Genomic DNA, 70,503 nt, shown 5'->3' with positions numbered 1-70,503 from the left:
AGGAGGAGAAATCCACGTGTAAAGCTGGAGGCTGTTCAGGGGCATCATTTAATGAGAGTAAATGCTTCCATTGTAATCAAAAAGGCTAAAGGGCTGGGTTAAGAATCTCAATTACCCCAAGGGCCAGACTAAACTCCTGCCTTTGCGATTCTTAAATTGTCATAACAGTCTGAATTTATCAGATGCTTCAGAGTGTGTCCCAAATCGCAGGACAAACCGTAACCAAGAAAATGCAAGTGTCCTGTCAGTCCACACGACCACCCTGCTAGCAGCTGATGGCAGCTCCCAGGCATGAGTGGCTGCCTACGGGGCTAGTCTGAGGGAGGAGGCTTCAAAGGCCAAGGGGCATCAACCAGAAGGCAGGAGGTGGGACCCGATCTCAGCTGGCCAAGTCTGATTCCTCCAGGGACCCAAATGGGGACCCAGAAAAACCCCTGTTCACATCCCTAGGAGTGTAAGGAGGGTGGGAAGTTTCCTCAAATTGCAGAAACTCTGTCTTTCTCACTCACATGTGTATCTGTGCTACCTAGCCCAGCGTCTGGCATATAGTAGGTTAGTGGGTGCTCAGGGAGTGTTTATAGAATTAAACAGAATTTACTTGAAAAGAGAGAGAGAGAACTTCAATGGCGGGCCTGTTATGTTTCCCTTCTAGGCAGATTTTATTTTATTTTAAAGATTTTACTTATTTATTTGAGAGAGAGAGAGAGAACACGCATAAGAACAAGCAGTGGGAGTGGGAGAGGGAGAAGCAGGGAGCCCCACGTGGGGCTCGATCTCATGACCCTGGGATCCCGACCCGAGCCGAAGGCAGCAGCCCAACCGACTGAGCCACCCAGGTGCCCCCCCAAGCCAGATTTTAAATTTAAGATAGGAGAGGGAAGGAGATATTAATTAACTCTCCGATGGAGGACTTCCAGCTCTCAGTGGAAGGTTTTCTTGCTGGTGGAGAAAAGGTGGGAAGAGCATTCCCTTTGCTTCTCAGATTGTCCCCAGGGGCACTGCTGTTCCAGTTCAGGTAGTCAGGCTCGTGGTCACAGCTCTCCTCTGCAAGGAGTGAGTCCCGGGCATGCAGCTGAGCGCTTTCCAAGGAGCCGATCCCATGGAGGGGACCGCTGTTATGTCCGGCGTAGCAGTCAGGACCCTCGGGTTCAGCGAGGCCCCTGGCTGACTGGCCACGGGGTGGGTCTGGGCCAGGAACCTCCTTCCGCCCTCCCAGCCTGAGCCCACAGCCCAGAGTCCAGACCCTGGGACCGAAGTCAGAGCAAGTAGCCCTCTTCTCAGCAGCTCGGAGATCCCCTGGGACAGACACCTGCTCACTGTGGTCCCTAAGCCTGTCCGAATCATATTCTTGCTCTGTAGGTAGAAATCCAGACTCCACTTGGAAAGGAACTTCAATCTGGGGGCAAAGGAGAGGGGGAAGGAGAAGTATAGGAAATGATTCCGAAACAGCTGAACTTGGAAAAACGGCAGAAAGAGCTCTCAGGCGCTGCGAGGAGTGCATTTTTCAACGAAGCTGCGCCAAGAGACTGAGAAACTGCTTATGAGCGGAGGACGCGGGCCCCGGGAGCAGCTGCACTGACAGGGCGGACAGAACTGCTGCGAGGGCAGTTTGTTCGGAGGCAGCAAAGCGAACTCGGAGCACATGCTTAATCACGGAATTCCAGGAGGTCACCAAATTCTGCAGCCACTCAGTCATATGACCGCTAAATGGGAGAGACACCAAATACGAGGGCCACTGAGTACTGTGGCCACGAAATACTATAGTAACCAAAGCCTACACCTCACACGGAAGATTCTGGTATTATTACTCCAACAGACGAGGCCTAAAGAAAACCAATAATGTTTGTAAAAAGAACAGTAGTCCTGAGGCCGCTGAATCCACCTGATGGCCCATGGTCTGGGGAGGCACAGGAGAAGGACAGGAGACAGAGGGCAGGTTGGGGCGCAGGGAGGGGAACGGGCGAGAAGTATTATTGCACTTCCCTCTGAGGCCAGAAGCCTCTCTGTCCTTCTTGGGTCTAGGGCAGGGGCAGCAATGCTCTCTCCGCATGTGAGTCCTCCTTCCTGGCCTGGAAGCCAGCTCACTCTCACCAGCCTCAGGGCCGGAACTGGGCCAAGAGCAGACCTTGCCACAGCCCCCACCCCAGTCTAGCTTGGGAAATGTCTTTCCAATTTGCCTGGCGCTGTGGCATAGAAACCATCTCTACTCTTACTCACTGATATGAGCCCGGGGACCAGGTAACATTAAAACTGTCCATGCGTATTTTTGGTCAAGGCGGATGTTTGCAGCCGAGAGGTATCTGGTTTTGGTTTTTGTTTTTAACATTTTTTTATTTTTTATTTTTTAGTACTCTCTACACTCAACATGGGGCTCGAACCCACAACCCCGAGATCAAGGGGTCAACCCGAGATCAACCCCACATGCTCCACCGACTGAGCCAGCCAGGCGTTCCCAGGTATTTGGTTTTTAACTGTGTTTGGGGGTTTGGAAAGGAGTGTGGGGTTTTGTTTTATTTAGATTTTATCTGTTGGCTTTTTTCCTGGAGAGCCAGGGAGTCCTGTGGCCTGTGGTTTTTGCCTGGCAGCTCATCTTGGCCACCCAGAAAGACTCCAGGACGTAGAAGAAGCCTGGGCCTTGGTGTGGTGGCCATGGTCACAGGAACTCGCTACGGTCAAGGGCCTCTCGGGGAAACTGCCTGCAAGCAGAAGGGACCTTGGCAGGGCGTCCCCTGCTGCCTGGGGTTCTCCTGAAGAGTCGGCATGACCCCCGGCACCCCAATCTCCAGGCCTACCTCTGCCTCGGGCTGTGGGTGGAGAAGGGCAGACAAGAGGTGGCACAGAGGGACCCAAGGCCCGATGCTCCTGTGCCTGCCCTTTCCCCCACAGCCCTCCATCTAGTCTCCCCCAGTGCTCCTGGGATGGGTCACGGTCATGGGGGGATCCAGAGGACCCCCCAGCACCCTAGTCCCAGACAGACTTCCCGCCCTGCAGCAGCTTGGTTCTTCCCTTAGGGGGCTGCATGCCACGGGAGAAGGGGGATGCAGCCACTGGCCCAGCTGAGGGTCCACAGGAAGAGGCCAGCCACGTGGTCATGGCCACGAGGTGGAGTGGCTGCCCCCTCCCACCCTCAGGGTTTGCTTTCTTAAGTCTTCTCCTTATCACAACGATTCGTGTTCATTGTAGAAAGTATGAAGAGTGAAAAAAAAATAGAAAGAAATATAAAAACAATGACTTGTGGTCCATAACCCAGAAGCAAGCACTAGTAACACTTCGGCAGCCTGTCTTCCAGCCTGCTCTGCGCGCCTCCCTTCTGTAGCTTGTTTCCCTTAACAGCAGCAGATCAGCTGTTCCCGGTGGTATTAAACCCTCCGGGATGTTGTTATAAAGGCTGTATGGGATGGTTAACTTAATTTTATGTGTCAACTAGACTAGGCCATGGGTTGCCCAGATTAAATGTTATTCCTGGGTGTACCTGTGAGGGTGTTTCCAGATGAGATTGGCATTTGAATAAGTGGACTCTGTGAAGTCGACTGTCGCCCCGAATGTGCATGGGCCTCATCCGGTCCACTGAGGGCCCCTTCTTTCTCCCTCCCTGCAGAAGCTGGACACCTACCCCATCTTCTCCCACCCTCAGCTTACACAGTGGGCTCCACTGGGCCTCAGGCCTTTGGACTCACTGAATTACACCCCTGGCTTTTCTGGGTGTCCAGCATGCCCACGGCAGACTGTGGGATGTCTCAGCCTCGGTAATCGAATGAGCCAATTCTTTATAATAAGTGTCGGTAGCTAGAAGATAGATAGATAGATAGATAGATAGATAGATAGATAGATAGATGATAGAGAGATAGAGAGAAGATAGATGATAGAGGTAGAAAGAAAGAAAGAAAGAAAGAAAGAAAGAAAGAAAGAGTAGGTAGAGAGATCTCTTCTCTGGAGAACTCCAACTAAAGCAAAAGCTGTATCATACAGCTATCCACGTATTTATTCAAAATGAGGTATTGAAACAAAGGGGAAGAAAAGAAAGACAAATCAAAAAACAGACTGTTTACTACAGAGAACAAACAGTGGTTACCAGAAAGGAGGGGATGGGTGCACTAGGAGATGGGGATTAAGAGCACTGAGTGATCCATGGAATTGCTGAATCGCTATGCTGTACGCCCGAGACTAATACAACACTGTATGCTAAGTATGTTGGAATTAAAATTAAAAAACAAACAAGCAACAACAACAACAAAAATACAAAATGAAGCACTGAGTGCCCGTGTTGTATGGCTAGGTCCCCAGACTCTGCAGCAAACTCTGGGCCCAAATCTTGGCTCTGTTACTTATCAGTTGAGAAGTCTTAGGTAGGTGACTTCACTCTGTGCTTCCATGTCCTTGTCTGTAAACGCATCATGGGCGATAATGATATCATTTATCTCTTAGGGTGAGGATTCGACGAGTGAATGTGTGTAAAGGATTTACAGCAGAGTCTGGTTGGGGCACGTTGGGGGCTCAGTCGGTTAAGCATCCGATTCTCGGTTTGGGCTCTGGTCGTGATCTCAGGGTTGTGAGATCGAGCCCCAAGGAGCACACCATCCCTGCCCAGGTCGGGCTCCAGGCTCAGTGAGGAGTCTGCTTGAAGATTCTCTCCCTCTGCCCCTCCCCCCACTCTTTCTTGTGCTTTTTTTCTCTCTTTAAAATAAATCAAATAAATCTTTAAAAAAGAAAGAACAGGGTGCGCGGGTGACTCAGTCGGTTAAGTGACTGCCTTCACCTTGGGTCATGATCCCAGGGTCCTGGGATTGAGCCCTGCATCGGGCTCCTTGCTCAGGGGGAGCCTGCTTCTCCCTCTGCCTGCTGCTCTCCCTGCTTGTGCTCTCTCTCTCAAATAAAGGAATAAAAATCTTAAAAAAAAAAAAAAAAGAAAGGAAGAAGTGTCTGCCTCAGCACACAGAAAATGTTAGCTGCTATTATTATTATAAATTTTATTATCAGTATTATTTTTACTTGGTACCATGCTGAAAGCACAAAGAAGATTTAGATACTGCCTGCCTGCCAGGAGGTCACAGTCTACTCGAAGGAACAGACGGCACAGCCCACGTGACGATATGGGGTAAGCAGTGAATCCGCGGGGAGGGTGCCCAGTCCAGCATGTGTTGTGGATGCTAAGGGTGGAGAGGAGAAAGGCTTCCAGAGAGAAGGGATTCCTGAGCTGAGAATCGGCTGGAAGGAGGGAAAAGTGGGCATTCTGGAGGGAAGGCCAGGGAAGGAGAAACAGCCTGTGGGCGGCAAAGGCTGAAGATCTGAGGTTTGAGTTAGAAGAACAGGAAAATTTGATCAAGGGAACAGGGACCCGATTAGGAAGAGCTCTTAGTACTTGGGACAAAGTTGCCCCTTATCGCACAGCCGATGGGGAGCTGTCATGAGGACAGAAGCAAGGAAGAGGGTGGCAGGCATGCTGGGGAGATGATCCCAGCTCAGCATGGAGCTGGAGAAGACCCGTCTAGATGGCACCTGTCTGGGCTAAGGAGGGCCTGAGCCACTGCAGTGGTGGCGACAGGCAGATGGAGGAGAGGCAGCCTCAAGAAGGATGTAGGAGGTGGCACGGGCGGGCTCGGCAACACGGCCTCGAAGTGCAGGCGAGGGAGGCGTCTATAGCAACCTGGAGCGGCCTCGCTCGAATGATCTGGTGGCTCTTGGTGCCACAAACGGGGACAGAGGATGTAGGAAAAGGAGTGCGCTGGAAGGTATTTCAGTTATTTCTATTTCTGCATTTCAAACCTGCCTAAAATGTGGCCTTAAATAACAATTCACTATTTCTTATGATTCTGTGGGGTAAGAAATGGGCAGAGCTCAGCCGGGTAGTTCTGGTGCCCCAGCTCCCCCTGGGGTCCTTCACGTGGCTGCATTCAGCCTCCGATGGGGCTGAAAGGACCCCGCCGTGTGATGCACGTGCCCAGCCCCTTGGCCTCTCTCTCTTTCCCTGTGCCTGGCGTCGGCCTCCTCCTGCCTTCAGACTCAGGATAGGACCCAGCAGAGCCGCGGTGAAGTTCCAGCCCTATTCTGAGTCTGAAGGCAGGAGGAGACGGGTGCCCCAGCTCGAAGACAGGGAGGTAGAGAGAAAGAATTCCTTATTACTCAGCCTTCTTGCTATTCATGCTTTCGACAGATTGGACAGGCCCACTCACACCCAGGAGGGAAATCTGCTCTACTCAGTTTACTGCCTCAAATGTTAAACTCACCCAGAAAACACCCTCACAGACACTCCCAGAATAATATTTAACTCAACATCTGGGCACACGGTGGCTGAGTCAAGATGACACGTAAAGGGAAGCAGTACAGCCAACCAGCTCCCCTTCCAGAGGGAGGCATCTGTCTCCCTGCTGGGCGCGCTGGCTGCACACAGCTGGCTCTTTCTCCAGGAACTGTCCTCCCCCAAAGTTACACCCTCTCCACGGACAGCCGCCACCCAATGCCTGGAGGATGTGGGGGATACCACAGCCCAAGCCCCTCCCTCCTCTTTAGGACAGCTCTGAAGGGCCATCCCAGCTGTAGCTCTCTCCGTGGGATCAGCGGGTGACTGAGCTGTAACTACATCACGGGTCAGCTTCTCCTCCTGCCCAGTCCTCTTCCCTGGCTCCCGTACAGGTGCTGCTCCAAGTCCTCCCCAGCAACTAGACACAACCCTCAGCCTCAGAGTGTGTCCCCCCAGCCGACCTAGGCAGAGGAGGAAGAGGCTGAGCTCTGATGCGCACACAGACGTGTGGAGAGCCTCTGGGATGGAAGCAGAGCCTCCAACAGCCGCAGGATGTTTGAGGCTGCAGTGGGAGGGACAGGTCAAGGCCTCTATGGAGTGGGTAGGGCGTGAGGTGACTGCAAAGGTAACACTTGACCTAACCAGTTCACCAATGTAAATAACTTAGGTTGTCTCCCATTTTCATTGTGATAAATAAAAAACATCGCAATACACGTCTTGATACCTGAATTCTTTTGTCCACACTTCTGATCATTTTTTTTGTAGCCCAGATTTGAGCAAAGAAATCAGGAATTAAAGAATATAAGCTTTCTTGAGGCTACCAGAACTGTCCAAGGCCCCTATTCACATTGCGTTTACACAGCATTCATTCTCCTGCAGCCAAACTCCAAAATTTATAAGAGACCTGATTTAAGGAAGGTCATTGATTCAGCCAGAGAGTTAATTATTCATTTGAATTGGTTTGTGCAAAAGGCTCCAGAGAGCTACACGAATAAATTGAAACGCTATTAGAACTAACAGGCGAATTTAATAAAGTGGCTGCATGCAAAATTCAACAGCTTCCTCATCAACTGGCAACAACCAATTAGAAAATAAAATGTGGGGGCCACATGGGGGGCAGAGGGCATAATCACAACAGTAATAACAATAACAAAACGCCCGGGATTGACTTTAGCAACAAATGTGGGAATGGGAAAACTATATCTTAAAACTTGATGAACTTTCGGGACGCCTGGGTGGCTCAGTTGGTTAAGCGTCTGCCTTTGGCTCAGGTCCTAATCTCAGGGTCCTGGGATGGAGCCCCACATCCGGGCTCCCTGCTCAGTGGGGAGCCTGCTTCTCCCTCTCCCTGCCCTTGCGCTCTCGCTCACTCTCTCTCTTCCCCTCTCGAATAAATAAATAAAATCTTTTTAAAAAGGTTATGAAAAAAAAAAGAAAATATAGGTGAAAAATGTATATGCTTTCAAAAGCAGTAAGAACTTTATAAGCACAAAAGCAATGGAAAAAATCCAAAGGGAAAATCAATACTTTTTCTACATTAAAAAACTTAAACTTACATAAAAAAATAGGTTTACTAAAACTTAAAGGTGAACAGCAAATTGGGAGATACAATTGCTATGAAATGACAAGTGGCCGTTATTCTTAATCTATAAGGATCTAAAACCCCAATAGAAAATTGGGCAAAGGACACAAGCAGACAGTTCATAGAATGGCCATGACTCTAAACATAAAAAATGTTTAACCTCATTAGTAATCAAATCCATCTCAATTAAAAGATGATATTTTTTGCCTTGCAAATTAATATTTTATATGATAATACATTTAGTATCAATGAGTACAGTAAAAATTGCACCCCTCCCATAATACTGTCCAAAGTATACATTTCTAGTATTCAAAGTATAAAATTCTAAATTTTTTAGAAGGCAATCTGATGCTGGGCATAAGAGTTTTAAAAAGTCATACCCTTTCAGGGCGCCTGGGTGGCTTAGCTGTTAAGCATCTGCCTTCAGCTCAGGTCATGATCCCAGGGTCCTGGGATCGAGCCCCATATCGGGCTCACCGCTCAGCGGGAAGCCTGCTTCTCCCTCTCACACTCCCCTTGCTTGTGTTCCCTCTCTTGCTGTCTCTGTCAAATAAATAAATAAAATCTTTAAAAATAAAAATAAATAAAATAAATAAAAATAAATAAAAAGTTATACCCTTTGACCAAGTGATTCTCCTTCTAAAAATCTGTCAAGAAACAACTAAAATGTAGGCAAATAATTATCTACAAAGATGTTCATCACTGCATAATTTATAATAATGAGAAATTAGAAATAGCCTTAATATCCAACAGGAGCAGAATCATGGCACAGCCACGTATTGCTAAATTATATCATCATTAAAGGAGGTGATGTCAATGGAATTAATGACATGAATACATTCCCAATAAAAATATAAAACTAACCAGCTCACTATTATATGTATATTATAACCAAATTTTATAAACCATACATACGCAGGGGGAAAAAAGAAGTTAAAATAAGGCAGATTACCTTTTCTTCTGAACAGCAATGATTTATGGATGGTTTTAATTTTTTTCTTATTGGGGTGAAATATGTCATAAAATTGACCACTTTAACCGTTTCTAAGTACGTTATTCAGCGGCATTAAGTATATTCACAACGCCATGTAATCGTCACCTTCATCTATTTCGAGCTTTTTCTTCGTTCCATGCTGAAACTGTCTACCCGGGAAACAATAGTTCTCACTCCCCCTCCTCTCAGCCCCCCGCCATCCTACCTTCTGTCTCTAGGAGTTCGCCTATTCTAGGTACCTTATATAAGTGGAATTATACAATATGTTTCTTTTGTGGTTTATTTCACTTAGTGCAACAGACTGAATGCTTATCCCCCCCACCTATTCCTAGATTGAAATCCTAATCCCCAGGGTGATGGCATTTGAAGGTGGGACCTTTGGGCGGGAGTGGAGCCCTCACGCACACCTCACGCACAGGGTTAGTGCTTTATGAAAGAGATCCCAGGGAGCATCATCCCCCCTTCACCGCTTGTGCCATAGGAAGGTACAATGACACGATGACCATCAATGACGAAGCGGGCTCTCACCCGACACAGAACCTACAGATGCCATAGTCTTGGGCTTCTAGCCTCCAGAGCTGTGAGAAATAGACCTGCTGTTTACAAGCCACCCATTTGATGGTCTATCGTTATAGCAGCCTGAACAGACCAAGACGCTGGCATAATATTTTCAATATTCATCCATATTGTAGCGTGTGTCAGAACACCATTCCTTTTTATGGTGGATTAATATCCTATTATGCGCATACCGCTATTATCCATTCACTATTGATGGACATTTGGGTTGTTTTCCTTTTTAGGCTATTATGAGCAATGCTGCTGTTAACCGTCGTGTGCAAGTGTACGTTTGAGTTCCTGCTTTCAGTTATTTGGGGTATATCCCTAGGGAGTGAAATGCCTGGATCATATAGTCTGTGTTTAACTTTTTGAGGAATGGTTGGTTTGAATTTTTTAAAATTTTCTTCTGCATTTTTCAGACTTTCTCTACTAAACATGTATTATATTTTTATAATCAGGATAAAAAATGAACATATTTATTTTCAAACATCTATTGTTTCTCTTTCTTCTGTCTACACATTAAGCACTGCTCCCTTGGAGCCAAGCAAAAGATTGCTCAAATTTTCCCCTTAACTGAGAGCTGCACAAAATGACTATTTTAACATGCATCCGGGATTTGTTTTAATCTGGCATGGTAAGATGATAGACATGGAGACCACTGCCTGTATTTTTTTTCCTTTTCCTTTTTTTTTTTTTTTAAGATTTTACTTATTTATTTGACAGAGAGAGAGAGAGACAGCCAGCGAGAGAGGGAACACAGAAGGGGGAGTGGGGAAGGAAGAAGCAGGCTCCCAGCGGAGCAGGGAGCCCGATGCAGGGCTTGATCCCCAGGACCCTGGGATCACACCCTGAGCCGAAGGCAGCCGCTTAACCACTGAGCCACCCAGGCGCCCCTTTTTTCATTTTCTTGAGATCTAATCGCCATGTAACATACTGTAAGTTTAAGGTATACAACAGGATGATTTGATACACATATATATATTGCAAAATGATCACCACAATAAGGTTAGTTCACACACCTATCACCTCATAGGTTGCCATGACAACTGCCTTTAGAAGAATAGTTTATTGCTTACCATTCCCAAGAGGAGGGGGCCAGCCGCTCCGCAGGGGGAAGCACCAGGCCCTGAGGAAGGCTGTAGAAAGCTGAAGGAGCAAGGGGAAAGCGTGAGCGCAAACTTTCATTGTGATTTCCATGGGAAAGGCAAGGCAAACCAGGATGGACGATTTAGGATTGGCTGATTTGAATACAATTTCAGTGGGCTCTGAGCTAAACGGGTGGCCCCTAGTTGTTGGGTCCCTGGCCCTGGGGTGATTTAGGGGAATATTGATTTGGTGTGAGAGAGGAAAATAAGTGAGGTGGTTTGCATATGAAAAGAGCGCTCTCAGGCAAGGTGTTAACCCTCCCTCGGAATTAGCTAACCCTAGAGGACCATCAAAGCCCTAAGATGTCAAAGCATCATAAAATACAGAGAATAAAAAAAACATGATTAATACAGTGATGTATGTGCAAGGTTTCTCTTTATAGCAGTTTGTCATAGCAAAGATTGGAAGCCAATGAAAGTTCCATTAGAGAAGGAGCTAGTGAAGCGACGCACAGTAATAGAATCAAATGATATGAAGCCATGAAAAAGTATGGACGGGTCTCCAAGAGATGTCACAAAAAGGAAAAAAAAAAAACCCTGTTGCAAACATCAAGTGAATTATTCTCCATTATATGTGCCCAGATGCTTGTAAGGGCAGAGACTATCTCTGGAAGGGCACCCAACAAATTCTGACATTGGTGCCACCTGGCAAGAGAGCTCAGTGGCTCAGGACCAAGGGTAGGAGGGGTAGAGGTTCTGTACCCTTTAATTTCATGCCATGTGAATGTGTTGCCTATTTCAAAAGGAATTATATAAAGATTCTTTTTTTTAAGAAAAGGAGAGAAAGCTAAAGTCCAGAGGCCCTGTTGTGCCCATAATGGGTTGAATTGTGTCTCTCGGAAAAAATACACTGAAGTCCTCCTCCCCGGTACCTGTGAATGTGACTTTCTGTGGAAATGGGGTCTTTGCAGATGTAGTCAAGTTACAATGAGGTCATGAGGGTGGACCCTAATCCAATACGACTGGTGTTCTTCTAAGAAGAGAGAACACCCCCCCACACAGACACCCACACAAAGGAGAGCACAGACACGAGGAGAAGGCAGTCGAGTAATGCCGAGGCAGAGATCGGAGTGACGCGTCTTAGACCAAGGAACGTCAATACCAGGGATGACCAGCAAACGTCACAAGCTAACAGAGGCAAAGAACAGAATCTAACACCTTGCTAACACCTTGATTTTGGACTCCCAGCCTCCAGAACTTCGAGACAATACATTTCCATTAATTTTAAGCCACCCAGCTCGTGGTGCTTTGTCATGGTAACCCTAGGAAATTAATATCGGCCCTTTCTCAACTTCCCCTAGAAGCTCAAGTTTCCTGGCAGATGCTTCGAAAGAAGCTCGAGGTGGAGGCACAATCTCTGGACATGAGCCCTCAAGGACCATGCAAGCTCCTTTCAGCCAGAAGCTCTGGCCTCCGGGTCCTTCTCTGCCCCTCCTCCCAGGGCTCCGAGCAGAGCAGGGGAGCAGAGCCGGGTGAGAACCTTGGATCAGACATCCGGGGGCCGACTGGGGCTTGGTACCTAGAATGGGAGGCCCAAGCCGGCTGGAATTGAAATCTGTTCAGCGCCCTCCCTCCGCAGCTCCTGCAGGAGCTCCTGGCAGGAAGTCGGGACTCAGTTAACACTTGCTGAGCGAAGGCAGGCGCGGTCTGTCTTGGGTCTCATTCGATCATTAAATCAGCACACTCACAGCCTCCGCCTCCCGACCGCGTGAGGATTAAAGACGCTAATGCCCACAAAACCCTTAACAAGATACCTGGAATATAACGAGAGCACCATAAGACACAGTTATTAATACCGTGTTACATTTTGGCAAAGAAGCTGGTTCCCTTATAGCAAAATTGGCAAGAAGGTTTCACCTCGAATGCCAACTCCAGTTGTCTGCTGAGGTCGCCTAGACTGTTGTGTTGAAAAGATACCGAGGTCAAGTCTGGCCTGGGTCACAGTCAGCTAGCAAGGCCTACCGGGGGCGAACAGGCAGGGTGGTGGCCTGGGTGCCCCTGATCTGGGGTCTCCCCGCAGCACTCCATCTCTTCCGGTGGCAGAGCCAGCCCCTCATAGAGGTAAAACATGAACAGAAGACACTGTTCTCCCTGCGGTTTTGTAGGGAAGAAGCAAAGGCTGAGGAGGGCATGTTGCCCTGGGAGTAGAGCCTCACCCGCCGAGTCTGGGTCTCCCTGCAGAGGCCGAGGCGGGGCGGGTGCCATGTTCCTAGCCTTGAGGACAGGGTGGGCTCCCTCACCCCAGGCAAGAGGGAGGTGGAAGTCAGCCAGTCATCTGGTGGTGGGCAAATGCTTCTAGGACAATCAGCCTTTCTCCTCGTTCCTGTGAATTTACCCGGGACCCTGGGTGCAAAGGCATCACAGAGCCCCATCTTCCCACGCACCCCAGAGACCGCTGGCCCCGACCGAGGGCTTCTCCATTCCTTCACAAGGCTTTTCCATTCGGCGTGCACTAACGGTCCTGCAAAGCGGGCTTTGTTGCCTCTACAGATGAGCAAAGAGAAGACTGGAGGGTCTGAGTGATTTTTCCAAGGTCACCCTCTTGTCCCTCGGCCTTTGTCTTGTGTCACCGCAGCCTCCTGGGGAGATGGGCTGGGAACGGGGCAAAGGGCGGGCTTCACGTCGGGGAGGCGCACCCTATGCTGTCTCCTGCCCATCGGCACTGCTAGGGACATGCGTGGCCCCGCCTGGCTCCTGTGGTGCTTCTTACCCTCCAGAACTTTGTCCCTCACCTCACTGGTGCAGTTCAGATCCTTCACTGCCTCCGTGGGAAAGGACACGCGTCCCTTGCCAAAACCCTACATCGCCTACATCTCTCTGAGAGGCTCAAAACCCAGACGCCCTGTGGCAGGTTCCTGGGAGCCATGTGGGCCCTGCCCCTGAGAACATTGAGGCTTCCTGGAAAGTTCCGGCACCCTGGCTCACCACGGGGGTGCCTTTTCCTGGCAATGGCTCTTACTGCATTCGTTTAATCTGCCCTGGGAGCTGGGGAGACATAGGGAAAGACACCCCACCCCCACCCACCCTCCTGCAGCTGTACCCCAGCAGGGAGCACAGCCCCAGAAATAGACTTTCAGCGGTGCCACTGAGGGACCCATAGGCGCTCTGGGTGTGCAGAGGGGGTGACTCAGCTAATGAGCTTCAGTCCGTGATGTATATTCTGAGCTGTGTGGAAATGCATGGGGTGCTCGGTGCAAAGTTCTGCAAGCAGAGGGCAAAGGGACCTCCTGCCTACCTACACAGATTTCCCTTCTGTTACAGTCTTCATCCGGGCTCGGGGATAGGGATGGGATAAGCATTTGCTCAATGGGATAATTTAGTACGTGCCTAAGTGCTCAGGAACTGTTAGCTGCTATTATGAACTATTATATCTGAGTTTAGAGCCCCCATCCTCTTGCAGAGAGTAAGAGAACAGGAGGCAAAGGGTTCGTCCCCTGTGCCAGCCACATGCACACACAGCTGGCCACCGGGCAGGAGAGCCCCGCTGGCAGCTGTCCCCGCAGACCGGGAGCAAGGGTGTGTGATTTCCTGAGCAGCCACTTCAATCCTAATGTCCCTTTAATAGTCCTTGTCAAATTGCTATGGCTCCCCCAGAGACTTCCATGACTACGGAAAATAAATAGCCATTATCTGACCTCCAGGGGAACGAAGATGTCTGCAGGATTCCAGGAAAGGCCATCCTCCAACCAATAGAGCCAACTCACCCTTTCAGAAAGGCAAAGCTAAGGTAAGGAGGAAATCATAAAGTCGATGCATTCGCTGCTCAAATTCTTTTCACCTATTTTGATGTATATGAGTACATTTGGCTTCTGGTAGCACCAGAGGGGGAGAGGGAGGGAGCGGGAGGGAGAAGGAGAGCGACTACAAAAATCTGGGATGGCTCCGTTCTTTTGCCCTGGGGGAGGAAAGGAGGCGGTGAAGCAAAGGACTTAATTTTTCAGTTACTAATTTATCACCAAAACTTGGCATCATTTTTTTGGCATCATTGATTCCATGAACGAAGTTCTAAAAGGTCTTGCTGCCATCCAAAAAACGTGTGAGAATAAAGTGTCCTTCCTTTTCTTACCACATAATTTGAAAGAGAAACCATTTTTTATCCTAAAAACATTTGATGTTTTTAGGCAAAAAGTGTTTTGAAATACGAGACAGTTCCTTAAATAGGCCCCAGAGACAGCTCTGGGCCAGGTCAGAGCCCTGCTCTGGTCCTAGCTCGGGTGGCCAGGGGATCTTAGCACAGTCAGCCGATTCCGGACAGCTGTGAGGCGATGGCAATGATTGCCCCTCAACGACCTCACCAGAACAATCCAGAATGACTGCCCCTCGATGACCTCAGCCAGGACTGTTGTGAAGAGCACCTGATGTAAGGAGTAAGCAAACCTCTGAGAAAACAGGCCGCCTGGCAGAGCGGGCTCTCACGTGAGGCGCAGTGCTCACACCCAGCCCCCATCAGGGCCAGGGTTGGGGGGGGGGGCGGCCCTGATGCTACTCCCCACCTGTCACAGCCAGACTGCCCTTCCTCAGGCAAGCGTCCGCAGCTTCTCCCACAACCAGGCTGCCCCCAGCCCCAGCCACCTCCGGGAACAGTTAGGAGGAGAAATGGGAAAGAAGGAGAAGTTGCTCTTTGTGTTCTTTCTCCCATCAGGAGAAAGAAAAGCTGGAAGCCAGGAGAGGTTGGAGGACATCCCCACTCACCCCAAGTCTTGGCTGCCCTCTCCCACAGGTGAGGGAGGGTGGCTGAGGTTGACGGGCAGCCCCCAGCTTGGCCTTTGCTCACACTCCGTGACCGACACTATTAAAAAAACAAAATTGAGTAGATTTAAAGATCTAATTGACTTTATTAAGCAATTCATGAGTAGGGCAGCCTCCCATCTAGCTGAGGATGCTGAAGCAGAGGGGAACTGCGGTGAGGAGCTGTGCAAAACGGAAGGTTTTTCTAGAGGGAGGGTGGAGCAAGAAAGTTTATTAGCGAAAGAAAAGAAAGGAAAAGACAAGAAAGGCCAAGTCACCTTCCCTTAGGTAAAAAGGCAAGGGGTCTTATTAGGTGGATTACCTCATTTTCCTTTGGGGGACAGAGGGACCCCTTGTGACAGATGACCTCATTGGTGCTTATCAGAAAATTCCTGATTGACAGGCTAAGATTTACATTTCTGGGGGAGACTGAAACAGCAATTAAGTTAGGCATTGAGCCGGGTTTTGGTGGCTTGACCTAAGCAACATCATTTGGGGCCTGTGGTTTTCTTTTTAATGACCTAGAACCCATGGCTGTGGCCCTACCCCTCTTGACAGCCACAGACTTTTCTGGGCCACATCAGCAAGGATGTGGGAAGCCCATACTCCTTCAGGAAACTCTTCTGTGCCAATGGGAAAACAGGATCAGCTCAGGGCAGGCCACGTGGCCGTAGAGACAGATGAGGACAGAGCACTGGTCTGGGAGTCGGGAGATCTGGGTTTGTATCCCAGCCCCACCCAGCACCGCCTTCCCTGTTTGGGCTTCAATTTGCCCTGTCTCTGAAATGGGTATCGCAGCCTCCGATCCGCCTACCACACAAGGTGGGCCTGAGATCTGACGGATGAGGGAGGCTGCTTTTGGACTTCCAGAGGACACCGCTGGCCTGATGGGCGTCAAAGCACCCTGCCTCTTAGTTGTTCTTCATTTATGTGTGGCGTTAGCCAACTCTGAAGGAACACAGACCTGCTTTGCCCCCCAGAACCCTGCTGCAGAGCTGGTGGTGTTGTGAGGGCCGGCCAACCTCACACATTTGGCCACGGATGGCCACCGTGCTGCGGGGGCAGGGATGTTCGCTGGGGCGCTCTTACCAACTATTATCCGTAATCCTGACACCAACTACAGCTCTGCACCCAAGTCCAACGTGTGGGGTTTTCCCCAGACTAAGCGATTGGGGGTCCTGCAATTCAGTTCTGACATTATCTACCTGGAGAGAACAGTCCTACAAGACTGCCCCGTGCCCCCGACCCCTTTAGATGCCAGTCACAAATCCAGGCTGTCACCCATGCTGCTGGCCAACTGGCTATAAGGTCAGGGATTCCAACAACCCCCACCTTGAGTCTGATTAATTTGCTGGAGCAGCTCACAGAACTTACAGAAACTTCAGTCGCTACAGAAATTTCACTCACTAGATTACCAGTTTATTATAAAAGGATAGAACTTAGGAACAGCCAGCCAGGAGAAAAGCATAGGGCAAGGTCTGGGGGAAGAGGTGGAGCTTCCCCGCCCTCTCTGAGCGCTCTACTCTCCCCTAATCTCCTCGTGTTCGCCAACCTGGAAGCTCTCCAGAACCCACCCTTCTGGGGTTTTTATGGAGGCTTCATCACATAGGCCTGAGTGTGACTAAATCATTGGCCACTGGCGATTGACTTAATCTCCAGCCTCCAATTACATGGTTGGCTGTTCTGGCACCCAGCCCCCATCCGTATGTGCATCCAAACATCACCTCATTAACAAAAGACACCTTTATTGCTCTCTTCACAGGAAGTTCCAAGGGTTTTAGGAGCCTGTGCCAAGACAAGGAGATGAAGATCAAAAATATATTTATTATAAATTACAATACCACGTTATTTTATTAGAAGGGTGCACCAGAATTCCGTCCTCTCATTGCAAATAGGAAAAGAACAAAGTTCTGGACCTCTCCCTCCATCTAAGGTGCCAAGTGCCATGACAGGGTCTTCCCCAACGTGGGCTACACAAAGATGGAATCTTTCTGTAGTCTCCAAAGGGAAAATCTTATCAAAGCACAGCATCTGAGTATCTTTTGGTTGAAAAGCACTTGTAGACAATGGAGTGTCAACCCAGGAAAGAGGAAGAGGAGGGGAAAATGGGGAGAGGTTGAAGGCTAGGAGACACTTGAGACACCTGAGAATCCATGTCTTACAGCTAGGTTTTTGCACAAAGAGCCTTTAACCTCCTGCCCTATGCATGAGGGAGGCCCTCCGGCAGAGGGGACAGGAATGGGATGGGTTCTGGCCACAAGGCAGACCAAGCAGCATCTGAGGGGAGTTGCTGGTGGACTGAAGACCGGACAACAGTGCGGGGAAGAAAAGGAGGAGAAAAGGAGGGGAAGGAACTGACATTTATTGAGCGCCTACTGTAAGGAATGAGGCTGAGCAAAAAGGAAACAAAATGACAGGCTGAGGAGAGGTCACTGCAGCAGATGACCGTCTGGTGTATCCCTCATTTTCATCATCCTCCACAACCAATCTCTAAGCTCAGCCACGTCCCAACCCTGGCGCCGGGATCACAGGGAGCGAGTTCTTGCCATCCGCGGCTCACAGTCTCCTTGGGGAGGCAAGACCTAAGGAAGTGACAAGTCAGCCACAGTCGCGTATGCTGTCAGCGGCTGCCACCTAGTAAGTGTCAGAGACTGAGGGAGGGGTTGCAGTTCCCTGGTTTGGGTAGGGTCCCCAGGGAGAAATCTGGCCTGAACTGCAATGCCGGAGAGCACACCAGTGGAAAGGTGTTCACTTTGGACAAAGAACTAGCATGGAGGGACAAGGAACAGTAAAAGGGACACAGGTGGTGTGGTCAAGGGGCTGTGACTAGCTCTTTATTATTCTTTTTCTGTCACTTCTTATTTTGGGGCCCTTTCACATGCCTCACTCAGGAAATGACTCTGTTGTCCTTCATAAGCCCAGCTAAGCCCTGAAACCGATGGCCTTCAGGGAGTTCAACAGAATGAAATGAACTCCTACTATGTGTAAATCATTGTCAAGTCCTGCAGAGTACGTAGGAAAAGTGTGAAATATAGTCCCTGGCCTCAGGGCCAGGAAGGAATTTCCTTCTGTCAAATGGCCAGTGACAGAGATTTGGGATGACTCCGCAGCAGTGGAGTCCTACGTCTGATAAATGGCGGCGGGCTCTGGACAGCACGGACGTCTAAGGAAAACCGCATTAGCCATCTATCAAGATGCTCCACTTGTGGGTGGTCCAGTATTCTGGTGACTCCGCAGTTTCCTTCTCAGAATTAGCTACCAGGCTCAGTCTTGTGCCTCCCATAATCCTCCCAGTGTATTCCCTCTCAAGCACAGGAGCCTCTCTGCTGCCGAACGCCCGTTCAGAACCAGAAGCCAAAGTAATTGCAGATTAACTTATCCATGGCTGGGCCACTGAACAGCACCCCAATCAATGAGCAGCCTCAGACTCTGCAATCAATCCTGGTAAGGAAGAGGCATCAGAACAAGGATTAGAGAACCAACATAAGACAATGCCTGTGGGTAACTTCTAAATCGGTCAACCTTGGACAAAGGAAGTCTGAAAATCTCTACCTGGCCTGAGAGAAACAAAGCAAGCTCCTGCCGGCCCTGGAAGCACCAGTTAGGGCTGCGTGGGAGAAGGCATAGGTGAGCATCATCTGAAACAAACGGAGATACCAATTTATCTGATGGTATTCACAGTCTGATGATGTAGCTGTTGCCACGACGGAGCGGAGAAGTTTCAGGAACTTGCCAAGTTGCATGGGCAGAGCTGCTACTTCTATGACAAAATTGGCAGATGCCTGTCAATCACATCTCAAAAAGTGAGTCACGGGGATATAAAGCAGAGAACTAGCTCCTTGGGTCAATCAGAGGGCATAAGACTGAAGATTCTGGGTGGTCAGCACTCACTCTGGCAGATTTGACCTCCTGCTTCCTCAGATGGTTGAAGGCCAAATACATGGTGAGAAAGGGATCTCTGGTGCCCTGAGGCTCCAGGCTCTGAAATGCTTAGTTGGAAAAACTCTTTTCAAGGCAAAAACATACCACAAGATGTTTGGAAGTATTTTGAAAAATGAATTCACATTCAGCCATAAAAAAGAATGAAATTTTGCCATTTGCAACAACATGGATGGATCTAGAGGGTATAATGCTAAGTGAAATCAGTCAGAGAAAGACAAATACCTTATGATTTCACTCATATGTAAATTGAAGATATAGAACAAACGAGCAAAGGAAAAAAACGAGACAAACCAAGAAACAGACTCTTAACCATAGAGAACAATCTGATGGTTATCAGAGAGGAGTTGGGGGGGGGGAATGGGTGAAACAGGTGATGGGGATTAAGGAGGGCACAGGTCGTGATGAGCACCAGGTGATGTATGTAGTTGTTGAATCGCTATATTGTACACCTGAAACGAATATAACACTGCATGTTAGCTATATCGGAATTAAAACGAAAAACTTAAAAGAATGACTTCACATGTCCTAACTCTGTCACAGAAGCTTACAGAACTCACTTTAAGACAGTTGTAACATAATGCTTGCTGCAAGCTAACTCTTAAAGGAAGGTGGTGTACCTCCTGGATCAGAGCAGATTCCTCAAAACTACTGAGTAACCCCCCAAAAAGCAAAGAAATGGCACACAATCTTAAGACTCTTTATTTAAAAGAAAGATTTCTGAGCCAGGCTACTGTAACCAAGCAGGAAGATACTACTGAAACATAACAGTTCGACTGAAGGCATTCTGTCTTGGATGTTTAAATGTTTGTTGTTTTTTTAACTCAGCAGTCTGTACCCCTACCTTCCTCTTTAATTCAGAAAATTCCATTTCATGAAACTTTAGGCTCTGAAGTGAAGAAGTGAGCACAACTCTTATGCACTAATACTCCCAAAGCAAAGGTAAGTGGAGCTGCCCAGATAACCCACGGGAAGGTGTCCTGGAGGACAATACCATATAAGGAAGCTGGTTGTTGAGAAAGCGGATGACTAGTCCACACATCACTTTTTAAAAGAACTGAGCAATAATACCTTTCCAAGGTTGCTCAAGCTATCAGAAGAAGCATCGGGATCTAAGAGAATATGGCAAAGTTATCTGAATGAACACCAATTTTAATCTATTCTAAACGTTAAGATATATTTTTGAATGTTAATTTAGAGATATTGGTATTACCCCAGAAAAGTATCTGTTGAATAGAGCTGGCCAAGAGAAAACAGACTAGCTAACAGGCAGGTGGTAGAGAGTCAGTCTGTGTTTACCTTAATAAAGTATCTTGCTCCTGCCACAGTGTGCAGACCTTCCCAGGACAGATGTGTGGCCAAGCTATTGCAAGAACGCTCCAAACCCCAAGTCATAGTGTCTCGAGAGAACTCTGGAGATACAGCCCCTGTCCTTTGGTTCTCGCCCAAGGAAGATTTTTAAGTATTCTCAGGGTCTCTCCTTTATCCATTTTTAAACCAATTCAGGGCATTTTTGAGCATTCATTGGTTCCCCAAGATACTTGAACAGCCATATCCCTAGGGTTGCAATGGTTCTCAAGAAAGCATCATTCATTATAGCACCAGGCCGGACTAGACAGTCAAGAACATTGGGCTATTATTTCCAACTCTTTCTCTGACCCACTGAGTATTGTCTCTTCCCTCCTCTTTTCATTCAAAAAATACTTACTCCTTACCTACTATGTGCCAGGTTCAATTCTAGGTGCTGTGTCTCCAGGATCAATGAGAGATCAAGTTCCTCTCACAAAGCACACATTCGAACTAGGGGAACAAACAAATAATTTCGGATAGACTGAGCGCTAGGAGGAAGATAAGCAGAGTAACAGGATTCAGTGATGGGGCAGGATAGAGAGGAGGGGAAGAAGAGCCCTACTTGAGCCAGGGAAGAGCTCCAGGAGGGGTTACAGCTCAGTGGAGATCGGAGTGATAAGCAAAAGATCTGAGGGAAAACCTCTCCAGGTGAAGGGAACAAATACAAAGGCTCTGAGGTTCTTCCAAAATCCAGCAGAGTCAAAGGAACTGAAGAAAGGGCTGGGAAGCCAAAGATGAAAGAAAGGGAGAGATGGATAGAGACAAGCAGGAGAGGCGGCAGGGGCTGGAGAGCCGAGGGCACCGCCTCTTGCGGGAGCTACACCATCTCCAGCCTCGCACAGACTTCACGAGGACCAAGTATCTCCAGGACACTGCACAGAGAATGAGGACGTCTGCTTTAGAAAGGGGTCTCACGACTAGGGTGAAGACATAAAGCCCATCTTCAGGTCATTCTGAGGCCAAACGTTACTCAGCTGACCAATCCTTATGACCTCCTCTAGCCCAATCCCCAGGTACTGGAATCTCCTGGCAATATCCTGGACTTACTCTCCTTGGTCTGTTCCAGAGCTGGGACCCATGCCCCTCTGACAGCTACACTGAAGTTCTTCCAAAATCTGATTCCTCGTGACTTTTACTCATCTGCCTCCATATATCCTTCTGGGCTCTACCAACAGCTAATAACACTCCACGAATTCCCTTCTCAGGCAAGTCAGATCAGTTTCTTTCAGTTACTCATCTGACTTTCTTAACTTTTTATTATGGAAAATTTCAAATGTCCACAAAAGCAGAGAGAACAATATAATACATCTCCATTACCTACGACCAGCTTCAACAACAATCAACTCATGACCACTTGTGTTTCCATCTCTCTGATTTCCTTCACCAACTTGGTCATTACATTTGTCTCATAGGTGTGGTATGGCCAACCCAGAGTACTGGCAGCTGACTCACTGGAGACATCCCATCTCTACTACTACAGCTAATGGTCCTATTACATGTGTGTCAGCCATACTGTTGCTTCGTAATGTGAATTCAATCAGCTCAACTTCTCCAAGCAGAACTTGTGCAGTAGGGCTTTTGAACCCAAGTGAAGGAATTTATGTTTGCTCCTATGATTTTCATCTTTTCAGATTCAGCCCATTCCTTCCGGCTCTCACGATCTCTTTTGAATCTAGACTCTCTAATATTTATTCACCATCCCTCCCAGCTTTTGTGATACCTCTAAAATTTTGGGAAGTAATGAGTCATCTCTATCCTCTCTGAGTTTAAAAAAAAGAGTATGAATTTGAATGAATGAATTAGAAAAAGGGTAGAGCCAAAATGGATCAGAGGAAACCTTAGTTCAATTCCTTACTCTAAAGATGAGAAAACTGAGGCTCAGAGAGTCTGTCTGGGTCAAGGCCACCCATTAGGTAAGGCAGGACAAGCTAGAGCCTAGGCCTCATGCTCACTGCTCCCTCCACCAAACCCTACCTCTGTTAAGTCCTGAGGAGAGAAAATATGGGTCATCACCAGCCAGGCTAGTGACAGTGGGCCACTGCAAACTGATTTCTAGTCAACTGCCCATAAGAACCCACTCATCTGGCAAACAATTATCAGGTGTTGCTCTCTGCCAGGCCCCACTGCCCTCAATGACTTTCCCAGTTTCTCCCACTCTCAGAGATTAGGTTGGAAATCATTTTTCTCCGTTCTTACTTAATTCCTGCATTACGTAGAACTATGTAACCGAATTAGTTAGGAATGTCAAAAATGTTCATAAATAATAAAGGATTCACATCTATTAGAAATGAGAAATAGTTTGTTATTCAAAAAGCCAAAAAATAGCTCATTTAGAGGAGACACGTAAAATATACATCTTAAAAATTCAGCCTTCAAGAATCCTCTTTACAACTGCTTCCATTTGAGAAACAAAGGACTGAACGGGTAATAATTACAAACACAATTCACAGAGTAACTTGGATAATACACAAAAAGCATGGCGATGTTTTTCTGAGACTACTTTTTGTGGTTCACTAATCACGCACTGGGGAGGGCCCAAAGTGCAAATGTGCACAGCCCGGGGGGCCTCCCAACAAAGTGGCAGTGCACTGGGGAGGAAAGGGGGTGTCCTTCCCTCAGAGAATAACATTAGGGGGTAGAGGGAGACCTGGGAGTTTGACTGAGAATCCAGCTTCTTATCCAGTCCGCCGCCACCATCAACTGTCAAACCATTTGCTCCTCTTTGCAAGAGGCGCTCCTTTAGAAGGTCCCAGTAACTTCTGCTTATATTGTTCGACCAGCTGGTTGAAGCGGATTTCGGTCTTATTTCCCTTAGCCTTTTTTCTAGGGGCCTATAAATGAAAGGTAAGGAAAAACAAGATAATCAATTTCAAGCATTGAATGTCACCTTACCTTTATGCCACCCAAGAGAGAAAATAAGAAATCCTGTCAGCCACAAGAAGTGGACATTCAGAGAGTGATCCTTAAAAAAACCAAAATGAACCATCCATTGGCAAGAAACCAGACCAGGAATGCCTAAGAGAAGGGCCCCACTAAAATACCGTGCGAATGCTTCCGAGCTCTCCCTCTCAACGCTCTTGCGAGAATCTTCCCGCAGATGAGTCAGCCCAGAGTTTGCATCTTCTTGCTGGCCCTTTCCCTCGATGCTAATGGGATTTCAGAGGTAGAGCTCTATACGATAGTACGATATGGGTCATACTTCCCAGAGGCACAGATTCCTTGAATAGGAGAAGCTAATGCTTCTTTTACCCTTGAAACTTAAAATAAAGGGACTAGGGAAGGGGAAAAGAAATCTTGACCTCAAATGTTCAAGAATGTAGAACTACAATGTCTACTAAAAGGAACTAGGGCTGTTTGGAAAAATGGCTAATGCCAGGACCAGGGAAGAAACATGTAAGATGAGCTGGGACATCTGGTTGTACCAGAAAGCAAGGACACCACCAAAGACAGGGTCATATCGGAAGGACTCAGGAGCCAACCTGAAGTACCTTCTGCTAGCCTAAATGGGACAAAAATAATAACTGCATTTGATTATAACACATCAAGTATATAAAAACTCCAGAATCTATAATACTAAAAGATCTTACTGGTCACCATAGGAGGTTGGTAGGGCACCAACTCATTACTCTGAAAACTGATAAAGGGAAATGAAATCAAGCATTTATCCTGCCTTTCCTATACAAATGGTACTTCATGGTAACCATATAGTTGACAAGGGAAGATTTTTTTTCTCTAGAATTCTAGCAAAACAATGCAAAAGAACTGGGGGAAAAAAAAAAACCCTAGAAAATCACCGTTCTGCACCCCATATTGAAATCCTGGATCTAGACAGTAATCATCAATGGGGGCTAAAACCATTAGGTGAGAGACTGATGGGAACTCCACAAATGGCAGACAGACAGACAACCTCTAAGCCTACAGGTCTACCGATCAACCTGAGCATCACTAAAAATGGGGTAACCAGACCTTACCCGCCTTAGGTTGCTAATGCAACAGAAAGCACCCAGCACCACCCATGAAATACTCTTGCCAAGAAAACTGAACTTGAGGGGCGCCTGGCTGGCTCACTTGGTGGAGCACGTGACTCTTGATCTCGGGGTCATGAGTTCAAGCCCCACATCAGGTGTAGAGATGACTTAAAAATATATAAAATCTTGGGGCGCCTGGGTGGCACAGTGGTTAAACGTCTGCCTTCGGCTCAGGGCGTGATCCCGGCGTTCTGGGATCGAGCCCCACATCGGGCTCCTCCGCTGGGAGCCTGCTTCTTCCTCTCCCACTCCCCCTGCTTGAGTTCCCTCTCTCGCTGGCTGTCTCTCTCTCTGTCAAATAAATAAATAAAATCTTTGAAAAAAAATATATAAAATCTTTACAAAAAGAAAAAGAAAACTCAACTTGAATCGAATCAAGCCTATTCATCTAACTACCAGTTTACAGGCGATACGGGGTACCACAGGAACAGGTACAGGACACCAGGCAGCAAGCAGCTAAACTCACAATGTAATCCACTCTAAAGGGCAAATCACTCAGTTTCTCCAACAAATCATTAGCATGGAAAAAAGGGGGGTGACGAGGAAGATGGAGTATTACAGGAAAAAAAAGATTTAAGAGATATAAAAACCAAATGTAATGTGTGGACTCTGTCTGGATCTTAATTTGTACTAACCAACTAACTACAGAAGAATATTTTTGAGGTAACTGGAGACATTTTATTTTATTTATTTTTTTTTAAAGATTTTATTTATTTATTTGACAGAGATAGAGACAGCCAGCGAGAGAGGGAACACAAGCAGGGGGAGTGGGAGAGGAAGAAGCAGGCTCATAGCGGAGGAGCCTGATGTGGGGCTCGATCCCGTAACGCCGGGATCACGCCCTGAGCCAAAGGCAGACGCTTAACCGCTGTGCCACCCAGGCGCCCCAACTGGAGACATTTTAATACGGGCTGCGTATCAGATGATATTGGGGCTTAGTAATTTCATTAGATATGATAATGGCATAATATATGCATATTTTTAAGGCCCAGTCAGTTGGAGATGCATTCTGAGGTACTTTTCTAAGCAATAAATCTCATTTTCATATAAGGCATATTTACATGTGAAGCAGAGTTTGCCTTAATATACTCTGGGCAGGGGGCAATATGTATGAGGAACAGGTAAAACAAGAGAATTGTTAAAGTAGAGAAACTAATATGTGGGTTCTTTCTACTTTTATTTATCTATTTAATTACTTACTTAATAACTTATTTCTTATTTATTTTAATTAAGATTTTTTAAAGTAAGCTCCATGCCCAGTGTGGAGCCCAATGTGGGGCTTGAACTCACAACCCTGAGAGATCAAGACCTGAGCTGAAATCAAGAATCAGATGCTTAACTGACTGAGCCAGCCAGGTGCCCCCATTTCTTTTTAAGTTTATTTAATTATTTTTAAAAATAATTTCTACATCCAACATGGGTCTCGAAGTCATGATCCCAAGATCAAGAGTCACATGCTCTTCTGCCTGAGCCAGCCAGGCGCCCTAGGTTCTCTCCACGTTTAGAACTGCATACCTCAACAGCCTCTAAAAGAGGGTGCTGCCATCCAGAAGCCCTTTCTTTTTGCTTAACTAATCAGGGCACACAAGTGGCTACCAGCCGTGGCAGAGCCCTGCCATACCAAAGCCTCATGCCCCATAGAACTCACCTGCTTGGAAGGTACTGTCTGCTTCTCGGACTTCTGCTGGTTCATCTGGGGCTTTGGCTTTTTGGGAGGGAGAGACTTGACTTTGCCTTTGTCCCGCAGCCTGAAATAAGAGGTCAGGTAAGTGTCACTCCGAGTTCTCCCTCTAACTGGCACCTCCGAGGCTGTCTCAGCCACAGGATAAAATTCTTTTTCTTACACTGGCTCTTTCTAAGCTCAGGATAAGTCATTCTAAAAAGGGAAACTGTAACAGAATACCCTACGGCTCCACATTTGTATACTTTTTTATTTTGGCTTAAAACCCCAAGGGATTCTCAAAAACCGTCATTTATTTAACAAATATTTTGTAAAGACTGACTTTTGTTGATAGCACTCATCTGTTGCCTCAAACAGGATCTGCAAGATAAGCTCAAGTAGGTGGTCCTCAGCTGACAGAGACGGCCCTCCGGATGGGAGGAAGCTCCTCAGAAGAGGGAAAAAAGGGCACGAAAGCTGCCCTAGGAGTTCCTCCCAGGCCCCCTCTGCTAGTCCTATTCCGGCCTCCGATTGTTCCAAGAGCGACATCTCTGCTAGTGTAGACAGGCTTGCACATTAACCCTTTATAGGGGACTGACACAGTACTAAACGTACCTTGCATCCAAACAGAAGCCACAAAGAGGAAAAGGGCTAAGCAAAACCAAGCCCTCTTAGAAGCCACCAGCTGTGCTCTGCCATCATTCTGCATCTCACCTGATTTTGGGGCCTCGGTGGGAGGGGAGCACGAGGACCTTCCTTCTTTTCTTCCCATCAGGCAGCTCCACCTGCTCTACTTCAGCCTTGGTCTGGAAGCCTGTCCACGAGGTCGAGTGCACCTTCCCCTTCTGCTCCGGGGGGGCCTTGCTCTGTCCCTGTGTGTGGTTTTGAGCTGATTTCCGTTGCTGGACTTTTCCAAGTGCTGGTTGCTCCTGCTGGGGCTCACCAGTTGCAGGCTTGGATTTCACTTTTTGCTGCATAAAACAAGAGACTGCCATCTAGTTTCTGGATGAGGTTTATTTGCTGGAAACACTCAGCAGAAAAGGAGCTTTACGAGAACTTAGTGGAAGAAGGAGAATCCTTCTCCTGAATAGTCAGAAATTATAGGAAAGTGAATACAAGGTCACAGGCCCTGACACAGTAACAGATGGTTACCAGGTTGAGGGACACAAAACCACCACCTCCCTTTCCATATGCGGAAACAGGCGAAAGTACATGCACGCCAGAGACTCGAAAGCCAGTAGGAAGAAAGAAAAAAGAAAAACCAGTAGCATGGGGCAATTGTTTTTTTTTTTTTTTTTTTTAAGATTTTATTTATTCATTCGACAGAGATAGAGACAGCCAGAGAGAGAGGGAACACAAGCAGGGGGAGTGGGAGAGGAAGAAGCAGGCTCATAGCGGAGGAGCCTGATGTGGGGCTCGATCCCATAACGCCGGGATCATGCCCTGAGCCAAAGGCAGACGCTTAACCGCTGTGCCACCCAGGCGCCCCGCATGGGGCAATTGTTAAACAAATGTGTGATGGGAATCCCAGAGGGAGAAGAGAGAAAGGAACAGAAGAAATATTTGAAATAATAAGGGGTGAGAATTTGCCAAACTTAGTGACAGACGCTAAACCACAGATGCAGGAAGCTCAGCCAAACACCAAACAGCATATATATTGACAACTCTCTACCCAGGCATATCACACCAAACTGTACAAAATCTAAAGACAAAGTGAAGATCTGGAAGAAGGGGTGGGCGTAAGGTAAAGAATACCTTACCTACAGAGGAAAAAAGATAATATTACACTGAATTTCTCTTCAGAAGCCATGTAAGAAAGAAGAGAACAGAGAAATATTTAAAGTTTTGGGGACAAAAAGTCACCAACCTAGAATTCTGTACCCAGTGTATCCTTCAAAAGTGAAAGAGAAATAAAGACTTTCTCAGACAAACAAAATGAAAGGAATTTGTCACTAGGGGACCGGTCTTGCAAGAAAGGCTAAGTGAATTTCTTCAGAGAAGGAAGATGACTGAGGTCAGAAACTCGAATCTACATAAAGAAAGGAAGAATGCTAGAGAAGGAATAATTGAAATAAAGACCAGGAAAAGATGCTATGAGAAGGAAGGCATAAAGTATGTTACAGATTTATGGTGAACTGTACTAGAAGAAGAAAAAGAAGATCCACATTAGTGTAATAATTGATACAACAAAGATCGATTATATGCCTGTAACGCGCCAGTCTGTTTCTAAGGTAAGGGTACAGAGCGAAAGAATAGTGTCTACCTTTGAGGACTCACAGCCTAGTGGAGGATACGAGACACACAAACAAGGCAAAGTGAAAAACTAACGACCTTAAGGAAGTTCACGAAAGTACAAGTTATGAGGTCTTACCTCCTTTGAGAGAGGTGGGAAAATGCTACCTGAGGAAGCACACTTGATCTGAATGCGGAAACTGTGTAGAAGTCAGTCAGGGAAAGAGGCACTTTTACACAGAAAGAGCAGCTCATCTTACATGTTTCTTCTTTATTACATAAGTGTAAGCAACAAATAAAGCCACCTGAATCGTTTTTTAAGCCACTAGTTTCAGAATCACTCCCAAGCAATAGCTTAAGGCAGTAAGTCAGTTTATACCTAGGACCACAAGGCTGCCTCGAACAAGAACCAGGTCCCAGATTTTCCTACCCGGGACCGCCGTATGGACCGCTGAAACTGCTCTTCTATTAGCCAGGCCTGTGGTACACACCCCAAAGAGTACAGAGGTCTGGTATACAAGCAAATTCAGGCATGTTATTGACGAAAGCTGTAGCAGTTATGGTATCAAGAATACTCGGGCCTTCTACATCCTAGGGCAAGAGGGGTGAGAGAATGAGTACTGACTGTGTGCTGCCCACACACTGTTACCATCTAATCCTTATCAATCATGTGAGGCAGATACTGGTAATCCTATTTTACAAACTAAACTGAAGCTGAGAGAGGTACTAACTTGCTAAGGAACTCAGGGGTACAGCCCGAGTCTGAACATGACTATTCGTGTTCCCGTTCTTTCCTTTACACCACACTAGATCAAAAACATTACTAAAACTATCAGGCATCACGTTTCTGGAGCTATCTAAGAAGAAAGAAGAATTATGGAAGAGATAGCTGAAATCTACAGCAACGTAAAACTTTCATCTGGGCCATTACCTTTGACAGGTATGTGACCAAACATTGCACTGGTATCGCTCATTGCTAATAAAATCAGCCTGATTCTCCGCTCCCCTTTCTTTCCCCTCTGTGGAGCTCTCACAAGAAAGGCCAGCAGAGAGGATGGCCTGGAGAGTTCTAGGGAACTAACAGTAAAGTGTTAACACCTAATGAGGTAGAGCCCTACGTCAAGGGTGCAGAACCACAAACTGAACAAAATAGGAGTTTAAATATAGCCTGAAAAAAACTGTTATAACTGAACTCTACACTTAAAAATAGTAAATTTTATGTTATGTGTATTTGACCACAATTAAAAAAAAAAAAAAGAGGCAAAAACAGAAAAACATTTAGTTCTGTACCAGGCTGCGCTGAATCCTCAGTTCCTTTATTTTAAGTTTCCTTCGATCTTCCAAAGAGAACTCCACTATCGGTCTCTGTGTCAGAAGGAGAATGTCATTCATTAGATTTCTTAGTTTCTGAGTGCAGTGAGCTGAGCTGTCCCCCACCACTGCCCCCTCTCTCCTGCTCACTTACTCTACTTAAAGGTAAGGGGCCATTCTGTAAGCAGTCTATCCAATTTAGATTTCGGTTCCCTCTAATCATCTTATCAGCTGAATCACTGCTTACTCCCTCCATTGACTCTTCCCCACCACACACAAGTCAAGAGGACACAGGACACAAAGGAGAGAAATGGTTTTCTGCAAATGGCCCTCAAAGGAACAGGTCCACCCACAGGCTGAGGCTCACCTTCAGAGGCCCAAAGATCTCTGGATTGTTGTTGATGTGGCGTAGGGCTGTCAGGGCATGCTCGTGCTCCTGGAACTCTGCGAAGGCATAGCCCAGGGACTGACCCTTAACTTTGCCATGCGCTCCTCTGAGGTCTCGCATCACCCTACACTAAGAGTAGAAGAAGAGAAAGAACCCATGATTAAAGGATGAGAGCATGAACAGACTCACTGAGAAATCAGGTGATTGGGACAGAATCCTCATCCCTATCACTGCCGCAACAGTCATACTGGAGTAACACTTACCACTGTCTTATTAGAATACACCTACTGAAAGCACAAAACCAATTAAACAGATACTTGCTGGCTTCTAAGAGTTTACAGAGATCAACAAAAACCTATAAATATGCATGTAAATAAAATACACCCCCCCCCCCAATTACAACAGTCAACTGTGGACAATACATACAAATTGCGAGGTATGTGGTACTTTAAATGGTGTAAGTTATCACTGAGGATGAAGTGTTGTCCATAGATTTCATCATTGAAGAAGCAACTCAGAAAGGAAATTACTAAAGAAGGAAAAGAAGGCCTGATGGCTTTAGTTAAGAAAGACTGAGGGGCTCCAGGGTGGCTCAGTCGGTTTAGCATCCGACTCTTGATTTCAGCTCAGGTCATGATCTCAGAGTCGTGAGATCAATCCCCATGTCGGGCTCCTCACTCAGCAGGGAGTCTGCTTCTCCCCCTCTCCCTCTGCCCCTTCTCTTTCTCAAATAAATAAATCTTTGAAAGACATTCAGGCATGGAGAAGGGCCTGCCTAACATACAGCCTCAGGATTATAGGAAGAAGCTTCAGCTGGCTTTGCTCAGAGCTCAGATCTTCTCTGGCATGATTTTTCCTTAAATCCTTAAGCTGAATGTAATAGGTGTCCTGGGGCACTGAGGGTACCATAACATAGTAGCAATCTTGGAAAAACTGACTGTTTACATGCTATTTCTCCCAGAAGCTGCAGTTCTGATGTAATGGAGACATCAAGGTATTAGGACACGTGGATGCTGCATTTGGCATACTTCTGGTACCTACGCTGTCCCTACGACTGTGCCATGTACTGTAGGGAAGTTAAGAAAAGCTTAAAACCAGGTTCCTGTCCTCAAGAAGCTTATGATCTTGCTGAGATACCATACCTACACATATTAAAGAATTACAGAGACAATTCAAGGGGCACTGGGTGGTGTAGTCAGTTAAGCATTCGACTCTTGTTTCGGCTCAAGTCATGATCTCAGGGTAGTGAGACTGAGCCCTGCATGGGGCTCCATGCTCAGTGTGGAGTCTGCTTGAGATTCTCGCTCTCCCTTTCCCTCTGTTCCTCCTGCTCATGCTCTTTCTCTCTAACAAATAAATCTTAAAAAAAAAAAAAAAAGACAATCCCCTTAAAATGACAACAGTATGAGTTTCTTAAAAAATAAAGAGAAAATTCAATACAACACAAATATTGTAAAACACATAAATTTCCCTAACTGGGGGCACCTGGCTGGCTCAGCTGGTTAAGCATCTGCATTCGGCTCAGGTCATGATCCCGGGGTCCAGGGATCAAGCCCTAAGTAGGGTTCCCTGCTCAGTGGGGAGCCTGCTTCTCCCTCTCCGTCTCCCTCTGTGCTCTTTCCTTCTCTCTCTCTCAAATAAATAAATAAAATCTTAAAAAATAAAAATTCCCTGATGACAGGTTTTCAATGTACAGGCACTTACTAAGTATTGTGGATGCTGATAGGAGAAATTACACAACTGACCTCTACACCAGTAACACTTTGAACAGTTTTACTAAGAGTGGTGTCAGATATGTGCTGATACGTTCACATTCTCTCATGTAATTCCCCAAATACCAATGCCATACATTTTGAAGAGATCTTCCAGGATCAGGAAAACAGTTTACAGTCACAAATCAGAGCAAAGTAGATTTATAATATTGGCTGTGTTACTTACTCAATAAATACATAGTAAGATTACTCTGTTCCAGGTACTCTGCCAAGAACTGGGAGCAGTGACATACCTGCTCTCAAAGAGCTCAGTGTGGCCGGGAGAAATGACCAGCAGACGACGACAGGCCGGTGTGATAGTAAATGCCGTGACAAAGGTTTGCAGAGGGTGGGGCAGAGAAGTCTCTGTACTCACACAGCAGTCTAACCAAATCTTGGTGCGAATCCCGTGTTTGTCTAACGCAACTGTTGAAGGCCCGCATGGCTCTCTGTGCTTACCACACAGCACTGAGGACTCTTTCCATACAATAAGAGCCTAAATGGCAGTAAAATGTTCTTCTAAAGAGCAAACTACACAGATTATTTTCTCTGCGAGAAAATTAACATTACAGCACCTGCTATGCTGAGCACACAGCAAGCAATCAAATTAATCCATGAGGGCAGACGCTTCCTCATATTCTGCTGCAATTTGGACAATACGTGTGAAAGGCTGTTCTAAGAAGAGAAAACAAACAAACATGAAAACTGCCAAACTCAGCCTCATCTGTTGACAAAGCGCCCAAAAGAAACTGTCAATCTGCTAGCACCACCTCAGAAATAAATGCTCAGTCTGAGCCAGGAGGAGTACCAAACTCTGGAGTGGGCAGGGCCAACTCTCACCTCCTTGAGGCGCACCCCCTTCTCCCCTCTGGTGGCATTCAGCAGCAGCTTTCTGAGCTTTTTGTCGTCCACACCCTTTGGGAGGTTATGCAGGCAGAGCCTGGTCTGGGAGACAAAGATGTTCTGGTCCTTGAGTTTCTGATGCTTCAGCAGCTCAAACTGAAAGAACAACAATCGTTATTGTTAACAATATAATCCACCCATGGGGCGCCTGGGTGGCTCAGTCGTTAAGCGTCTGCCTTCGGCTCAGGGCGTGATCCCGGAGTTCTGGGATTGAGCCCCACCAGGCTCCTCCGCTGGGAGCCTGCTTCTTCCTCTCCCACTCCCCCTGCTTGTGTTCCCCCTCTTGCTGGCTGTCTCTCTCTGTCAAATAAATAAAATCTTTAAAAAAACAACAACAACAATATAATCTACCCTTTGAAAATGCAAGTTCATAATTCTCCAAAAGGAAAGAACTGTGAGCACCCCCCATCCAATCACCACACATATGGACAAAAGAAGGGAAATCACCTATGCCTAGCATAGGGAAAGAAAGGTTCAAAGAGGCAAGATTTGGTGGGTAGGTGATAAGATCATGGGCTCTCGATTCAGACTAAATTGGAAATCCATCCCTAACTGGAGAAGTTACATGAAATTTTTTAAGCCTCAGTTTTTCCCTCTACAAAGTGGAACTGCAGGTCAAAATACCAATCTCTCAGCACTGACGTGAGGCTGAAATGAGGTAATATACAAAAACATCCCAAATTCAAAACCCGGCCCAAAGCAATAATAAATAATATTGTGGTTACCCTCTACGCCCAGTCCTTATCTGCCCACCAACTCAAACTAATTATTTAGTCCTTCCAAAAGGAAATGGAATTTATTTAAAGAATACTTGATAGAATGTTGTTTCAACTCTGCCACCTTGAGGCAAAACACTGTCCCTGACCACAGAAATGAATTTTGCTTTACAGCACTGGCCTCAACCATGCCGCACAAAGCACCAGTCCCAGGGCAATGTTTGCTAAAGTGAGAAGATAACATTCTTCTCCTGGTGTGTTTTTGAAAATCGGATTAGTAGAAAAAAGTTTTAAAATAATTTTTTCTTTTACCTAGTCTTATTTCTGCTGTTCCTTATTTGGTAAAGGTACTAACAAATCACAAAATAAAAATACTCTGGAAATGAATATTAAAGGGCTACTTGAAGAGGCTCTCATGCCTGAGTTCAACAGCATGATTTTTCTCCCAGGAAAAGCTGTGCCTGCTATGAATTACAATGCATATAATCTACTGAGCTTTTTGCTAGAAAAATTTGTTCTAAGGGAAAAGTAAATGTGTCACTATCATATTGTGATCAGAAAGGGCATACAATGCCCCCACAAATACCATGATTTCCAGATGCTCACTACCAAAAAAAGTTGTGAACATGAGACTAGAAACTGTACACAGGAAAAACACACTGCCTCTTGGTGTCATCATATTCTCATCTCTGTTCCTCATCTTCTGTACCTCCAAGAACCAAAGCTCATTCTCTTAATGAACATGCCTCTTTATCATTCTAGGCTGGCTTAGCTTTTTGAAAGTAGGCTACTTGGGCAAGTTAAAATTACTGGGAATGAACACTACTAAGCACCAAAGAAACTCAATGATATCAGTTATCAGTGGAAACTCCCATGATACAGAATTTTTCTAAGATGATTTTATAATCTGGACATAACCCCCTACCAAAAAAGGACATCTTACCTCTTCCTTCTAAGACCCACATTTACCTCCTTCCCTACTAACTCCAGCCCATTCTGATCTTCCTTTCTTAGGTTATTCTGCCTTCACACTGACACCTAATTATATATAGCCTTAGCCTCTAAGTGTCTATTCCGTTTTGTAGAAGCATACTATTTGGCAAACATTTACTGCTGAGCATTGGGAAATTAAAGAATAAGACCCAGTCCTTATAATGGCATACAACGCTCACATAGGATGTACAATATTGGGTTATTTGCTGTTTCACCCGTGCCCTTCCCTCTAACAAGACTGTAAGCAAGCAGGGTGTGTGACTGATGCTTGGCTCTCTGCCAGGCACCTCCAGCATTCAATAGTTATTATTTATTGATTTATAAGAAGTCATGCAGAACCTGAAGGCTGGTGCCTAATCTACCCACCCGTTCTCTTTTGGCCATATCAGCAGCGCTCACACCCTCAGCAGCCTTAGTCCCAGCACGAATCACTGCAAAAAGAGGGAAAAAGGCCAAGACATCAGCAAGGGAATTTTCACTGAGCAACAAGAGGAATGTGATTTGAATGATGCAACCTCTTTGTACAGGGCCCAGAGGACTATGCTGGCCAGGACATGGTGGCATTTGGGTAGGTCCAGAAATAGGCTACAGGGCTAAGTTCTCAGCTCTGTGCTGCTCTCAAGGACTAAAACTGAACATTTAGTGAATTTGCTCCACTTCTCCTTCCCTCCCCTCAAAAAGCTTCATGTGTATGCCCAACATCAGATGGAAAGGCCTAGAGGAAGTTCTGAAAACAAGTACACTTTAGGTATTTGGGATACAAAATGCTCCACCTATAACCTGCCCTTGGAATTTTACTGTTCCTCGTGTACTTGGGGGTCAGTACTAAGCAGTGAGTTAAGCCAACCTGAAACCAGCCACCTGGCCATACAGAAGCCTAGAACCAAAGGCTAAGGGCCTTACATCACCAGTCCGGGCTGTGCAGCTGTGCAGCAGGTAGGCTGACAGTGTATAACCTAGAGGAAGGGATTCTTCTGGTTTGTTTTATTTTTAATTGAAGCTAATTTCCGATTATCTTTCTGACATTAAGGGAAAGGTACTGGGTGCACATTTTAAATCTATGAATAATTCAAAAGAGTAATTTTAGTCATAATTTTCAACTCCTTCAGAAAAACTATCAGAAATCATGACAAGAAGCAAAGGTAATTTGGGCTTTTCCTCCCTCTTTGCCCCGCGAATCCTCTGATCTAAAGGTCTCAGGCAAGCAGGCAGAAAGGAGAATGGGACTGGTTAATCCACAAACTGAGTGAAGGCCCTAACAGAAAGCCCCATCTGCTAAAGTGGAATAATAATGTAATGCTGTCGAAGAGGACATGTGGGTTTTGAATTTGAAACGTGCCCCCAGACATACTGTTGCTGGTCACTGTCATAGCATGGGGCCCGCTACTCAGAAGCCTGGTTCACGTCTCCCTTCCACTACTCACAGCCTTCTCGGGCCAGGTAGAGGTTCCGGGTTCCAGTTGGCTTCTTCACCTTCTTTGTCTGGAGCTTTGCGGCCTCATCACGGGTCACTGCCAAGTCGACCCTGAGCTGCCGGCCATCCAGTTTAAGCCCACCACCCTGTAACAAATTACAACCTTCTCTCTTAAAATTCATAATGAATAGAGACTAAGCACCCAACAAGGAATGCCAAGGAAAGGGAAAACTGCAAATCCCAATTATGCTACGGAACCCAACCCGCAGGATGTTTTAGCCCAGGTGGCTGCAAGTGGACCGCTGAGCCTAACATCTAGTACAGCTGTGCGAAAGGCCACGTGTATACTTAGGGCAGTCAGTAGTAACGTATTTTAAGGGAGCTGATTAGGCCCAAAGTAGGCCCAAATTGAGGAAAACTGACCTATATATAGCCAATTTTTTTAAATTCTAAAGAAAGCTAATGAAATGGTAGTATTAACTCAAGAGAATTTAAGAGATAATGGCAGGGGCGCCTGGGAGGCACAGCGGTTAAGCGTCTGCCTTCAGCTCAGGGCGTGATCCCAGCATTGTGGGATCGAGCCCCACATCAGGCTCCTCCGCTATGAGCCTGCTTCTTCCTCTCCCACTCCCCCTGCTTGTGTTCCCTCTCTCGCTGGCTGTCTCTATCTCTGCCAAATAAATAAATAAAATCTTAAAAAAAAAAAAAAAGAGATAATGGCAATACAGGATAACTTATCTCAAAACAATATATACTTGGTTATAGAATACACAGAAAAATCCATCACCCATACATTTTCTCTCATTTACTCCATTTTATAAGATGACCTTAATCTCTTCCTGTCCCAACCTTTCATGTCATCAGCCTATGATAAAGGCTGATTAATAAACATTAGATACATTATTATACCTGTTTCCTCACTTATAAAATAGGTATAACAACTGATCTTTTTTTTTTTAAGTATGCTCCATGCCCAGCGTGGAGCCCAACATGGGGTTTGAACTCACACCCCTGAGATCGAGACCTGAGCTGAAGACAAGAGTCGGACCCTTAACTGACTAGGCCACACACGCACTCCAATAGGTATAATTTTAATTACCTTACGTACCCCTATAGAACTGACATAAGGAATAAATAAGGTAATACATGTAAAGCTGAGTGCCTAACACACACCAGGTGTTCAATAAGTGTTAGCTTTATTATTGTTATATTATTGATAGCACTAATAAAGCTGGGTATAAACAGCAGATGCTGGCTTTGGAGTCACTATGCCCTAAGTTAGGGGGTAAAAGAAATGTCCTCCTTACCTCAGTCTCCGGAGAAGCAGCTTCAAGGCATTTCTGAGCTGCTTCTTGAGTCATGAACTGGGCAAATGCACAACCTGCAGAGAAACAAAATTAAGTGAGATGCCAAACTCCCATGGCCCAGCAGGACGCCAAAGACGGCGCTACAGATGGCGGCAGCCTGACACAGAGTGGAAGGGGGAGCAGCGTCCTTGTGTTAGGTGCTAGAAGACAGGCACTGTGCCAGGTGCTGAAGGTTCAAAGATAAGACAGGACAAGTGCTTACAATGAAATTTTACTATTACTTCATCTTTTCCAATGCTTCTTAGAACTTTAGTCTCACCACTGCTCTCCTTAGTAAGAAAAAGCCACAAGATATGGGAGAGAAGTTCCACTTAAATCAGCATTATTTACTGCTTGCCTTTTAGAGAACTAAAAAATGAGGAAGGAACCACTTAACCTGAAATTAACTACAGATCTCCCTGTCATCAAAGCCACTTGGAAGACGTCAGATATGGGCAGAATGACCTCTGCAAGTCAAAGTCCCTGGCCTCTATCACACGAATACAGTAATGAAACAGAAAGCCATAAGCTCAATTCTTGACTCATACCCTCAAATTTGCACAGGCTCACCTGTCACTGGTTAGATGCAGAGCCAATCAACCATCCTAATTTCTGCTATTGATAAAAAACAGTTTTTATCAGCAAAGAAAAAAAGTTCACCTTACAGTATATTCCAAAAAAGAAATACAAGTTTTGTAATATTTTGTTAGTATTCCTTTATATAAATCTAAACATTTCCTCATGTATGAAAAAAAGGTCATGTTTCCTAGAGCTACTGAGGCATTGATTTTTTGTTCCCTACAAGAATGAATGGCAGCAGACTGAGACAACACACATGGCAGGCCAACCCAAGAGTCACCATCTAGGTGAGGTCTTTCCTGACTCCTCCAGGTAGGGCCAAGTGCCCCATCCACTGGGCCTCCAATCACATCTATTACAGCGCTGGTCAGGTGGCATCTTCCCAAACAGAAGGAATGCCTCAGGAGTAAGGGCCATGTTTCTAGGCTGCTAGCACCTACCATAGTGTCTGGCATTAATAGACACTCGATAGGAAGAGACAAATAATACGGAAAGAAAGGAAGATGGGGAAAAAATGTTCTAATTGTCAGATGAGCTTATTCATCCAAAATGAAGAAAATGGGTACTTCTCTCTAAATGTATTTTAACACTGGAAATTACTGGGTCAGTATTGGGTTTAGTCTTAATACTTCCCTAAAAGTCTACAGATAATTTTTAGCTCTCCTAGACAGCGAAATGGCATGCTGACAGGGATAAATGGTAGGAGGCAGCCAAGGTTGTGTGAGTAGGCAAAAAAATTTAATAAGAGCTGGAAAAAGACAATGTATTTGGGACACCTGGGTGGCTCAGTCAGTTGAGGGTCTGCCTTCAACTCAGGTCATGATCCCAGGGTCCTGGGATCGAGTCCTGCATCAGGCTCCTTGCTCAGCAGGGAGCCTGCTTCTCCCTCTGTCTGCCGCTCCCCCTGCTTGTGCTTGCTCTCTGACAAATACATAAATAAAATCTTTAAAAAATGTATTAAAAAAATAATAATGCAGGACACCTGGGTGGCTCAGTCTGTTAAGCATCTGTCTTTGGCTCAGGTCACGATCCCAGAGTCCTGGGATCCAGTCCCGCATCAGGCTCCTTGCGGCAGGAAGCGTGCTTCTCCCTCTGCCTGCCACTCCCCCTGCTTGTGCTCGCTCTCTCTCTCTCTCTCTCTCTCTCTCCGACAAATGGATAAATAAAATCTTAAAAAATAACAATGAAAACTATGCTTATTAAGATCATTAACTCTCAGCTAATATTAATAGACTGAGAAAGAGACTGAGCAAGTCAACTATCGACTACATTCTGAAAATACCAACCCAACAGACTACTGCACTCAAAAAGAAACAAAAGATATCAAAGTAAAGCAACATCCTACAGTACTAGGAACATTCTATGCAATTCTAGTTGCCCATTTTTAGAAAAACATACTGAAATGGATAAGGTCCAAGAAGTATACCTGAGTATTAGAGTTGAAGACACATTGTTTACTTCAGTCGAACCTACTCATTTTACAGATAAGAAACTGAAGCCTGCAGTGGTTAAACAATTTGCCAAAATCACCCAGCTGGTCTATGGCTCAGCTACAATTAGATCCCTAATCTCCAGGAAGCAGTTCAGCTTTCTTTCCATCAGACTGCCCTACTTATATCTTTTTGGCTAAGGAAAAACCAAAATCAGGTCTCATCCATTTGGAAAGTAAAGTTTAGAACAGAGGTTCTTAACCCTTGAACAGATTCCAGAAAGCCCACAAACTCTCAGAAGTGGCATTTTTCTGGAGAGAGGGTTCATAGCTTTTGCTAGATCTCAAAGGAAGCAAGAATCAGAATGAATTAAGAATTCGCTGCTTTAGGAGAATGACTGCAGTTGACGAAATCAAAGATAGCGGGTAGACTGAAAAGACGCTGCTCCCCTGACAACAGTACACTAGAATGAGCTGGGGCCAATCCTTCAAAGTTCAAAAGAAATAGCTTTAGGAAAAAAATCTAAGGCAGCAGTCCTGCTATATACAGCTTTCCTTCTGACTGTTGCCAGTGCAACAAAATTTCTGTTAGCTTCCATCTCTAACAAAAGCAACTGAAAAAGATCCCAGTAATTTCAAGCAATGTGGAATGATTAATACCCATGAGATGCTATCACATTTGAAATTCAAAGGAGAACAACAAATGGAATTCATTACCCTAAAGTAAATAAGCAAGGGCTTAAAAAGCTTAGACGAAATTGTGGCTGGCAGCACCGTTCAAGATGCTGAGTTTGATATTTTGGAAGACAACCTCAGAATGTCCTTGGTGCTTCTATGGACCACAGAAACCTGGGCCGGATGGACTGTAGACCCCTCAGGACGGCACACATTACACTCTCAAGTACCCTAGTCAGTGTCCATGGCAGCAGTCTCCACCTTTTTAGGGCCTGACAAGCTGACAAGTACCTTTAGAATGCTCTGTGTCTGGATGCAAGACAATACGGACATATTTAAGATCTCCAAATTGCTGGAGGAGCTCCCCGAGTTCTTCTTCCTCTGAGTCAAAAGATAGGTTTCTACGGAAGACAGTCAAGTCACAAAAAAAGTCAATTACTAAAGTGAGCTCCTGTGTTCTAGTACAATGTAAGACACCAAATGGAGTGATACTCATGACCACCCTCTGTGGTTCAGGAATAGCACCAATACGTAGGGGAGGCCCCCAGTGGCCCAGCCTCTGATGTGTGATTCTGCCCCTTGGCCATAAGCAACTGGCCTTTCTATGTCAATCAGATTCTCTCCCCCGGGAATTTCAAACTTGAACAGATGTAAACAAAGGCCAGAAGCTGCTGACACAGATTCATTTCAAAATAGCAGTACCCCACCCAAAGGAAACTTTGGGAAGTGAAAATCAGAAAATGTCCTATATCTTGATCTGGGTGGTGGTTACATGGATATATACACATGAAAAATTTCACTGAGCTGTACATTTAGATTAACGCACTTTACAGAATATATGTTCTGCCTTGACAAAGAAAAAAAAAAAGGCAGTGAATGTTCCCAGAGCCTCTTACAGCTGGGGCCCAAAACATCCCAGATTTTCATCTCCTTCTTAAGGTTTGCTCTTTGACAGCTCTGATCCTGTGAACCACCCAATGTTCATCCAACAAACCTGCTTTTTCATTTACATTGGCCAAAATTAGTTTCTCTTATTACAATCAAAAGATTCACAGCAGGCTAATGAGAAAAGTCAAGTGTGTACATGTGTCTGTCTGTCTCTCTTGATTACCCATTTTCCTCTCTGTGCTGCTGTGAAATCCAGGTTTCAGTTAAAACTTTGCAAATGTCAGAAAATCCTTAAAATAATAACTCAAAAGCAAACACAGTAAAGTTTACTAGCTCTTAAATGCAAAACAAGAAAAGCATTTATTTCTCTCAATGGGATTATAAATGTTGGAAGATTCTGATCTACTGAATTTTAATACATTGTAAAGATCCTTCATCTCCCCAGCTATGCACAACCTTCCAGGGTAAAAACAAAGAGACAAAAAAACGGTCCCCAATAAATATTTATAATTTTTCTTCTCTATACTCAGTTAACAACCCCATAAATAATTCCATCTTACGAAGTAACCGAGACAAAAAAGATGTTCTGCAATAACACATGTCCTAGTTTCTTCTAATTTGTCACTTCTTCTAATTTGTCTCATTGTGTATAGTTTTCACTCTCCCATCCTTTACTTTCCTAAGTTTCATTAAAAGATGTAGAAATAGGGACGCCTGGGTGGCGCAGTCGTTAAGCGTCTGCCTTCGGCTCAGGGTGTGATCCCGGCGTACCGGGATCGAGTCCCACATTGGGCTCCTCCACTGTGAGCCTGCTTCTTCCTCTCCCACTCCCCCTGCTGTGTTCCCTCTCTCGCTGGCTGTCTCTCTGTCACATAAATAAATAAAATCTTAAAAAAAAAAAAGAAAAGGGGCGCCTGGGTGGCACAGCGGTTAAGCGCCTGCCTTCGGCTCAGGGCGTGATCCCGGCATTACGGGATCGAGCCCCACATCAGGCTCCTCAGCTGGGAACCTGCTTCTTCCTCTCCCTCTCTCCCTGCTTGTGTTCCGTCTCTCGCTGGCTGTCTCTATCTCTGTCAAATAAATAAATAAATAAAATCTTAAAAAAAAAAAAAAAAGATGTAGAAATAGTAAGGAATGGTATCCTTGGTATTAAGGTCACAGGCTCCCAAGTATGACATTTCCTTCCTATAAGACAGCATCCTCTACAAATACAAAATTATTTATACGGCCTTTCCAAACAACACAATAAGAACTAAGAAGAGACAAGCCATGAAGGAAAAAAATGGGCTACAGCGCAGCTTGTGGAGGCTAAACTCATCTTTGTAAACAGCTATGATATGGGCATGTGTGCAGGTGTCTCTGAGTAATCATTAAGGTTAATATTTTGTGTCTTTTTGCTCATTTATTTCCTAAATTTCCTACAATAAGCATAAATTACATGTATAATAAAAATAATCTTAGAAGACTGTACAGGAAAATAAAATACACATCTTTAAGATAAGACCCAAATAGCCCTAACACACTGGCACTTAAGAAAGGATAAGAACGCATGCCTGAGGTGTCCTGAAGATATCCTGACTCTATGAAATGGCCAATGTACCACAGTCAGTAGGACTAAAATGGCAATGGCAACATGAAATAAAACTCATCTCCACCTGACTCCCTCCTTAAGTTTTCCTGAAAACAAATGGGTTGCCTTATTTTATTCTGGTCACTACTTTATTTTTTATTTTTTATTTTTTTTAAGATTTTATTTATTTATTCGACAGAGATAGAGACAGCCAGCGAGAGAGGGAACACAAGCAGGGGGAGTGGGAAAGGAAGAAGCAGGCTCATAGCAGAGGAGCCTGATGTGGGGCTCGATCCCATAATGCCGGGATCACGCCCTGAGCCGAAGGCAGACGCTTAACCGCTGTGCCACCCAGGCGCCCCCTGGTCACTACTTTAAAAGGTAAGTTAGGCATAGAGAAAAATTATCTGGGACAAGTGGTATCACCCCTACCCAGCACTTCCCCTAAAACAAAAACCAGAAGCAAGATGTTTCTAGAAGCTGAAGAACTGATTTATTCCAAATGGTGCTATCCCGATTACAAAGAAGGAAATGTAAATGAGGATAAAATCTGGAGACCCCTGCTCTTTATCTTCTGTGTGCAGTTCTGATTCTCCTATATTCTCACAGTTTGCTATGTTCCTAGGGCCAGATGCATTAATGGTCTTAAAGGCATCTAATTTTCTGGGCTACCTAACAGAACTAGTACTGCGGGGCGGGGGGGGGGGCGGAGGGGAGTGGGGCGCCTGGCTGGCTCAGTCGGTGGAGCATGTGATTCTTGATCTCGGGGTTGTGAGTCCGAGCCCCATGCTGGATGCAGAACTTACTTAAACATAAAATCTTTACAAAAATAAAGAAAGAGAGAGAGAAAAGAAGAAAGCAAAAAGGAGAAAAGAAAAACCTGTGAGGGCAACACAAACAGCAGTTCTCAAGGTACAAAGGCGTACCTGATAAAAACAGTTTTCCCTTCATTCACATCAGAGGGTAATTTCCTCTTCTTTTTCTTTGAGACTTGCGCATCTAAAGTAAAAAGAAATACAACAAAGTGAAAAAGACGTAGTGCAACCCACATGACAAGGGGCTAACTTTTAGATATATAAAAACCTTGCCTAAATGAATAAGAAAAAACAAAATTAAAAGTAAACAAAGAATATACAACTAAATACATGAAAAGATGTTCAAATTTACTCATAAGAAAAACACAGCACCAGAAATAAGATACTATTTTTCATTCCAACAGATTAGCAACAACGAAAAAATGGATGAAATCCGATGTGGTAGGGTGTGGGACAAAAGACATTCATATATACTGTCGTGACAGTCTAAACATTTAGAACACCTGAGGAGAAAAAAATACACATTCACATACACAAACACATACTATATTCGACATGTGTATGCACGCACGTGTTTTTGCTTATAAAAGTATTACACAGATACACAAGAAATTTTTAACATTGGTTGTCTCTGGGGAGGGGCCCTAAGTGGCTGAGGACCTGAGTACAAGGAAGACTCACTGTTTTTAAAAATAGACATATATACTTACATATACATAAAAAACTTCTGAAAGATATGAAAAAAACAGCAGTGGTTACTCTGAGGGACTCTTGGGGGGAGTGGTGAGGAACTTTTCTTTCTATATTACAGTCTCCTGCACCACCCTTTTTAATTTTCTGTCATTATTATGTATCGGCCCAATAATTTTTTCAAGGTAAAGAAAGGTAAGAGACAGATGAACCTGGTTATTGGATGCAAGGTCTCATAGTCCCATCAGTACAGAAGCTTCTTTGATTCTAAGGTGTCTACCATTCTCTCATGGGAAAAGCTTATTTCCTCAGATTTTTTATACGGCCAAACCAACATGCCAGACTTAACCTAAAGAACCAGTTACTGGCCATTCCTCATTCTGTAATGGCCTGCCTCCCTCAATAAATGCGTTGAGTTTATGTCCAACATTCTTTATAAAGGTGGCAACAGGGTTTGATTACAGTTTTACAAAATGCCCCAAGGGGTCCTTTATCCATCTCAAGGCATAAGAGTTGTTTAAAATCCTCCTGGTGTTAGGATACAATATCCTGCTTATCCAGTTATTCATTCACCTTAGATAAGCAACAGAGAAAGAGTGCCTCAGCATTAAGCCAGGTTTTAAATTCCCTTAGAATCTTAACCCTCAAATACCATTCCAAACGTATTTAAAAAACAAAACAAAAACCTTGAGAAGCAATCTAAAGGTATCCTTTTCAGCACTGAAACACACATCTGACAGAACACCTTCGGGTCCTATTTAGAAGAGGCGTGCGCTGATCTGATGCACATTTGTCACTAACTGGTTTTAAATGTAAGGGTGTCCACAAAGATCCCAGGCAAACCTTCGTCCTCTTGCTCTTCACTGCTGGTATCACTCGGAGCCAGTTCCTCTCCACCACCAAGACTATCTCCTTCCTCTAGGTCGCTGTCGTCATCACAATGCTCCTCTTCACTGCTCTCTGCAGGTGTGGCCCTCTGGACTGCTCTGCAATGGCACAGGTCAGAACTAAGGTTCTGGGCTGCCAGAGGGGTCTATCCACCTTCCTTAAACACATCACCTCTGCTGTGATGGGGGCAGGGAAGACATCACTGCTCCTCCCAGAGACAAGCCTAGATCCTCCTCTGTTGTCTTGGGACAAGCTGAGCTGCTTACCTCTTTTGAATTTGTGCAGGCTTGGTCACCCTTGATTCTTTTTCTTCTTCCCCCTCCTCCTCCTCCTCCTCTTCCGTGTCATCCTCTTCTTCCTCTTCCTCTTCCTCTTCCGTATCCTCTTCTTCCCTGCCATTCTCTTTACCTAATTCCTGATGTTTAGGTTCAGGCCTCTTCTCCTCACCTACACACGGAGGTAAAGAAAGTTAGGAATTCATTTAGAATCCAAGATTAACTTAGACAAGATTAACTTAATACCCCAAGTTCCTAGTTCCTTGGGACTAGGACTTTAACTGTATTTTTCTCAGTATTTTTCTTACTGTATGTAAGAGAAAGTATGAGGGAAAAAAAGCAAAAACAACAACAAAAAAACCCTCGTCACTGATATTCCCTGGAAGCCTGTCCCATTCATCAGAAGCCTGAAGGTTAATCACACTCAGAATGAGAGAAGTAGCAATGAAGCCTCCACAAACAGCCTGCCATTGTGCACCACAGCCAGCACAACGCCCACTCGGGGGCCCAGCCATGAACTTCCACCTCGGTGGGTTCTGTTCTCGGGGCTTCTAGTGGCTTAAAAGCCACCTGCTTTCTTAAAAAAAAAAACCTCAATTTTTAAGTTTCCTTATTCTTAACATTCCATCATTTTATCAAAAGTTTGGAAAGGACAGCCAGCAGAGGGGACGATGAACTCAGGTCCCACTCCTCATTCACATTCACACCTAGGAGTGGGCTTAGACTCAAAAGATCCTATGTTTTGAGACCAGATCACCAGACGGTACAATATGAATCGACAAACAGCTCTGGGCTCACTTCTGAGGAACTCAGAGTTTCTCTTAATCCTCAGTCTCATTCTTTCCATTAATCTTGTGCTTTTGGTATCTTTGACCCAGTATTCTTACTGATAAGCAGGTTCCCTTAACATTTTACCATAGGTAGAGCTGTTTCCATACCCACACCAGGACACACAACCCCCCCTACCCAATACTACCACATCTTACCTGGGGCAGAGGCAGACTGTGTATTTTTATATTTATCCTTTGCCACGGCCCAATCCACAGCCACCGTGCGCCCTGTCAGACAGAAAAGCAGCATCAGAAAGGTCTTCCTCTTTTTAACATCTCTTATAAATGATTTCCTATTCATCAAAGACAGTGATGGAACTAAACAGACAAAAGAAACTGCTAATTCAGAGAATGCTGGCCCTGAAATAAAGCTCAGAGTAGCCTACCCTGTTTAACCCTTAAACTTTCTATCAATTTAAACAGTTATTTTGCCTTTCTACAATACCCTCCACACCTGGGGTGAGAGAGAGTACAAAAGTAAAGAAAGAATGGGAACGGTGTTTCCAGTTAGGCAAGTTTCTAGTAAGACTAAGCAAGAGGCAAAACGGAGTGCTTTAATCTGCACTCTGCACAGAAGTTACGAAGTCTCCAAACCAAGCCCTTCTTTAGCATCTAATAAATGAACACCGCCAGTTTAACAGCCCACGGGTGCTGCAGGGTGCTGAAGAGTGACCACAACCAAGACGAAGAAACCTGCAAAACCCACATCCCCTGGACAGCAACCTGCATCTATCAGTGATTATTTCAGGGACATTTTTTCATTCAAATGCATACTTATCGCCCAAATAAAGAAAAGCGAATAATGGCATGTGTTCTTTCAAGTTTAACCCTACAATCAAGCACTAGGAATATTTCACCAAATAGCTTCTATGTTAGCAGTAAGACTCTCAACAATTCAAACACCTTTTGAAAATGTAGAAAGTGGGTTACTGTGCTAATTCACCAAACACCAGAAATATCTGGGTGAACGGTATGGGTACAGAAAACTTACCTTTTATCTCTTTCATGTTCATGCTTTTGAGAGCTTTTCCTGCTTCTAGAAGGTTTCTGAACTGGACAAAAGCAAAACCACGCATCTTTCCATCTGTGTGCAAATGTACAAAGAAGTTAGAGGCAGCAGGTGGGGAGCCAACAAACACCAAGAAGGACATTACAGCATCTTAGGTGGGCAAGATGACCCAAGTTCTGCCAACCAGTCAGCCCCCTGCCCAAAGCAATAGCTTTTGTCCTCTAGCTGAGTATAGCCTGACTCAAGCCTGCGGAGAGCAATGCATTTTCTCAAACTATAACTTGTCTTCTAAAACTAGTTCTGATCTAAGAATGCCACTGGGGGAATAAGCACTATTTCTGAGTTTTTGTTATGTGTCAAGCATTGTGCCTGATACTTTATACATATCATATCATCTGGGGCTCATACAGAGTATGACATGAACCTTGTATTTCTATTTTGTTTAACAGATTTTATTTATTTGAGAGAGAGAGAGAGAGACAGAGTGTGTGTGTGCATGCACGGTGACGGGGGGGGGGGGGAGAGGCAGAGGGAGAGGTACAAGCAGACTCTGCACTGAGTGTGAGCCCCACATGGGGCTTGATCCCACAACCCTAAGATCATGACCTGAGATGAAATCAAAAGTCGGATGCTCAACCGACTGATCCACCCAGGTACCCCTGTATTTCTTTTTCAAATATTGGTTAGTTGAAGGGTAAAATGGAAAACACCACTATAATAAATAATCTTAATCTAATCTACAAAAAAATGAAGGTTTGCTAATACCTGGCTTCCGGGGAATGTTCACTTCCAGGACAGCTCCATATTGAGCAAATACTGTCTTCAAGTCATCTTCTGAACACTGATGCCAAAGTGAAAAATATTATCACAGAAAATAAACATGAAACATCAACCATTAAATAAGTTCATCACAAAGAACTTGAATACTTTCACTCCTTTTTTACTTTTGAGACTAGGACATCAAACATTTCTGAACAGAAGACATCTTGCTTTGGATCTAACAGACAAAGAAGATAGATATCATAGAGCTCTTCTTCCCCTCCCTATCTCAGTAGTAGTGTCCCAAAAGGAGGCATCTTCACACTTACTATTCTTAATTAATTGTTTATACAGGCCCATTTTCTGTATTCAACAAGGCTAAGATTCATGCCCAGAAGGAATTATGTCCAAATATAGCTGGTGAGGAGCTCCACCAATGAACACAAAAAGCCTTCAGAACAGGTAGTATTAGTGTTCTCGGTCACTCACCTTAAAGCTCAGGTTCCGAATAATTAATCTGGCTTTCTTATCTGCCACTTTGGGTTTTTTAGGCTTCAGCTCCTTCTCTGGGGGTTCTGAATTTTCTAAAAAATAAGAGGCAGTAAAATAAGTCTGTGATCCAGCCTCTAGGCCCAGATCACAAGAAAGAAGCTACTAGCAAAAAAAGGCATTTCCCACAGAGTTAAGTATGACAACACCCAGGACCACCAGATTTCCAAAGTTAGAATTAAATAAAAGACAAAAGTGAGTAATAAAATACATACGATGATTTGGGACATCAAAAGGAAATTTAAGGAAGTTTAAATTTAGAAGCTATCCCCCATCACCCCTTCCCCTCCTCCCCTTCCTCACCCTGAGGGAAAATTCCCTTTAGTTACTAGAAACTCACCATTTTCCCCCTTTTCCTTGGACTTGTTCCTCTGTTTTTTCTTGGCAATAGTCACGTTGATCTTACAGCCTTCAAAGGCAGTAATCTCCTTGAGGGCCCTCTGAACATCTTCCAGCATAGAAAAAGTGACATAGCCAAAGCCTCGACACGCCTTACTCCCTGAACAGTGAAGGGGGAGGGGGAGAACCGTAAGCCAAGAACCCTAAACCAGTAAATTCTCTCTCTCTTTTTTTTAAAAACCAGTAAATTATCAAAGTCCTAACTAGCAGATATACTACCAGACCACCCTATTATCAGTTTGCCAAAATTCTCAGGAGGGATAAAAACAAAGTTGGCATCAGTGGCCCCTTCCCTACTTCACTCAGAAATTGTCAGGCTTCCTCTTCTAATTTGGTGTCTTCACGGTTAGCTCCTCTTCTTCCTCCTTTCCTGATAATCCTGAGAATACGGAGGATCCATGATACGCATTATATCCCCAAAGAACTCAACGTCAAATAGAACGGAACATCACCAGAGAAGGTGGGAAAGGTAAATATAAGTACCTTTGAAAACTTCAATGCAATAATGCAGCGGATCAGAAATGAATGCCCGAGGCCCTGACAAAAGAACCTCAATACAGCAAACATTGCTTTAGCAATCAATATCAAACTTAACCTTTCCAAAGTAGCTGTAAATCGCTTACGCACTTTCATCTTCAGGACACACTAAGGTAGGTAAAAGGAATATTACCATTCTTCTTTCCAAATGAATAATTTGAGATGGAGGAAAGTAAGTGAACTGGTTAATGCACCAGGGTGTTAGTACTGAATTAATTCCTCATTACTAGTCCCATGTTCTTTCCACGGGACTCCACCAATATAAAGGCCACAGAGAAGAATATTAGGACCAGGTAGATGAACAGTTGCAAATAAAAACTGTAACTCACCTTTGCCCTTTCTGGTACGCTTTTTTTGATTTAACACTTTTGTGTAGTAAAATTTTTAAGTCATGTACTGCATCAAAAAGAAAAAGACCAGGTCATCTGCCTACTACCCAAAGAAGAAACACAGCTCACACACTCTGCTTCTTTTTCAACTCCACTCGAACCTACTTCAGGGTACAAGCCCTCAAACACAGGACGCAGATCCACATAAATGGTTAAAGTTGAGAGTTTGCACTCGGAAGGCATACTGTGATCTGGAGATCAAAGTTTTTCTCTTGGGACTCCTCACAAAAAGCCTGCCCACTCACTGTCACAAATCAGAATAAGAAAAATCAGGGCCCTTCCTGATCAGCACAACCAAAAACAAAGCAGCTAATACATAAAGGAGTTCAGCACCAAAATAAAAGCATGTACTCACAACAAATGCCATTCACTGTTTGTCTGCACAAAGCACTCTGATTTTACTTGAATCCTCACGACATCCTGTGAAATTATTCCCATCTTCAAGAGGTTAAGTCACCACTGCTAAGACCTCATCCCACACCCCTCCCTCCTTCCCATCCCAGTAAATGCAACACTCTTTCCAACACATCCTGACTATCTGCAGAGAAAAGTATATAGTCTTATAAAAAGGGAATAGAGTTGTCTTTGGTTTTGGGTTTGTTTTTTTGTTTAGATTTAGACCACATACATGGGATACAAGGTAAGATTACACCTCAGCTATATTCTGAGGACCCAAAAGAGAATTCCCATTCAATGCCTGTTCTTCCCTGGAACAGAACCACCAAGCACTGGAGAGTAGTGTTTCTCAGAGTGTTTTGAAAACCCACAGTAATGAATGTAATTTATAGTAGAACCCAGTACATGTATATATTCTTTATATAAAACCAAAGGGGCGCCTGGCTGGTTCAGTCAGTAGAGCATGCAATTCCTGATCTTGGGGTTGTAAGTTTGAGCCCCACACTGGGTGTACAGTTATTTAAAAATAAAATCTTTAGAGACACCTGGGGGACTCAGTTGGTTAAGCATCTGCCTTCAGCTCAGGTCATGATCCCAGGGTCCTGGGATCAGTCTCGCATGGTGCTCCTTGCTCAACAGGGAGCCTGCTTCTCCCTCTGCCTGCTGCACCCCCTGCTTATGTGGTCTCTCTCTCTGACAAATAAATAAAATTAAAAAAAAAACAAATAAAAATAAAATCTTTTTGGGGTGCCTGGGTGGCACAGCGGTTAAGCGTCTGCCTTCGGCTCAGGGCGTGATCCCGGCGTTCTGGGATAGAGCCCCACATCAGGCTCCTCCGCTATGAGCTTGCTTCTTCCTCTCCCACTCCCCCTGCTTGTGTTCCCTCTCTCGCTGGCTGTCTCTATCTCTGTCGAGTAAATAAATAAAATCTTTAAAAAAATAAAAATAAATAATTAAAAAAATAATTAAAAAATAAAATCTTTTAAAAATTATAAATATTAATCCTTTACCATATATACATATACTTTCTATTTAAAAAATTGTTGTCATGACCCACTCAAAACCCACTAACAAGTAATGATCTGTAGTTTAGGAAACGCTGCTGTAGTGCACTCTCGTTCTCTCACTCACCCGCATCTATACTTAAAATGACAAAGAACCAGGCTGGTGTCATGGCTTATATAGCAATCAGAGCCATGTGGACAATCCCAACTCTAGCCTCTGTTATTAACAAAATAGAAGCTCGTGATGGAGGGAATATTAGCACACAGCCTGCCTACTCACATACTCAGATATCATGGGGGGAAACGGGGGTCCACAAGATACCAGTTCTGCTGAAAGGCAAAGAAGTGGCCACCTACAGAGAAAGCCTGATGACCTAGAAGGGAGCTAAATATAACATCAGGTGCCTATCTCAAGTGTCCCTTGAAGTCTAGGTAAGAGGAAGGAATGCTTCTTTACATTTAAAACCCTTACGATTCTTCCTCATTGCAATATGTGCCAACCCTTTCTCATAGTGATGCAATGAGCATCACACAGAATATGAGGCATATAGCAGTATTACAGAAGTAAATATCCCCAGTGGCTCAAGCCAAAAGCCTTGGGAATCAGATTTGACTCCTGCATCTGATCCATCAGCAAATTCTCTCGGTTCTACCTTCAAAAATATCCATATTCCAATCACTTTTTACCGCCTCCACTGCTACCATCCTGGTCCAACACCATAATTTCTCACCTGGATTACTGCAAAAGCCTACCATTTGGTCTCCCTGCTTCTGTCCTATTCTCCAATGACAGCCTCAGAGAATCTTTTAAAATGTAAGCCAGATCACACTTACTCCTCCCTATTCAAAACCAGTAGTTTCTCATCTCAGAGTAAAAGCCAGTCTTTGCAAAGGCCTTTAGGTCCTCCATGATCTGGTACCCTAGAATCTCATCTCCTAATTCCCTTGCCTTCACTCACTTACTCTGGCCACCCTGCTCTCCTGCTATTCCTTCAGTACACCGACAGTCCTCTTCAGTATTCCTCACCTTGCTGTTTCCTCTGCCTAGCCCCCTCCTCCTGGAGAGACACATGCTCACTCCCTCACCTCAGTCACACCTTCCCTGGCTACTCTATCTCTAGATAATGGCCATGCCTCACTCCTCTACAACCCCCCCCCCACATTCATTTACAGACACTCCTTACCCTTCTTCCTGACTTATTTTTCTACTTAGTATTTGCCACCATTATCACTATATATATTTGCTTGTTTATTGGCTGTCTTCTCCACCTTGAAGACTTAAGAGCAAGCTTTTTGGCTTGGTTTGGTGCACTGCTGCATCCTCAGGACCTGCAACTGTGCCTAGTACATAGTACGCCTTCAAAGAACATTCGAATGAATAAATGAGTAAATGAGTAACATACTGGTTAGGAGCACCGGGTCGGGCGATCCACTACTTACAAGCTGTACTAACTTCAATGAAAGTTAACAAATTTTCCCTAAGCCCCAGATTCCTGCCTGTAAAATGAGGCTAAGACTCTCCATCCAACAAGACTGTTGAGAAAATTCAACGAGATTAACACGTGCGGAATTCAGCACCGTGCCCGGCAATCAGCTGAGTCTCAAGCCTTCCTGATGTTTTATTAAATGTTAACTGTATTAAATATTAAATGCTAACATTGTTACCAAATAAGATCTTGTATGTGAGCGCACATAGTAAACTGAAAGCGCTATGTAACCCTGAGGCAATGCCTTGACTTTCAGAAATGGACCCCATGGACTCATCCAGAACCGAGTCAGCTTCGAAAAGAAACTCAATTCCCAGCGCCTTCTCGTAGGAGCGGGTCAAGAATTACAGGGCTTGCTGAAGTCTGGGAGGGGGTCCTCGCTCGGATCCCGCTCCCAGGTACCCCAGCCCTCTCCTCGACAGCCCCGCCCCCTACCTTTCTCAGTCACCACGAAGCACTGCTTCACCGGCCCCACCTGACTGAACAGCTCCTCCAGCTGCTCGCTGCGGGCCGAGGGCGGGAGGCGGCCCACAAAGAGGGTCAGCCCGGCCATGAGGCTGGGAAACGGAGGCGCGCGAGGCCGCGACCGAACCGGGCCCGCGCACGCGAGGCAAGAACCTAGCTTCGACAGGCCAACCACGCCAAGTGGCCCGGAGATGCCGGAAGTGCTCGTTACTCAAAAGAGTCCGGAGGAAAACATGGTGAGGAGGGCAAAAAAGCGTTCCGGAAGGGGGGGGGGGAGGGTTATGCCCGGAGGCGGAGCTTCTTGAGCGGGGCTCCACCCCTAGTCCCAGTACTGCCCCTCCCGTCCCCTTCGCCTCCGGGCCACTGTAGGAAACTGGCGTCGCCAGCTCCTACCCAGTTTAAATCTCACTTCCAGGAGATGATCCCAAAGTGCCAAGGCAGGCAGAGGAAGTGGTTTTTTGTTCGGAGATCTGACGCATACTGGATATTCAGTAAATACTTTCTCTGGTGCCACCGCAGACACCCAGTTTACGTGTATAAAATGCAACCAGAATGCACATACATGCATACATCACACACATCATTTGAGCGATTCTCATGTTGTCAGAGAATATGAGACATCCGTCACACTGTAACAGATAACTGTAACCGTGCCTGTAACAGTTCCAGGACAAGTTACATCTACTAAAGCGCACACAGACACAGATCGTACACAATCATTCTTTCAATAAATATTTACTGAGCGCCTACTATGTACCAGGCACTAGGGATAAAATTGGTGAGCTAAAACAAGAGTCCCTACTCTCATGGACAGTAAAGTCTAGTGGGGGTAGACAGACATTAATTTTAAAAACTTACAAATAAATCATAATATGCACACTGCAAGATAATAGAACACACCCAAAGCAAACATAACGTACACACAGACCCAGAACACAGGTCCTCCCAGAGACAGGAGAAAGCCTTCCCTCAGGTCAGCTTATCAGACAGACCCGTGGCTGAGGAATCCCACCCACCAGCAGGAGTTCGGGGTGCTCCGGGAACCTGGAAGGCAGAGACTATTTGCCATTCCACTGGGTTCAGGAACTGACTTGTGTGCAAGACTGCAGCACCCTGCTGGGGTTCCAGCTGAGAAAAGTTCCCAATGCACTTTTTAAATAATAACTTCTCAATGGTATAACCTGAAAATTCAAAAAGTACAAAAGGTACAGTGAAAAGTAAATTTCCGTTTCTTTTCAAACCCCATTTGCTTTCAATGCATTCTGGATGGATGGGATGACTGGTTGATAGTAATGGGGGGAAAGGGAGAACACTTAACTTCAGATTTATAAAGCCCTAGCTCCAAGTAAATAATGTATGCTCAAAAGAAAATGCCAGTTATTTTTACACACATAACTCAGAAGAGTAAGTACTGAAATACAAAACAGATTTTTAAGGCTATGGGCTTAATCCTATCCAGGATAAACAAAGACAAGTAGACAAAGGAAGTGGGATGGGCATTTGAATAAAGTCGGTTTGGGATTCCACATTCCTCCCTCTTTTTTTCTCCTCCTCTCCTGCCCCCTCTCCACTTTAGAAATCAAAATTCTATCCCGAAAGGCTTAACTGTAAGCTTCAGGGCCCTAGCTATAGGGAGGGCTTCCCAGTGCTGGCTGCCGTGTACACAGGGAAAAGAACCCTAAGAAGGCTCTTCCAACACCCCTTTGGGATGCCCCTACAATGCTGTTTAAAATACTTCTCGCTTAGACCTTCCTTAAAGAACAAAACAAAACTGTGTGCCATGCCCATCAGGGGGCAGCAGCCACCCACAATGCGGAGGAGAGCTGTGCCCCTGGTGGTGGATAACAATGCTGCTGACCCTTTCTGCACTTCCGGAGTTTCAGACCTGCCTCCCCCGCCCCCCCCCCCCCGCCCCCCCATCTCAGTCTCCCAGCCTCAACCTCAGCCCCATCCCCTTCCTATCCATTCACATCAGGGAGACCACGTGGTGCTTCAGTCAGGAATATTTGCTCATCCGTCTACCCAGGACACACGCAGGGTTCTTTATTAAATAGCGGGAGTTGTGGTGCCCTGCACCGCATCAGCAACGTGGCTTCCAGGGGAAATAAACTGTTGGCTTCTGCCTCATCCATCACTGTGCAGGGAGCCCGGGAAGGAGGGAAGACAGGCCTGGGCTGTGCTGTCTCCCAGCCAGCCTCTCCCAGGCCCCATCCCTCTGGTTCCACTTCCCCTTGCAAGCCAAACCTTATTATACCACTTACTTCTTGTGCTTAGCTTCTCACAGCTGTAGTTAGTGCTATTGTAATTATTTATATGATTCATTCCTTTTTTTTTTTTAAGATTTTATTTTTAAGTAATCTCTACACCCAACGTGGGACTCGAACTTACAACCCCAACATCAGGAGTCGCAGGTTCTACTGACTGAGCCAGCTGGGTGCCCCTATATGATTAGTTCTTCAATGTCTGCCTTCCCCCAAAGACCTTCAACTTCATAAGTTCAGGGCTGATGTCCACCTCATTCACCTCTCTCCCCTCAGCAGCTAATATATTGTAAGCATAATAAAATGTTTTAAAGAGAATGAATGAATGAATGAATGAGTTTGTCTCTCAGTCCCCTGCGGTACTAAGAACAGGAACTGAAGCGTGTATGCATTAGGGTCTACCTGGGCTCCTCTGGGAAACCTGCTTTGGGTAAGGGCTGGGGCGTGGAACAAAAGGGAAGGGTTGTCTCACCAAAGTCTTGGCCTCTTTATAAAGCCAAAGGGCTGAGGTAATCCTTGCTGAGGAAAACGAAAGAAGTGTTGGAGCTGGTGAACACTGAGCTGTATTCCTCCTCGTCGTCCCCATCTCATCAGTCCCATTCACAGCTTCCGGACAGAAAAGGAGTTTGTGTGTGGGTGTGTGGATGAGGAACAGAAAGACAGACCGACCGACTGACTCGGGGTATGTGGGGCTTGGACTTCTCCGTTGGAGCCTGTGTGCATGAACCCGGGTGGGGAGAGTGAATGAGCCGGCTGGCAAGCATTAGGGCGAGGAAGAGGTGGCCAAGAGGAGTTGGGTGTGAGCAGAAGCAGATGGAAGGGTTGGTGGAGAAGAAAAAGAGCAATTTTTCCGAGCAGCAAACACCCCTTCCATGATACAAAGCAGCTCTGATGCTGGGTCCGCTACAGCCACTACGACACCAGTGAGAAATGCCTATAATTAGGAGGCTGGCAGTTCCTTGGGCCTCAGCCCAGAGTGACGATGCAGCAAGAATTTCTGAGCCAAGCTGAGCCAGGTGATGGAGGAGACAGAGTCAAAAACCGCTCTAGTTCCATTCCTCGGTGGTGCCTGTCTCATCGAGTTCCCTGCCATGACCCTCACTCTCCCCAAACATCACTGACTCTTCCTCCTTCTGAGGGCCAAGACCCTGGACACTCCTCTCAGGCAGGACAGATCTTCACGTGCAAGGAGGGCAGTGCTTTAATTCTTCCACTAGTGCATGGACCTGGTCTGGGGAGGGCCCACTCCTCCCGACCCCCTGCCTGCTCTCCTCTTGACTCTCCGGCCTCCCTTCTCCAACCCCCGTGACTTGATGGGCAGACCTGGAGGAAAAACCATTCCTATACCTGTTTTCCCACTCCAAGCCTAGGATGTTGTGCCCCTGTCAGTTTCCCTGTGATGGGCAAGACATCTGCCAAAGCACTGGCATCGTTTCATTTTCAGACCTAATCTATGACCCTGTTTTAGTGCCACTCTGAACTTCCTGCATTTTAGCCAAATGACAAATGCACACCACAGAGCTCAAGAGCCCAAGGCTCCGGACAAGGGAGAGGTTCCAGAGGGCCTCGTAGCCTGGGTCTCGGCACTGGGAGTTCTGCTTTGGTGGGGAGGATGGGGCCGAGGTTTGGGGGAAGATAGGATTTCTTCGGGGGGATCTGCACCTATGGGAGATGAGTGCAGGGAAAGAGGGGTTGTAAGTCCAGCCTTGAAGAGGCCCTGTTGATAAGTGGAGCAGGTGGTGTTCTCTGTGAATTCCTCTGGGAACACGGCAGGGAGGTTGCTGGGGATCCCAGCTCAAAGTGATCAAGCCCTTGACATGTGTATCAACATTTCCGTGAAGGACTTTACTACGGACTGACTAGTCCCTAGCCAGCTGTCCACCATAGCCTGTGGCCAGGCTCCTAGGAATGCAAACGTTTCCACCAATGACTGTAGAGGTCCCACCTCGCTTCTCAGGGCCTGTTTCATCTCTGACAAGGCACTTCCCAGAGAGTCAGAGGGTTTTCACGGGGTCACTGCCAGGGCCCTCACTCATCCCAGCTGTGGCATGAGGCTTCTTGCAGTCAGGAGTGAAGGTCACTGGGGTGTGAGATGAAGCCACCCCACCCAAGCCCTGCTTGTCTTCCAGTTCTGATGAAGCTGCTGCTACTGTTGACTCATCTAAACTTTCCCAAAAAGATCAGACCTTTCTCGGAAAATATTTTATTGATAAATTAACTCTGAAAGCGCTCACCTCCCACCCAACTGCTGTAGAGTCTCCGTGATGGGCCATGGACCCTTCTATGGGGAAGGATCACGTGTTGGACAGGGAGTCTCATCACACAAGAATGGGATTCCTGGGCATGGCACAGGTGGGTGTGGGGACTGAAGCCAGTCTCGAGGTCCTCTGAGGACAGCCCTCTCACTCAGCACCAGAGTGGGGAGTGGTGGTCAGGAGTGGAGCACCTTGGGGCTTTATTGCTGGTGAATGCCAAGGAAAGTGGGACCCCTGCCAGCCTAGACTTGCAGCTGAGGGCATCCGCGCCCAGGGCTCCAGAGAGGGTGGCACTAACCCCAATCAACAGAGCCTGGCTGCTGACCGACCCACCCACCCAGGGACCCCTGGATGGGGAAGGAAGCGGGGAGAGGTATCTGAGCCAGGCAGGATTGGGGAAGGGTTACAGTGTGTAGGTCTCGGGCAGAGCAGGCGCCAGGAGGGGGCGTAGGCTGGGGCAGCCAAGGGGCCACCTCTTCACAGGTCTATGGTGTCGCTGCCCACACTCAGCTCGTCGATCTGTCGACAGGCGGCCAGGAATTGCTCCTGCAGCAAAGCCTCTGCGGCCTGCAGCTCAGGGGGAGGCTCTGGGGAGTCGCGGGAGGGTGGGGACAGGGCCTGGTAGGAGCCTGAGCCCGGGAGGCTAGGGCTGCTTCCTGAGGGCCGCGGGGGACTGAGGACGCAGACCAGCGGACAGCGTGGGGGCCTGTCCGGGCTGGAGCATAGCAGCATGGACGAGCTGTCCCGCGAAAGTCCGCACAGTGAGCCGGAAGAGGCGCTGCTGCCCGCCGGCCAGGCCCCAGGAGAGGGGAGCTCCTGGGGCACAGGCGAGCCAGGGGCCTCCTCAGACCTCCCATTGGGCCCAGCCCCCAACGAGGTCGTGCGGAGGAGGCCGAGCCCAGGCAGGGCTTCCCCGAGGGCAGGGCCCTGGAAAAGGCCGGGCGTGAGCAGCGCCTCGCTGCAGAGGGCCTCCTCAATGCTGCGCCGCAGGTTGATTGGGGAGGGCGGGCGGAAGTCCACGGTGTAATCGCTGCAGGGGGAGGAGGCCGGAGAAGGGGCCGGGTTGGCCGCCTTGCCTTCGAAGCCCCGGCAGCCGCCTCCCTGGAGCAGGAGGTCGGGGCCTGGCCCCGCCAGGGCGCACAGCTGCAGCAGCTCCGCATCGCCACGCGCGATGGCGCCCCTCAGGGGCTCCTTGTCTGGGGGCCCGCTGACCCAGCCCCCGGGCAGCAGGGGGGCCGCGTGGCCCGGCGACAAGCGGAAGAGCTTGGCCCAGCAGCGCGGCGGCACGCGGGGGCTGCTGAGCGCGGGGTAGAGGCCCAGCAGCGCCAACGGGAGCGCGACGCCCACCTCGCCCAGGCGCAGGCCTAGCTGGAAGGCCCACCAGGGCCAGGGTCCTTCCAGGCCAGGCTGGCCGCCATAGCCCAAGGCGTGCAGCACCTCGTAGCCCTGCAGGGCTCCGCTCAGCAGCCCGAAGGTGCCCGCCACCGGGGCAGTGCGGGCCGCGCGCCGCCAGGAGTCGCGCGGGGCGAAGGGGCTGCGCGCCTGCGGGAGAGGGGTGGCGCCCTTGAAACCAGACCCTCCCAGGGGCGCTCCGGCCCGCCGCCGCCGTCCCCCCCAGCAGGACAGCGCCAGCAGGAGCCCGGAAAGGAGCGCGGCGAGGAAGGCGTGCAGCCCGCGGGAGGCGAGCCGCAGGGGCCGCAGCGGGCGGTGGGCGGCGCTGCCGACTGCCGCGGCGGCCGCCAGCCCCAGCCCCAGGAGCAGCAGAGCAGCCAGCCCGGCGGGACAGCGCGGCGGGCGCGGCCGGGCCAGCAGCAGGCATGCCAGGCCCAGGCCGGCGGCCAGGCAGGGCAGCGGAAGATCCTGCAGCAGCAGCCAGGCGAGCGGGGGCAGCCGGTCGCGGTGCCCATAGGCGTCGTAGAAGAGCGGGAAGGCCCGCGTGGTCCCAGCCGAGAGTAGGAGCAGGTCCAGCAGCGCCAGGCAGGGAGCGCCGGGCGGGCAGCGCCAGGGCAAGAGCGCCAGGGCCAGCAGCGCCAGCAGGGCCACCAGGCCGAAGAGCGTGCCTACCCCGTATACGTGGGCCTCCCAGGCCAGCCCCCAGCGAGCTCTGGCCTCTGCCCAGTTGGCCTCCAGGGTCAGGAAGAAGAGGGGCAGCGGAGCCACAGGAGGCTGCCCGTCGGGTTCAGGAAGCTCTCCCACGCTGCAGGACCCTGCCGCACACTCTGGCTCCACCGAAGGCTTCCCGAGGCTGGCAGGAGACGAGTCCTCTGGGCCAGACGTGCAGGTGGTGGGGTCTGTGGGCAAAGAACATTCGTCTGAGGCAATTGTGCCGCCTTGCTCTGCCTTCCCCACAGCCAGTAGTAGCCTGTATGCCAGTCAGAGAGTCTTCATAATATCTAAGACACACTTCCTTAAGTAAGAGACTCACCTGGTCTCTCTGCCCCTTGCCTTCCCCTCCCTGTCAAACTCAGCAGTAGTTTCAGCTCTCATCCCTCCCCGCATCCCTAACCCACCCTCAGCGCTCTGCTTTGTTCACTTCCCCTTATCACTGTGCGATGCTACTGAAAAGGGTTTTTCATTATATATATATATATATATATATATATATATATATATATATATATATATATATATGAATTTATTTATTTGAGAGAGAGAGAGCACAAGCGGGGGAAGGGACAGAGGGAGAGGGAGGAGCAGACTCGGCTAGGGGAGTCTGATGAGCCCAATGCGGGGCTCTATCCCAGGACCCTGGGATCATGACCTGAGCTGAAGGCAGACACTTAACCAACTGAGCCACCAGGCACCCTTAGAAAAGGGTTTTTCTTAAGAAGCCACAGAATTTTACAACTGGAAGGAACTGGAGAAGGCCCCTCTAGTTCAATCCTCCCACCAGAAAGAAAGCTTCCTAAGAACAAAGATTTTTGTTTGCTCTGCTCACATCTGAATCTCTGTGCCTAAAATGGTGCCTGGCTCAGAGCCCGCACTGAGCAGATATTTGTTGAATAAAAGAATCCTCTTATTTGTCCAACGAAGACACTGAGGCTCCTCAAAGAGGCAAAGTGACTTGTTCAAGTTCACAAATTGGCAGGGCTTTGCCACTAGAATCCAGATCTGAGCACCGGTCTGAGCCCCTTCTCACAATTCCAGAGCTTTTGCATAATACTAGCTTGCTTCTCTTTTATTCTGCACCCCTGACTCCCAACTCCCACCTTGGTGCTAGGAGAAGCTCCCCCCCCCCCTTTTTTTCATCTGCTTCCCTCTTCCCCCTGTCTCTTCAGGAAAAGCCCCTACACACACATGTGCACACATGCATGGGGGGAGAGGTAAGACACTCCTGTCCCCAGCATCTGAGGAGAACAGAACCTTTCCTATTCACTGGCCTTCCTGTCTGCCATACCCCCAACCCTTAGCTTACCTATGGCCATGGTCCCCATCCTGACTCACTCACAAAGTCATTTGTCTAAGGCTCTTAATGTACATGCCCCTTGAGTTCTCACTCTACAGGTGACATTGAGATCGACTCCCCTGGGTCTGAAGGCTACCCTTGAACTCCCAGGAAGGAACCACTGGGGAGAGTAGAGTGGTTAAGATGCCATCTTAGTGAGTGAGCCCCTCAGGTGCTCTAGGATTTGCTAACTTAGACCCCCGGCTCCACTCTGTGCTCCAACACCTTTCCCACGTCCCCTGGGGAAAGAGAAGTCAAAGGGCACCCGGGGTGGCTCAGTCGGTTGGGTGTCTGACTCTTGGTTTCAGCTTGGGTCATGTTCTCAGCAGAGAGTCTGCTTGAGATTTTCTCTCCCCCTACGTCTTCCCCACACATGCTCGCTCCCACTTTCTCCCCCGCCAAAATAAATAAATAAGTCTTTTTTAAAAGGCCGGGTGGGGGGTCAAGTAAAAGAGAATGAGGAGTAAGAGCCCTAATTTACTTTCCTGGAGCAAGAGAAGAGTTAGAAAGAGATCCAAGGATTCTTCCCGTGGCCAGGCAGCAAAGGAAGCTGCTTCTGGCTGAACCTCTCCCTACCCCACCTAGCAAGCTCAGCAGAACTGCAGCTGCAAACAAGTGTGGAGGGAGAAAGATGGTGGTGGAGGATGGAGACACCCCGGTGAGGATGGGGAGGAGCACAGGAGGCAGATGTAGAATGAGGAAGGGAGGGTCTCCTGACAGCCAGACTCCTGCCCCGACCGCCTGGCCACACTCCCGCCTGGCCTCGGCGGTACACTACAGGAGGACCCCAGGTGCATGCCCACCCCCAGGCCGTGCCAGTTCCTGCTGGAAACGTGCAAAACAGCAATCCTGAGAACAAGGGAGGAGGGGAAGACAGAATCAGACAACTGGGGAGGGCAGAGAGGGAGCAGCCAAAAAAATGAAGTATACACAGCTCGCTGCCTGCTGCAAACGGCAGCACGCGCCCTGTTTCCCGTTCCATCGCATTCCTCAAGTCTGAAAGGGGAAGAGCACCCACTGCATAAGGCTGTTAGGAGGATAAATGCACGATGGGTCCAAAGCTCTTGGAGTGCCTGGTGCATAATAAGCATTCGCCCTGTGATTGTTGTTGGTATCAGCGTTATCGGCTAATGTTGATCACCGATCAATCAACAGTTTGTGTTCATGTGAGTATGACTATTTCTGGCCTCAAACTAGTTCTTGATTTAACCAACAAAAGACTATTGTCTCTCAGGGCGCCTGGGTGGCTCCGTCGGTTGGGCATCTGCCTTCAGCTTGGGTCCTGGACCCAGCCCCGCGTTGGGCTCTCCGCTCAGCGGGGAGCCTGCTTCGCCCTCTGCCTGCCGCTCCCCCTGCTTGTGCTCTCTCTCCCTCTCTCTCTGTCAAATAAATAAATAAAATCTTTTAAAAAAATAGCAAATAAAAAATAAAATCTTAAAAAAAAGACTGTCATCTCTCAGCACACCGTAAACTTGCTTAGAAAGGCAACACATTGCTTCACTTTCTGAACCCTATTTAAAGAACACCATTTGGATGGACTGACCAGCCCTGAACACCTAATGAAGACACAGCCATGAGTTCAATGAGGTTCAATGAGCTGGGGTGGCTTGTTGATCAGGGGTGGGTATCAGGCTGACATCAGCAGCATCAAATACTGACACCCCTCCATCAACCTCATTCCTTTGTCCCCTCAGATGCTCTTGTCCAACCCTCTTCTGCAAAGCGGATGAGTTTGCTTGGCTTTTCCTCAGCTTTGGCGGGCTCTGCAGAAAGGCAACAGGACCGTGCCCAGGAGTGCCACGGCCTGAGCCAGCCTGCCACCCCACGTGGCCTCCTCTTTGCTCCCTGAGCAGACACGCGCAGCTCTCAGAGCTCGGCTCTACCTCGCCTTCTTCCAGCTCCACGTCTTACCCGAGGGCCACAAGAAACCCCATCTCTCACCTCTGTCCCCAAGCACTACGGCAACTAGAGCGAATTTTTAACATGGCTAAGAAGCCAGAAAAAAAAAAAAAATGAAAACCAGAAAATAGACAAAGTGCAGGCACAGCTCAGGTCTCACAATGGAGGTAGTTCTGAGGTAGGAGCATTGCTTTCTGGGGGGAGCCCTGTGTACCCAGGGCTGAGCCATGTTGTGGGTGGGGGACAGGCAGAGAAGACCCAGCTTCTACCTTGGAAGAATCCACTTGACCTCATCCCCTGTCTCCCCACTTGAGGCTTCCCCAGAAGGAGCCCTCAGTCTCCCCCAGAAGAGCCCAAAAGATAATGAGTTCCTAGGATGCCTCTCCTGAGCAGCCCTCTCTTACAAGGTGGTCCCACTCTGGCCCTGTGGCCCCTCTTGACCTCAGGGGCAAGAAAGGAGATAGGTTGTCAATGTGAGTAATTGGTGAGGTCACAGCTGGCTGGGGAGGAGTCAGGGAGAGGGGCTGCTAGATTTATGGAAAAGTCAGGCCTGATTATCTACCAGCTGCCCAGATCAAAGGGCTGCGAAATCACTCTCCCAGTAGAAGTTGTAGCCCATTCAGCGGCCTGGCCCCATTCCTCTTCCCCACCCCCACCTCTAGGATCAGGGAAGATTGAGCCTCTTTGTAAGGGTAACTGACCTTCGAAATATTTAACAACTGTAAATGGCCCAGATGGCAGCCAATCAGAATAGACGTCAGCCAGGGTGGTCAGGGAGTGGAGGGGAGTACTCAGGGCACTAAGGCAGGTGGGTACTTAACAACTGGGTTGAAAGTCTTTCAATATGTAAATGACCTGCACGACTTCTCCCGGGAGGCACTGGCTGAACACTAGCCCTGCCTTAGGTGACGGTGACGGAAGCCTAATGCAAGAGAAGAGAAGCCCTAGAGTCAAAGCTTAACCACACCTAGGTTAGAAAGATGCTAGAGGAGACACCCAGAGACTCCTTTTGTCCCCTAACTGCTTGACCCTACTCCCTACACATGCTGCTGGCTGAAATAAGGCCCTTGACCTTCTGGCCAAGAGGCCTCTAGCCCTCCTGGGTTTATCTGAGAGAAATAGCCAGGAAGAGGCTGAGTTCCTGCAGCCGTCAGTGAGGAGGGGGAAGGGGACCGCGAGCTGGGCTTCCTCTGACACTGTCCAGACTCATTAAACCTGCCTGGCCAGCACTGTCACCAAGGCTGACAGACTGCCAGCCAGCATCCTTCCCCGGGGGCCACAGAGCCTGACCCCCACCTCACAGCAGATCTGCCTCTGCTACACACTGGGCTGAATGGGGAGGGGTCAGCAGCCTCCCCAGCCACATGCCCAGGAGTGCAGCGACTGCTCGGGAGGGAGCTAGAGTTGGTTCCGTGTTAAGTCTGGAGCTGGAAGAAGCTGCGGAACCAGCGGTTCCCACTGCTGAGCTGGTTGCTACGGTGCAGTGCGGTGGCCGGTGGCCGAGAGAATTCCCAGCAAGTTTAAAGGCTTTGCAGAGCTGCTCTACAACTGGGGACGCTCGCAGCTCTCGGCGCCGGGCCCAGCTTCCTTCAAAATGTCTACTGTTCACGAAATTCTCTGCAAGCTAAGCTTGGAGGGTGATCACTCCACGCCCCCAAGTGCGTACGGGTCGGTCAAAGCCTACACCAATTTCGATGCTGAGCGTGACGCTCTGAACATTGAAACGGCCATCAAGACCAAAGGTGTGGATGAGGTCACCATTGTCAACATTTTGACCAACCGCAGCAATGAACAGAGACAAGATATTGCCTTCGCCTACCAGAGAAGGACCAAAAAGGAACTTGCATCAGCACTGAAGTCAGCCTTGTCCGGCCACCTGGAGACCGTGATTTTGGGCCTATTGAAAACACCTGCTCAGTATGATGCTTCTGAGCTGAAAGCCTCCATGAAGGGGCTGGGGACTGATGAGGACTCCCTCATTGAGATCATCTGCTCAAGGACCAACCAAGAGCTTCAGGAAATTAACAGAGTCTACAAAGAAATGTACAAGACTGATCTGGAGAAGGACATCGTTTCTGACACATCTGGTGACTTCCGCAAGCTGATGGTTGCCCTTGCAAAGGGTAGAAGAGCAGAGGACGGCTCTGTCATTGATTATGAACTGATTGACCAAGATGCCCGGGATCTCTATGATGCTGGAGTGAAGAGGAAAGGAACTGATGTGCCCAAGTGGATCAGCATCATGACCGAGCGGAGTGTGTGTCACCTCCAGAAAGTATTTGAAAGGTACAAGAGCTACAGCCCTTATGATATGCTGGAGAGCATCAAGAAGGAGGTCAAAGGAGACCTGGAAAATGCTTTCCTGAACCTGGTCCAGTGCATTCAGAACAAGCCCCTGTATTTTGCTGACCGACTGTACGACTCCATGAAGGGCAAGGGGACTCGGGATAAAGTCCTGATTAGAATCATGGTCTCTCGCAGTGAAGTGGACATGTTGAAAATTAGGTCTGAGTTCAAGAGAAAGTACGGCAAGTCCCTGTACTACTATATCCAGCAAGACACGAAGGGCGACTACCAGAAAGTGCTGCTGTACCTGTGTGGTGGGGATGACTGAGGCCCACGACGGATGAGCACCCAGGAATGGTGCTCCTTTGTTTCCAGCTAACAGTTCTAGAAAATAGCTTGTGACTAACAGTCCCCTTGTGGCCGTCCCTGCGAGGATGGCGTTGGCATCGCCCCCTCCCCGTCCTTATTGCAGTTGCCTGAGCGTCGCCTGCCTCTCACGTGTAGTCTCTCCTTTTAGCCGAAGCAATGAACATTCCAAGGACTTGGAAGTGAAATCGATGATGTGAAACACTTTGCCCTTGTATACGGTGTCATAAACAGATGAATAAACTGAATTTTTACTTTAAAAAAAAAATAAAAAAAATAAAGGCTTTGCAGAACAAAGCTGGGCCTAGAGGTCCCTCTCCGAGGCTCGCTTGGCCTCACCTACCAGAGCCTCTCCCTGAGTGTGCACTCTGCCCTGTGGCCTGTGTTGTCTATCACATCTCGGGGCCAAGGGTGCGGTGTTAGGTAGCATCTGGAAGTGAATTTGGGATGCAGGAGGGGAAGAGCCAAGGTTAACAGCTATTCTTTAATAAACTTCTGCTTCATGCCCAGCCTCCTGCCAGGAGCTTGCATTCTCTGGAAGCTTCACGATAACAAGATAGGTACTATTATCAAACCCCAGATATATGAGAAAATTCCAGCTCGGGGAGGTTAAATAACTCGCCCAAGGTCACCCAGCCAGTTAGTAAGCGCACTGGAATTCCAAACCAAGTCTCAAGGTTCCAGAGGCCCTGCTCCTTCCTCCGCACCACCAGCTTGTCTAGGCCCATAATCTGAAAGGCTTCCTTGAGTAAGGCCGGCATGTGTCCGCTCAAAGTCTTCTCTCCAACGTCTTCCCAATGAGGGGCCCAGCTCTGCTCGCAACTGACAACATGTCGGGTCAGATCAGAAGGCGAAGGCGAGAGCCCCAGGGCGGGGTGCGGGGTGGAGAGGCAGGCCAGGCAGACTGGCGTGAAGGGTGGAGTTGGGACTGAGGCTGTGGGAGCCAAGAAGGAGTTCCTGTATCTGTCTGCCGCTGATATATCTGTCTACAGCCTGCTCTGCCTGGGATCTCAGACTCCCGGAGGACCGTTACTTAACTCTGTGTGGGACTGCCCCCAGCAACGCTTGTTCTCAGACTGTTAAGACAGATCTCCATGGTGAGGATGAAGAGAATGGTGGTGATGGTCATGATGACAACGAAATAAGAGAGTCCCAGAATGCAGATGAGTGACTAGCATGTAGTAAGTGTGAAATACATGTCGTGTTCAAGTGAACAGGACACTTACCTATGGATGCTGTTGCCGTCGTGCCAGAGTTTAAGGAAGTGGCTGGGTCCAACGGGCCTGAGCTTGGGAGCTTTCTCTCCAGGGGGGATGGGGGCGGGGAGAGAGTGGTGCCAAAGAACCCTGTAAAGGGAGCACGTGGGGTTCAAGGGTCATCCTACCAGCCGGCCTTGGCCTCTGGGGCTTTGGAGAAAATCCTGTCCTTCCCCAAGAGCTTACGCTAAGGGAGCCAGGGTACACCGAACAGGAATCGTAGCCACGTGTACGCTGGGAGCTAAGCTACCACAACCAACCCAGACTTGGTATGGCAAAGAGGGCATTTCCCCACGGGAGCAGTCGTCCGTGTCCCAGGCCCTGGCAGAAGCAACACGAAGTCAAAAGAGAAAGGGAGGTGTGGATTAGGCCCACCGCACAGTGCCTGGCCCGTAGGAGTGTTCCCTAAGCGTCTGTTGCAAAGAAATCAACACTCACCTGGAAAATCTGAAACTCTAGAGGCAGAGCTTGGGGATGGAGTTGGGCCTAGAGGGCTTGGGCCTGAGAAGTTCCGCAGTGGGGACAGAGTAGTGCCGAAGAAGCCTGCAAAAGGAGCCCAGGCTGAAGCTTCCTCCTACCTGCCAGGTTGCCCAGCAGGGGCTCTCCTCCAGACGGGGTGGGTACTCACCAAAGGGTCCCAGGCGCCCGGCTATCTCTGCCAGACTGGCCCGTAGGCTGGGCAGCAGGGGCAGCGTTCGATGCCCGAGCGTGGGGGCTGCACCTGCTCTCAGCGCCATGTCAAACTTCAGCTCCAGTTCACTCTGGCGGAGCCTGGGAGCACTGGATGGAGGTGCCGTGGCTGTCAGAGCAGTGTCCCAGGTCACAGTGCCCATCCTGGGCTGATAGGGAGCAGTGGGCCGGTCAGTGGGCCCAGAGACAGGGGATGTGGACTCTGGAGACAGGGAGGAGGCCCAGGGAGTAGAGCTGCCTTCAGCAGAGCCCCACTCTGGGGGGGAGTTCCCAAGGGAGCCCACCAGCAGGTCCCAAAGGGGATCAGTCCTCAGCCCACTGGCCACCTCTTCCTCGGGCTCCCGGCTTGGCCCAGGAGAGAGTGGCTGGGTCTCCGTGACGGAGATCCCCCAAGCGGCAGCAGGTCCCCGAAGGTGGAATTTGAAGTTCAGTCCCAGGTTGAGAGACAGCATAGAGGCCTCACTCTGAGGTGGTGGGGTCAAAGTGGTGAGAGGGACACCTGGGACGGAGAAGGCAGGCTGGGGGCCCACTGGAACAGCAAGCAGGACCCAGCAGAACAGCCCCAGCCCCACACAGCCATGCCCTGCCATGGCCCCACCTGGCCTCCGGTGGCCTCAGCGGGCAGGGGGCTCAGTTCTTCAGCACCTTTTGAGCTTGAAGGTCCTGGAGAGAGGAGAGGTGCTATGAGCCCTGGCTGCCTGGGATCGGATGCCCCCTGAGAGAGGCTGCTGATCACCGAGAAGCAGGTGGTGGGGGCAGGATGCAAAGGGCTCTGCCCAAGGAGAGTTGCCAGCTCCTTCCTCCATTCAGGCCCCAGAACAGATTCTCCTGTGGTTCCCCTTCTCTTCCAGCTAAAGCCCCTCTCCCTAAACCCCTCCCTCCCCTACCTGCTCAAGCTAGGGACTGGGGTCTGAAGGCAACCAGCTGCCCCCATCTTCTGCTGATAGCTGAGAGGGTGGACTTGGAGTCCCAGACTCAGACCCCTCCCTCTCTTCTCTCTCTCCTCCCCCCCCACCCTCAGATACTTACTGAGGCCTACTATGTGCCAAGCACCCTTCTGTGGATACAACTGTGAAGAAGCAAACCCTCACCAAAGAGTCTCAGCCTGCTCCCACCCCCACCTCGGCTCCAACCTAAGGTGTTGGCGCTTTCCCTCACTCAGACCCCAGGGAACATAAGGCCCTGGGAGGGGCAAAGCACAGGGCCCAGTGATCTGGCCGAGCAGCAGAAGGCAGCCAGGCTCCGGCCAGAGAAGCAGGGTGCCCTGGTCTGGCAGAAGCTGTCCCTTCAGCCTTTCCCCTCTTTCCTGGGGCTTGGCCCTGCTCCCTTCCCCTTAACCCTAGAAGTATTTGGGGGAGGGGAGGGGCAGCTTGGCCATGTCTGGCTTCCTGAGGAAGATGGCCAGGCAGGCAAGCCGGGCAAGGGGCTGCTGCAGTGGAGCCCTACCTCCCCCCTGAACACTCCCTCCGTGCACACACATCTGGTGGGGGAAGGGGAGGGTAAGCCAGGGACACACGTGCACCCGGCACCCTTACATCACACACACACAGCCACACCTAGCACCCGTGACACACTCACCCACTCACCCTTCACACACCCTGCACACACACGTGTACACACACACACACCCGCTTCTGCCGAGCCCCCTCCCTCTTACACGGGTTCAGACCCAAGCTCTGTGAGCTCCCAGCCTCCCCTGTCTCTTTCTCTCCTCTCTCTCTCTCTCTCTCTCTCTCTCTCTCTCTCTCTCACACACACACACACACACACACACACGCACGCCCCTCACTGACACGCACAGTATATACAGTCACACAGAGAGGCACACACACCCCTACACACACACTCACACACTCCGTACAGACACATCACACACCTTCGTCGCCCTACACACCCACCCACCCCTCGAAGGCTCTCTCGCTCTCTCTGGCTCTCGCTGGCTCTCGCTCTCTCTCTCCCCCTGCCCGGACCCGCCGACCTGCTCCTCCGGCTCCCTCCCGCAGCCGGGTCTCCTCTGCCACGTCCCCCGAGAACCGGAGGTCGCGGCGGCCCCGGTGCCCAGCTGGACAACGCTCCGCCGAGGCTCGCCGGTTCTCTCGGGAGCGCCCGACGCCCCCTCGGCACGTCCCGGCGACCGCGGCCACGGCGCCCCGCCGCCCCCGGTCTGGCCCGCAGCGCTGTCCCCCGCGGCCCGCCCGGTCCAGCTCGCCACCCCGCACTCCCTCCCCGCGGCGCCGCCTCCTGGCTGCGAGCCCCGCTCCCCGGCAGAGCCGCCCGCGCCGGGCTCCGCGGCAGCCGCGCTCTGACCGCCCGCCCGCCCTCCCCTCCTGCCTCCCTCACGCCCGCCCCTCCCTCCCTCTCCCCTCCCCCTCCCACCGGCAGCCCGCCCCCCACCCGGGCAGGCAGGCGGGCGCGCACCGCAGCGCCCCGCGCCGCCGCCTCTGTGCCCAGCGCCCCGACGCGCGCTCATTCACCCCGCGCTGCCAATCGGCCGCGGGTGCGGGCGTCTCGCTCGCAGCCCGGCGCCGGCAGCCGCACACTACCCTGGCGGCCGGTCACACACATCCACACGCCCTCCTTCCCTGAGAAACAGCCGTGGGCCGGAGCCCCACGCGCCCACACGCCTGCGCACACACGCGCGCGATTCCCCGGCAGCTTGCCCCGGGACGGCACCCCGGGCGGGAAGGACCACCGTGAGTGGAAGTGTAATGTCTCATTAGTCCTCTCCACAATCCTCTGCGTGTCCCCATTTCACAGGTAGGTAAATGAAGGCTCAGAAAAGTACCGACTTTGCCCAAGATTACACAGCTTGGCAGGGACTTGTACCCAGTCTATCTGCTGCCCTCTCCACCACCTGGTGGCTTTCAACAGTTGTCCTGCTGCACGGGAGGGCCTGCAACACTGCACAGGGGAACAGCAACATGCCCATCAGTGTGCAACTTTTTTTTTTTTTTTGGCTAAAATTGATCTCTCAAAAATACTCAGAGTTTCAGAAATGTCTACCAGGAAGAATGACTGGTGAGCTTAAGCTTCGTGTGAGAGGTGGATTAGAACCTGTTTCCAGTGAAAGAGGAGAGGAGAACAGTGGAATCAAAGAGTGTGCACCTTCAGGAATATGAGAGAGCCCAGGCCAAGC

The 70,503-nt window shown here is 47.9% G+C and overlaps 2 protein-coding genes and 1 pseudogene across 4 annotated transcripts; 1 reads left to right on the top strand and 2 right to left on the bottom strand.

The window, feature by feature from the left end:
* Positions 1–22,815: 22,815 nt before the first annotated feature.
* On the bottom strand, positions 22,816–53,123 carry RBM28 (RNA binding motif protein 28). The gene is made up of 19 exons (XM_045792713.2): positions 52,880–53,123; positions 48,573–48,731; positions 48,173–48,267; positions 47,690–47,765; positions 46,907–46,999; positions 46,072–46,143; positions 45,077–45,257; positions 44,766–44,908; positions 43,344–43,416; positions 40,251–40,360; positions 37,238–37,311; positions 35,941–36,076; positions 34,883–34,947; positions 32,745–32,903; positions 30,133–30,282; positions 29,745–29,819; positions 26,937–27,193; positions 26,211–26,310; positions 22,816–23,365 (listed from the first exon to the last, which is right to left on the bottom strand). The coding sequence occupies exons 1-19, from the start codon at positions 52,995–52,997 to the stop codon at positions 23,231–23,233; spliced, it is 2,271 nt and encodes a 756-aa protein (XP_045648669.1). The 5' UTR covers positions 52,998–53,123; the 3' UTR covers positions 22,816–23,230.
* A 4,242-nt stretch (positions 53,124–57,365) lies between these two features.
* PRRT4 (proline rich transmembrane protein 4) lies at positions 57,366–69,541 on the bottom strand. 3 transcript variants are annotated; one of them, XM_045792711.2, is made up of 6 exons: positions 69,346–69,541; positions 67,306–68,030; positions 67,116–67,220; positions 66,648–66,767; positions 59,490–59,716; positions 57,366–58,967 (listed from the first exon to the last, which is right to left on the bottom strand). In XM_045792711.2, the coding sequence occupies exons 2-6, from the start codon at positions 67,955–67,957 to the stop codon at positions 57,903–57,905; spliced, it is 2,169 nt and encodes a 722-aa protein (XP_045648667.2). In that variant the 5' UTR covers positions 67,958–68,030; positions 69,346–69,541; the 3' UTR covers positions 57,366–57,902. The 3 variants fall into 3 exon arrangements, with proteins under 3 accessions (XP_045648667.2, XP_045648665.2, XP_045648666.2); XM_045792709.2 differs by having other exon boundaries at positions 57,366–59,716; XM_045792710.2 differs by lacking the exon at positions 69,346–69,541 and having other exon boundaries at positions 57,366–59,716; positions 67,306–68,318.
* LOC123788986 (annexin A2 pseudogene) lies at positions 64,308–65,702 on the top strand (annotated as a pseudogene).
* Positions 69,542–70,503: the final 962 nt, after the last annotated feature.

Source organism: Ursus americanus, chromosome 3 (genome assembly GCF_024610735.1).
Source record: "Ursus americanus isolate L20-20 chromosome 3, mUrsAme1.1.p, whole genome shotgun sequence".
Classification (NCBI taxonomy): domain Eukaryota; kingdom Metazoa; phylum Chordata; class Mammalia; order Carnivora; family Ursidae; genus Ursus; species Ursus americanus.
This window is presented reverse-complemented; position numbering and strand designations above follow the sequence as displayed.

Excerpts from the sequence above, each read along its gene's own strand:
- PRRT4 (XM_045792709.2), bottom strand. The coding sequence starts at position 67,957 with ATGGCAGGGCATGGCTGTGTGGGGCTGGGGCTGTTCTGCTGGGTCCTG. Across the intron at positions 67,221-67,305 it reads CGGGCGCCTGGGACCCTTTG|GCTTCTTCGGCACTACTCTG; the intron begins GTGAGTACCCAC and ends CTCCTTTTGCAG. Across the intron at positions 59,717-66,647 it reads GACGGCAACAGCATCCATAG|ACCCCACCACCTGCACGTCT; the intron begins GTAAGTGTCCTG and ends CTTTGCCCACAG.
- RBM28 (XM_045792713.2), bottom strand. The coding sequence starts at position 52,997 with ATGGCCGGGCTGACCCTCTTTGTGGGCCGCCTCCCGCCCTCGGCCCGC. Across the intron at positions 43,417-44,765 it reads TGAAGAGCAAGAGGACGAAG|ATGCGCAAGTCTCAAAGAAA; the intron begins GTTTGCCTGGGA and ends TTTTTACTTTAG. Across the intron at positions 36,077-37,237 it reads CTGCTTCTCCGGAGACTGAG|GGTGGTGGGCTTAAACTGGA; the intron begins GTAAGGAGGACA and ends AATTTGTTACAG.